Below are 67,613 nucleotides of genomic sequence, written 5' to 3' on the forward strand. Positions count from 1 at the left end.
ACAAATGATCACAAACGATTAAAATGACATAGTGTGACAGCTGACAGCAGCCATTAGAGGACTCTTACAGCAAAGGGTCATGCTGCAATTCTCTTGGGAAATGTAGCCATGGAATGTCTTGGGTCCAGAGGGTATGCATACAGAGTTTCAAGTAGTACTGCATTGGCCCAAGAGCGCCCATGCTTCCTGAGATTTCTACCAGAGGTTCGTCAATAACTTTATCACATCTCCCCAAACAGCACTTTGCCACAGCATCGATTTTCCATCAACTTGATCCCAGCCTACCAACTGTACAAAGAGTGGTGTCAATATCTGGTAGAGACCCGATTTTCGTTTGTGGTCTACACTCACTATTGCAAACCTTGACTCAATCCTAAATATTACCTGCCCTCATTACATGCTGATGTTGACAGGTATGTTTCATCTTGTTCTGTGTATCCCCCACCCAAAAACCCTTATCAGCTAGCCACAGGCACTCTGGCACTCCTCCTAATTCCTGGACATCACTGGTCTCAAATTATGATGGATTTTTTCATATCCTGATGGAAATACCACAGTCTTGGAAATAACACAATCTTGAATGCTTCTAATATATGTTGCTTTCTTTCTCTGTCAGATTATGGAGGTCCTGTTCCATCAGGTGTTGTAGAACATTGTGTGTGTGGGGACCGCAGTTTAATTATCGCTGTATAAAATCATCTGGATGAAGGCCATCATCTAAAATCCATCAGGCAGGTGGAACAAACTAAATCAGGAGCTTGGCCTGTTTCCACAAACCATTGTGGGGACTGTGCGGGCAATTTATTTCTTCTCTGGGCTGAGTATGAACTCTATCCATTCTACATCAGGTTATATACTTCCAAAGCATCCTAAATTATACTTTTTTATTATTGTCCCTGGACAGTCCACCACTATATAGGCGAAATACACTAATATGAACTGAACTGTACATGGATTATTTGTGTTTTGTTTGTTTTGGGATTTTTTTTTTTTTTTTTTTGAAAACTTGTTTTCTTCAAAATAGTGTGCATCAGGACCCCACAGAATAAAACAAAAATGTCATGCAATTTGAGAGGTTTTTATTTAAATGTGCAGTTTGAAAGAAGAGCTGTTGCAGAAGTTTGATTCCCATCATAAATACAACTCAAAAAACACACAAAAGACTTGAAACTAGCTCAAAATGTTCCTACATAGGAAAAAGTAAACATTTTCTTCTTTTTCTCATTGGTTTTTCATGGTAAACAGGTTAACAGTGGTGCACATTTCTGAATAGCATTATCCACCTGCAATATGCGAAGCGTGGTAACCCTGCTTGAGGTACAAAGATCAAGTTCATTAACCTTATAAAAACAGAAATGCACTATTCGTTTTTCTTGTCAGTGGTTTGCTCCAGTAGCCTGACATAAACACTGCCTTATTGAACTCTAAAATCAAATCATATTTTGGCCATATTTCTGTATAAACAAGAAAAATTGCATTTATTTGTAGAGCTGCTGCTCCATACAGCACATGAAGATCACACACGGTGCACAGAGCTGCATATCTCAGCTGGGGCCTAAAAATAATCATTTCATTTAAAAATATTAACTTGTTTGTTTATTGCGCATGTTTTTTGTCATTCTTAAATGATAATTCTCCATTGTTATTAAAAGAAAATCTTGAAACAATGCTTGATGGAACCCAGAAACACTCAGAGTGCATCCAGCTTTATAGAAGATTCTTATAGCGTGTCCAGTGGACTTTTTTTATCTTTCTGGAATGTAACAAACCCAAAAGCTAAAGTAAATCTAATACAATATTATTAGGGGACTACTGTAAATAACAGTTTACTGATTTGGGAAAGACATTGTTGATTTGAAGTATAGTTAGCTTACTTGCTCAGTCACATTAGATAAAAGGTAGAAAGCTTCCCAGAATGTTTCACAGGACATCTGGATAAGAAATAATTTTTTTTTTTTTTTTTTTTTAAATACAAATAAATAAATATAATATAGAATTGTAATAGTTTGTGAATGAAAATTTCTTCTTTTTCCATCAGCCCTGCTTTTTCAGTGTTTTTCACTGTTTCTAGGGAATAGTGGTAGGGTTAACGTGTAAAAAGAAAACAAACTAGCAAACAAAAACACCTTCTGGCACAGTCCACATCCATCTGTTTTAGATTAGAATTTTGGATACTCTATTTGCTAAAGAAATATTTATAGTTTCATATTTTTTGTCTTGGTGACCCTGAGTCACCAGATCCCCATGAACAAGGCTGTCACAGAATCAAAATATAATCACCAGACACCACAGGGGCCAGATGTCTACTCATCACTGCAGTTGGTCTGAGGAAAATGAATGTCTGTCAAAGTGAGCTAGTCATCAGTACTGTTGTAGAAAAATACAAAGCCATGCAGCCTATAGTCTAGCTTCGCTAATGTGTCTGGTACATTATGTCACTAAGAATGTTCCAGGAACTGCATACTTTCACAGGAAGATGCAGTTTGACGGACATGGCAAATGTCCAACCACAGACCTTTTTCCGAAGCGTGTCAGAAAACATGGGAGTAGCTCTTTGCTTCTCCACTGAACAGCATAACTTGACATGGCTCAGGAGAAAAATGCAAACCCAGGACTGTCTGTAACCTTGCCGAGTGAGTGTGACACTTTCCCATTGCATAAAATCTACCTGTGAAAGTAAGATGATTTTCTCTGGAGGTTATTGGCTGGTGACTTGATAGGCACTGCTCAGTCAAGTCAAGTCAAGTTTATTTATCAATTGTATCAATATGCCAGGACATATGTTCATTGAAATTCTTCTGGCGAAGGTAGAGTAAGCTGCTCACGTAACAGAACATGACACACACACACACACACATATACAGGAAAGAGCATAGACAAGTAAGTACAGTAAAAGTACAATATACAGTATATACTACAACATACTGAGAAAAAATTCAGCACATATTATTGCTCTAATGTTGTGTAAAGTGTCCAAGTGGCAGAGAGGAGAGCAGGAGGAAAACAAGTAAAAAAGTGTGTCAGGTGACTTGGTGATATTTGGGATGCATATGACCTGTCTGCAGGATGTTTAGGATGTTCTTTAGTTGGCTTGTCCTTAAATGGATGCTCTGGAAACATTTGCCAGATGGCAATTCAGAGAATAAACAGTGTGCTAGGTGACTGAGGTCTGAGGTGATTTAATGTCCTTTCCTCACGTACTGTGACTAGTACATGTCCTGTATGGCTGGGAGTTTGTTTCCTGTGATGAGTTGTGCTGTTCTCACCACTCTCTGGAGAGCTTTGTGGTTGTGTGCATAGGATGCTCTCTGTGGTACAGCGGTAGAAGCTAGTGAGCTGCTTCCTCAGAAGGTAGAGCCTCTGGTGGACAGACCTTATGACTGTCTCTGTGTGGAGGGACGAGGTGAGATCATCGGTGATGTGGAAGCTTGAAGTTATTGACTCTTTCCACAGCAGCTCCACTGATGTGTAGGGGAGCGTGTACGCTGCTCTGTGACTTCCTGTAGTCCACTATGATTTCCTTCATTTTGCTGATGTTATGAGTCAGGTCATTGTCATGGCACCATTGTGACACACCTCTGAACTCCTTTCTGTAGGCTGTCTCATCTCCGTTTCTAACGAGGATGGATGGTCGTGTCATCGGCAAGCTTGAAAATGATGTTGGAGCTGCGTTTAGTAATTCAGCCATGCATGAACAGGAAGTACAGGAGGGGGCTGAGTACACATCCCTCTGGGTCACCTGTGATCAGAGTCAGTGTGGAGGAAGTCGAGTTGCCTCACCACTTCTCACCACTTGTGGTCTGCCTGTCAGGAAGTCCATTATCCAGCTGCACATGGTGGTGTTAAGACCCAGATCTTTAAGAATTATGATGAGCTTGGTGGGAAAGATGGTGTTAAATGTGGAGCTATAATCAATTAACAGTATTCTTTCTAGGTGTGTGAAAGCAGTGTGCAACATTAGAGCAAACGTCAGTGCAACAGGGCAGCCATTCAGGTAGGAGATGACCAGAGTCTTGGGTACTCTTATAACCTACTGGTATATTTGACAGGCTTAGGGACAGATTAAAGATGTCTGTGAAGACCTCTGCTCACTGGGGGCACATGCCACGGATAAGGACCCAGCCACGGATACCGCCTTGATTTACCGCCTTGAAAGTGTTGGCCATGTCAACCACAGAGAGGACTAGACTGTTATTTAAGTCTTACAGCTGGGTAGGTATTATTCACCTCAAAGCAAGTGTCGAACATGTTGAGCTCATCTGCTAGTGAGGTGGACATGCCTACATAACTGTTTTTCCTCCCTTTGTAGTCTGTTATTGAGCTCTGACTGCTCCACACTGATCATACGCTTGATCATACGCTTGAGTGAGTGGAGCGTCTAAGGCTGAGACTACGCAGGCTTACACTGTGTCTGAGGTAACTGAGGCTATATTTAATCAGAGGTGTGACCTGCAGAAATAGATCAGCGTTTCATCTCCCGGGGAACCTCCAGGGACCAGACCAGGTTTGATTCCACAGGGCAAGGTTTTAAAATATGGAAATGTGTTTATATTACATACGTGCCATGCAGTAATGAAGGTACTTTTATCTTGATTAGGTCCTTATGGCTTGCTGCAGACTCTGTAGCAGAACATGCTAATGAGCTTCCCTTATTAATTAAGTTGCTTAGTTTTGTGAACCCAACCCAGCATTGCTTCAACAAGGTAATGGAGGAATCATGAAATAACATGAGTTAAAGAATAAATCTGTTATAAAATATAAAACGTATATGCTGTATTCTTAACAAAATTCATAATAATGAGTCTTTTAAGTTATGAAATCAAATATTTTCAGCTATAAAATGAATGTGCATATCAGTGTCAGGTTTTTATCCTCAAACCAAAATGCTATTTAAAAAACAATAATTATTGTGAATTTTAACTGAACCTCAAATTCTGAGGTAAGACTTGTATAATTACTTTTCTCTCCATTGATTTTTTTGTTGTTGCTCGTTTGTTTCCAATAAAAAAGGTCTTGGCAAATGTATTGATGAGCTGCACTTCAAAATTACAGGAAATCAAAGAACCTTGAGTTGTTTATGAAAACTGTTTCGTTGACAAATTGTCAAAATGTTGAAATTCACAAACTACATGAAGACCAAATGCAAGTGTAATGCTCCAAGTCTGGGTATATATCCAAATCACACCAAGGTTTTGTTGGAACCTCATCTATTGTCATGCACATGGACAATTGGTTCAAAACCGCATGAAGATGTTAGTGGCCAGGAACGTGCCAGCTACTTTTGGTAAAATAAAATCAACCACATGAACCCTAGAATAAACCTAATAGAAATTGTTCACATTATTTTCTTGCTTACATTGGTTTTTTTTTTCTCTCAGAATATAAACTCCTTTTGTTTATTTTTATAAACAAATAATTTGGTAATTTGTTTATAATTTGTTTATTTTACACTGTAATTACTTCAACATATCTCATTTTGAAATAGTCCCGTGAAATTCTAACTCAGAAATTCATATTATATTAATTCATATTCACATTAACTACATTAGACATTGCTCAAATGGAACATGGTAAATGCACTTAAATTAATACATTTACAATTACAGTGTATTTGGTATTCCTCAATTATTCAGATCAAGCCCTGTCTTCTATATACATGAGGTCACACATGCCTGTGATTAGCTGGTGTTGATCTGATAGACAGAGAAGAGGAGAATGCTCTTCTTCTCCATCCAGAGAGCGAAGATGTGGATCCCCTCCATGTCACCTGATATGACTGTCCCTTTGGGAAAGAAGCAAACTATTGCCATGTTGTGTCATGAATGTACAGTATGTGGAACTACTGCAAGGATAAGTTACAGTATTTAAGATGCCATCAAGTCATGATATCATAAAATACTGTATTTAAATCATTGTCATAAAATATCTTAATGTGTTGAGTGATAACGGAATCTATACCATCTATACCTGTGGTAAAAGATGACTACAGGAACTATCTGAGGTAGTTCTAAGGTACAGAGACCATGATTTGACTAAAGATGCATCTTTTTTTTTATTATTATTCTTGAACACACAGTCCCCTCCGAAAGTACTGGAATGGCTTTGTTTTTCCAATACACTGAAAACATTTGGTTTGAGATCAAAAGAAGAATATGAGATGATAGATCAAAATTTCAGCTTTTATTTCCTGATATTTACATCTAGAACAGAACATGGCACTTTTTGTTTGAACCCACCTATTTTTCAAGTGATCAAAAATATTTGAACATGTGACTTACATATGTTCACTGCTGCCCAGCTGTGTCCTGTTAGATTGATTGTCTAAACAATAAATAGCTCTGAATATCTACTATTGGTTTGAGTCCTGGGTCTTGCCTGTGAAGGCTGCAAAAAGGATAAATAGTTGTTAAAAGGATAAGCCAACATGAAGACCAGAGAGCTGTCTATGGGAGAAAAACAAGCCATTTTGAAGCTGAGCAAAGAGGGAAAATCTCAGAGCCACTGCACAAGCACTGGGCATAGCCAATACAACAACTTAATGTCCTGAAAAAGAAAGCAACCACAGGTGAACTAGCAACCTGACAACGAACAGGTCGGCCAAAGAAAACAACAGCAGCTGATGAGAGAAACGTTGTGAGAGCTGTGAAGAAAAACCCAAAAACTACAGTTAGTGACATTAGGAAAAACCTCCACAGGGCAGGGGTGAAGGTATCACAATCCACCACTTGAAGAAGACTTCAAGTGCAGAAATATAACGGCCATACCACAAAATGTAAACCATTCATCAGCAGTAAGAGTCAGAAGGTCAGACTGGAATTCACAAAGAAATACAGAGATGAGCCACAAAAGTTCTGGAACAAAGATTAACCTCTACCAAAGTGATGGAAAGGCCAAAGTATGGATAAAGAAAGGATTTGCTCATGATCCAAAACATACAAGCTTATCAGCCAAGCACAGTGGAGGTAGTGTCATGGCTTGGGCTTGCATGGCTGCTTCTGGAACAGTCTCACTAATCTTTATTGATGATGGAACTCATGATGGTAGCAGCAGAATGAATTCAGAAGTCTAGAGAAACATTCTGCCAGTTTACAGAGAAATGCATCCGATCTATTTGGGAGGAACTTCATCATCCAGCAAGACAATGACCCCAAACACTGTCAACACAACAAAGTCCTTCATCAGGGGAAAAAGTGAAAGGTTTTAGACTGGCCAAGTCAATCACCAGACCTTAACTCAATTGAGCAGCATTTCACTTCCTGAAGAGGAGACTGAAGGAAGAAACCCCCTAAAAACAAAAACAACTGAAAGAAGCTGCACTATAAGCCTGGAAAAGCATCAGAAAAGAAGAATGCAGCAGTTTGGTGATGTCAGTGGGTCGCCGGCTTGATGCAGTTTTTTCAAGCAAGGGATTTGCAACCAAATATTAAATGTTATTTACTTTAAGACTATCTGTTCCAATACTTTTGCTCACCTAAAAATTAGGTGGTCTGTCACCAACGGTTCCATATTCTAAGTTGTTTAATACATCTAGATGTAAATCTCAGGGAATAAAAGCTGAAATTCTGATCTGTCATCTCTTATTCGTCTTTTGATCTCAACCCCAAAAATCTTCAGTGTATAGCACAAATAATAGAATTGGCCTTGCTGTTCCAATACTTTCAGAGAGGACTGTATAAGCTTTCATAGTCTGGGTAATCCTATAAGTTGTACAGTTAGCAATTGATGTATTTTACATTCCCTTTGTAGTTTTTCACTGACACACTGACACAAATTTTTATTTCTACCCTTTATTTCCATATATTAATATCCAAGTTAATTAGTCGAAATGCGAAACCTCAGTGCCATTACTTAACCAGCATGTGCTTTATGAAAACAGTCTGTCTGGGTAGCTATATGTATATCAATATATTTTTTTAATTATCTTAGAAATAAAGCTGCATAAAAATGACTTTAAGATAAAAATTCTACTAAAGCACCAGGAAACACTGTTTTATAGCTATAATATCATAATTGTTTGAGCACACTGTTAAAAGATTTGACTTCCTACTTGACTAGTCAATAACAGTGTAAGACAAATCATTATGCTTTCAGAACATACAATGAGTTTGTGTTTAAAGTCCTAAAGACTTAACACTTCAGCGTATAGTACTTATCCCTTCTCCTGGAGAACAGCTTTAATCAAACTGTTTCAGCTGATCCAAGCCTTCATGAGAATTTTAATCCAGCTAGGTTAGGAAATAAAATGTACAAGACACTAGATGTTTTTTTTCTGTTCAAAACAAAAATGCCAGCTGAGGAGCAACAAGCCCCACAAGAACACTGACAAAATGATTAATAATACTATTAAACAATTAATGAATGTCAGTACAAAGCTGATTGCATACACCTAGAGAAACGACTCTTCAGGCTGGGTATAATTACATTTTTCCCCCTAGTGACTGAGTTTGAAACCTTTAGAACCTTCTTAATTGGAGTTAAGAAATCAGTATTGGAGACCAACAGTGCCATCATCTGTAAAGTATGTGACAGTGAAGAGGCAACCATAGAGCTCATACACATGGTTCAGGACAAGAAGAAATAGTACACATTCTAAAAAGCTGAAAGAACAGACTTTAAAGCTACAGGGTTCATGATTTTTCATTAATAAAAACACTCATTTATTAAGTCAGGGAACAAAAAACAGGTTTCCAAGCTGCTGTGTTTGATCCTCTCGATCCTGTAATAGTAATTTCCAACCCATAGAAAAAAAATTATTTGCAGAACTGTATATACAATGAATATCAATGTTCTGTCAAAAGAACTCAGTGTATATATCCATATATCAAACTTTCACTAGACTGCTCTGTAGCTCACGTTCTGCACCAACGTTAAACTTAGTCTTGAATCTTAATGACTCTATTTGAATAAGAACATAAAATGTAATATTTTACACTTAATAATCATGGCCCACTTCATACCATATCAGAAAGGTTCATGAAATAAACCTAATTTTGCATTTTCTGGGCTGTAGTCATGATAGCAAAGCTTGCAAGTCACGTGGAAACGCAAACCAAAGGGTTTTATTTTTCTTTACATTTTAGACGCTTGTTCAGCTGTATATATTGTTAAATGGAGAAAATTCCACCCCAGAAGGAAATGCAATCTCACCAGGTGAAAAAAGAACTGAAATATAATACACACACGTTATTGCTTTTCATTTCTGACATGGACCTCACTGAAAAGCAAAACCTGTGGCGCTTGATCTCTTTCAGGAAAAACACTCAGCAGGAAATTGCTTTATAAGAATTAAATGATGTATGTCTATGTGTGTGTGTGTGTGTCAGAAGTGAATGTTATTCACTTTTAAAAGTTCCATTTATGACAGAAAACCAACCATACCAGTGAAATAAGTGAAATACAGAACCCAAACTACATTGATTTGCATTAATGACATACAGAAAACTTTATACAATAACACCAAAACTTTCATTGCATTGTCTTACATCTCTTCAGTGAAAAACAGTCAGCAGAGCATTGCTTTATTAAACACTGACTTCGTGCCAGATGTGAATGTAGTTACCTGTTGCGTTGACTTTCACTTTAATCAGTGCCACTCTGAAATGCAGTCACCTTTCCGTCACAGCCTTAAGGCATACTCTGGGACGTGGTCATAATGAGAGAAGGACCTGAAAGCGTAATTTTCCAGGATGTGTTGCCGTCCATATAACGGAACTCCCTTTATAGTTTCTTACTGGTTTCTTCATTCCTAATGCATTGATTGTTTAACCCTTAATCAGGTTTTTCAGAATTACCACTAAAGCATGATAATAAAAATACTAGAACTACTCTTACCAAATCTGGCACCAATAACCGTACCATGGTCAAAGTCACTGAAATCACATTTTTTTTCTTCTTGACCCGTGTCTGTGTGATTATATGAATTGTACCGATTGCATAATTGCATGAATGTGCAGGTGTTCCTAACATATTGGACAGTGTGTGTATATGTCATTTACATCCTATATAATATGATGCTGTGTGCAGTATACAGTACAATTTATTTATACTGTAAATGCTTTTTTACTAAATACTGTTTTTATACAATGTGCAGAATGAACATTAGTTACCACACAATCATTAATAGTTGCAAGAAAACATTTGGGAAGCATTTGGAATGACCTCAAGTACTGCATTAGTTACTTATAACATATGGTCAGATTTCCTTATCATAAAAACAAACACATTCTGCCTAAACCAATGACATGCACAGTAATTGTTCTTGAAAATGCTGGTTAAATTTTCACAGTGTAGGTTTTAAAATATACAGGCTAAACATTTCTCCAAAGGTTAACTGGAACTACTTTGCTATACTGTGTATAAATGCTAGGGGTGAAACTGAATATGAATCCAAATCATTCAGATTGAACAGATAATGCGTCCTAAATGAATACAAATAGAGATCTGAACAATACGTGATGTACAGTATTCAGTTTTGGTTTTTTTTTTTTACCAGAATGTGTGCGCATAAGGATCCCACAGGACGCATGAGGTTTTTACTTTAACGCTGAGCTCAGACAACAGCTCACAGAAGCTCATGAGAGGAAAGGTTGTCAAGTTTCAGCTAAATTCCAACTACAACTACAACTGAAAAACCACACAGACAGACATGAAACAACCAAAATGTTTGGACACAGGAAAGGTAGACAGTTTTTCTTCTTTTTCTCAGTCTTTCTTTTGGGGGGGAAACAAGTTCACAGTGGTGTGTATTTCTGATTGGCAGTATATATCTGCAATACGTGGACATTATACATGGTCATGCAACAAATACCAAGCTCATTAGCATTCTACGAATGGGAGATGTACTATTTGGTTATTAACCTGACCTAAAAACTTACTGATCTCCAAAATAAAATCATATTTCCACCATATTTCTGTACAAACAAAAGAAATATGCTTTCCTTCAAGTTATGCTATTAGTTGTTATAATCAGTTGGTGAATGAAAATGTCTTCTTTTTCCAGCAGCCCTGTTTTCTAGTGTTTCCCAGGCATAGTGATAGGGTTAACATTAAAAAAAATGGTATAGACCACATCCTCTTCCAGTTTAAATTCGAATACGTAAACAGATATTTTGAGCACTAAACAGATACAGATAAGGGAATTGTGTTACACGTATAATATAATCTGTATAAAATAATGTGGAAGCACATTACTGCGCAACTACAGAGACCCTCCATAAAATCTCTGGAAGGCTACATGACCTTGGACCATCACCCTTATTACAATACAGTGTCTTGTTTTACTGTGTTGTGTAAAATGTCTACTTGATACGACTGCAGATGAATGAGAAGCTAACGTAAAGAAAAACAACTTCAATACCGCATTACCTGCAAGCCTGATTGCCTTTAACTAGCACTGAGAAGAGCAGAAATTATGCTTATTTCATGAGTTTAAACATATCATGAAAAGCACTATAATACACTTTAAGAATGCCTTAATGTTTTTTTTTTTTTTTAAATAGGTGAATGTACTTTAATTACATATCAGTATTATTCCAGTACCATAGAGGAGACGTGGGCATGTTTATATTATGTTAGTGCTGAACCTGAAGTGACCTGCAGAGCAGTCCAGTCAAAGTTTCTTGTTAAAAGTTTGAAAGTTGATGTACATTGTATGCTTTGATCATCATATATAAGGTCCTGCAAATAAGTGTTTTCTAGGGAGACTGGCTTGATTAATTCACAGTCAGTGCTCCGTCTGGTGTGTTGAGTCAGAACTGGTGGGAAATTTGTATGCATACATCATATGCTAACTCAAATTCGTCAAATGTCATCACGCATCAACTTTAGGCATGAAAGAAGTACGACTCCTGAGTGACAGACAGGCCAGACACCAATCAGGGGAGAGAAGGAGTAAGCATCAGAGAATGTAAATAAACTGTCCTGTCTGTCAAGCATTGAGTTTTCGCTTCTTTTAATTGCTGTACAGGTAAAATATTTATTTGTTCTCTAATTCGGTGGATATCTAGTGAATGATAATCAGCTGATTTATCCTTGCTGTGGTGTTTGTATAGTAAGCCAGCTGTAAGGTTTGTTTAATTACAAAATTCATGACAACCAACTAGTGACCAACAGGAGGTGTTTGTGTTTCTCTGTATTTTTGTATTTCAAACTGGTGTGAGAGTTAATCATCCAGTGAGTCTCCTCATCTTCCGCACGTAACATTTCTTGCTCTGTGTTTAATTTTAACTTGTGCACAAACTGTTGGAAAAGCTAGAGAAGAAAATACGCAGATCAGGTATTAAAATACATGGCACATATCAGGTAATAAAAAAATACACATCAATGTGACCAGATGTGATACTTTTGTTCGCTACACTACATTTTAACATGTGTATTTAGCATATTTAGGTGGTGTATGAGCCTCGTAGATGTGTGAAGCCATCTCAGAGCTGTGCAGACAGACACGAGCCTACACAAACCATGCACTGAGAGATTACACTCCAGCAAATAAAAGGTTTTGTGTCTCTCTCTGTGACTATTGTGTACGAGTGTGACAATGTTTTTTATTCTCCCAATGTTTCTATAATACTGAGTACAGAGCAGCATTTAATCAGTCACAAATTCATGGGCAGCATCTCATACAGCGCACTACTGTACTAAATATTTTGTCAGAACACCACTGGTGTCATTACTATTTCCACTTTCAGACGCAGCCCTATATTCTGCCTGAATGTGTGAGACGTGAATGTGTAAGGCCCCTAACCCTCAACTGCTCAACTGTATTAATAAGATGAATGTAGTTCGCTCTGGATAAGGGCATCTGCCAAATGCCTTAAATGTAATCTGCATGATGAAAAATGACATTACAGCCCATGTTAAGTAACTTGCAAAACATCATATGTCCAGCAACTTTAAATAGACATTTAAGGAGTATGGGGCGAAACGAAGCAATGAATAGGATGTTTTATTACATGTCTTTATTGTCCAAAGTACCATAAAATGATAACTGTACAACTCAGCACACTTAAGCAGAACCAGGGCACTAAATATCCAAATCAGGTTGCTGGCTGAAAACACAGAAAATGTACATATTTACATAGAAAAAGGCTTATTCAATGTGTGACAACACTTCACATGGAAAAACATGTTCATGTACAGAAGCAAAATAAAAACACAATGCTAGAAATAAAAAGCAATGATTCTAGTCGCTGGTATGAATCAGAAAGAGCAGAAGGGATGAGACTGCAGAGCGTGAGCATGCTCATCAAGGCACTCCGTAATGTACTATATACAATTAATCCATCTTAAGTGAGAGGTGCTCACTTTCAGGCTTTTCACAGTAATTATGAACCTTTTTACATGCTCACTGAAAAAGCCCAAGCATGATGACAATTACACTGTAATTACAATGAGTCAAATAAAAAAAAACTTAAAAGAAAAAAGGTTCCATAGTAGCGAAGTACCCATTTAGTTCAAGCTAATTAAGGAATAATAGAGTTTTGATGGGAAGGAGAAGAAAAAAAAAAAAAGACGACACAGACAGGGATCCTAAAACGTTCAACAGAACGTTTAACACAGGAAGACGAGATCATCTTATGGGAGACCAGGACATTACGCATATAGACTTGCAGCACCATTCAGCGCTTGCCTCTTCCCAGCGGCAAACACTAAAACAAGAGTCATCCCGCGTGTCATCCCAACAAGAATTCCCTAATTATACGCAGACTGTGCAAGAGCTCTATCTTGTGACACAAAGCTTTTGGGTAAATCAGTGAAAACAGGTCAAGTGGATGGAAATTACAAAAAACATGGATGGAAATGGACAACACATGTGTAATTCCTACAGTATACTGTTCTTTGGTGTAATGTGACCAAGTATAGAATTTTATGTCAATAGTAATAATAATAATAATAATAATAATAATAATAATAATAATAATTCCTGACAGGCACCAAATTCAGCCACGTGAAGCTAAAAGGCTACAATTCGTTACTCAATTATCCTTTTGTAATACATTAAGGTAAGTGTAAACATGATCGTAATATAGGCTAGTGGTATGTGGTACACAGCAGCGCTCCACACAGCCACACACATTCACTTACAGATGCCCCCAGTGATCCACCACACTCCGAATATGAAAATATGCAAGCACTTGGACAGCAACTAAGTAAATCCTCCTGTTCTGATTATGGATATATATAGTACGTATAAAAATAGCTCTTTTACAAATTGCAGATGTGCTATTTTCCATAAGGTTAATTATACTCTGTTAATACATCTAATGCTGACAGACGTTTTCTTGGGGCCAGTTCACACACTTCAGGCCAGATGATAATGGGAGTATTGGTGCTTTTTTTTTTTTTTTTCTTTTTCTGTTTGGGAAGCAGCTGTAGGTAAAAACCAATGAATTACTCACACATACAAAGCCTGGGTCTGACACTGCCTCCTCCCTGCTGACACCTCAACATAAAGGCGTGATCATTCAACAACGTCTTTTAAGTAAGCTACCATCCACTCCCCTCTATTATCGCAGAGAAAGTGCAGCGTGACCTGGTGCCACTCTGAGTGGAGAACATTTAAGATCGGTTTACAAGTTAAAAGCACTTAATAGAGCATGGACTGTGGTTCCTGGTTTTCATCCAGCCACCTGCATGAAAAGGGCCTCATCAACTACGATCACCTCAAACTGGATCTGCCAAAATGTTAAGATCATACCAATAGGTTTAATCCTTTTAAATATTTAAATAGTTATAAAACCTTTTTTTTTTCCTTTTTTTCATTGTTTTAAACAGACTGTACACGTGGTACCAGTACATATAAAATTACAAGAGATGTTACATTAGAAAGGATACCTTCCTTCTGATATGTCATATCAAAAATATGCAGCTTTAGTAAACATATTTCTTAGCAAGTCTTATTTTTTTCTAGCCAAACTTTACACTGCTACATTACATTTCAAAGTTAGAAATACACCAAAATGGTGAGTGAGTGTGTGCTGCCTTGTCCTGAAGTCCGAAGGCTGCATACCACGGTGACCAGTAGCACAGGGCACCTGTGGGGAACCAGAGAAGGCTCTAATGCAGAGGTAGAAGCCTTTGAGTCAATAGCGTACATCCCACAGTGCTCCCATTCTCCCCTACTCTCTCACTCTTTCACACCCCTCAGCCCTCATCCCTCTCCCACCCCCCACACTTACTCAGTACCATCTAACCCCACCTCCTCTTAGCTCCCTTCCCTTACTGGCTGCTAAGTAGCTCCTCCTAAAAGGCCATGCTATCTCTCTGTGCTCCCTCCTCCTCCTCCTCCTCCTCCCTGATCTTCAGTCGATCTTCTCCACTTTGCCGATTATCTTCTCCTCGAAGATGGGCAGAATAGCATCGTCCTCACGTATCTCCTCAAACACCACACCACAGTCAAACTCATCGCTCACTTTCTTGAAATAATACCTGTAAAAGTGGGGAAAGAAAAGAAAAGTACGTTTATCTGGACTGGTCACATCACACTTAAGCAACTTAAGCACTTGGTTCTTGCACAATAGACACTGTTGTGAGTAGCCTTAATCCAACAGCCACAATATTTCCTTCATGGTTTAAGCAACACTATATGACTAAAAGTTTGTGGACACCTATCCATCACACCCTTATGTACGTTTTGAACGTCTCATTCCAGATTTCTTTCCCCTTTGCTGTTATAATAAGCTCCACTCTTCTGAGAAGGCTTTCCACTAGATTTTGGAGAGTGGCTGTGGGGATTTCTCCATATTGGCCTGCTTCTCATTTATTACTTGGATCTGCCGTATACCAGTGTGGCATTAAGACTTATTTTATCAGCTGGCAGCTGATTAATCCCAGACTGCTAAACTGAGACAAAATTCTAGAGCTGGCAAACGAATATGATACAACTAGAAACATTCATGGCAATCAAACCTCAAACCGTTTCTCATATATTGCGATACTATAAGATGTTCATTTGATTCTTATGTATTTCTGATTTGCATATTTGTCATAATGATCTAAACTCATTCATTCATGCGTCTTCAGTATTCGCTTTATCATGGACATGTTTGTGGTGGATACTGCGCCAATTCCAAGACTCCACTAAGCACAAGGCAGGGATACACACTAGATGGTACACTAGGCAGTCTCAGTGTAACACACACAGACGCACACAAAACTGCACACACGAAACAACGTGAACATGGGAAAAACGTGCAAAACTCTGCTCAGACTGTAGCTAGAGTAAGTTACTGTTAGGCTTGTACCCCGAGGCTACACTACTTTTGTCAATTATTGTCATCTGTATCTTGTTTTCAGGCTACATCATATTGCAGCATACACTGACAGCATATTTTTCCCATAAAAATCTGCTTCATTAGTCTGTATTTTCTGTTGCCCAGTTATTTTGGACTCAAAGACAAGCAGCTCATTCACCAAAAGCTCTACAGAAGAAAGCTGCCTGACAATTACTTTTTGCCTGATTTTGTAATCACTGTTTTTAAAGCCAAAAAACTTAGGTGTAACTTTACCTATAACTCCCTTTCTTGGTAAGCAGCTCCTTGAACTGTCCCAGCGTGACAATCCTTCCTTTGACCGAGGTCCTGTATGGGATGGGCTCGCCACAGAAGTAATACGCCACAGTAATGTTCTCACACTGTTGCTTTTTCATGCCTTTGTGTCTGTAGAACAAAGAAAAAAAAAATCAGTGATGAGTAAAAAGTCTGATTAAAGCATTTAAAGGACCAGGAAAGGATTAAATCTGCATAACAAATCTTTTTGAGGAAAAAAACGACCGTCCAAAAGATCTTAGTTTGTTGCTATTTGCAGTAGTCAGGCTCTGATGGCAAGAATATGGTGTCAACGCGTTCACATTCAGTGTTCCCTCAATCCCAATCCCTGCGTGTCAGATATCCCTTGTTTCTTAAAAACAATAAATACATAATAACTAATCATAACTGAGTCCCGCTTTTAACATTTCCAGCAACAGGTTAGAACACACTAATAAGATGATGGTGGCTACTTGCTAACTACACCACATGGCTATAAAACTACATGAGAAGGGAAAGGGTGGGGGCATGAACTTGGACAAGCTGGAATGTGTTAATAGGACATGTGCAGCCCAGGAAGGGAAAAAATGCTTTCAGCAGTGGATGCAGGAGTCAATGACAAGAGTGATGACACAGTAAGAAAGGCATGATGGGAAACTGGGCCAGTGGGACATACTGGGCCTCGGAGAGCTCCGTGTCGGACACGGCGGGCACCATGTTGAACGTGGGAAAAACGGCGGGCCGGACCGCAGTGCGTCCTCTCTGGATCACCTCCATCACATACCTGAGAAACAACTCCTACATTAGACATGCCACCCACGTTCAGCCTCAGCTACATGCATGCAGGGATGCAAGGGAATAATAAAAGCCACTGCACATGGCACTCCACACTAAGTCATGATCCTTTGCCACTTCTCTACTCACAATACAATTCACAAAACAAAAAGTTAGCAGGCCTGTTGAACAATATACATTGTCTACCCCCAAAGGAAGAAAAAGATAAACAACAAATATGCTTGAGGGGGGAAAGCTGACAGCTTTGAAGAGAAAGCTTGTATTCTCTTCTTAGAGAGATAGAAGAGTAGCTCACCTCTGCTTGGTCTGCAGGGTTCCGGACTTTTTCTTTTCCTCCTCAAGTCGTCTGCGGGCCTCTTCCAGCTGTGTGAGGGGGTTGGGTGCTGGGTTCGGGGGCATGGTGGGATCCTGGATGAAGGGGTGTGAGGGCAGTACATTGTTGCGAAGCTGCGCGCTCACCCACGGGTGCACAGCCCCCGGCCGCTCTACTGAGCTCGGCCTGCCCGACTCATGACCCTGCGTCTTCTTAGAGCCCGAGAGGCTCCTAAGGAACAGATCAGAGAATCAGAAAAGCTTCTCAATGCCAGAAAGCTTTGAAGGTACTCTTTGAAGGCAGCTTTATAGTATCTGTTTCTAGTTTCTGTTCTTGTTTTTTTTTTTTCAGCTCACTTTCACATCACCCCTTTTTGAAGCAAACCAGCTTTGCAAACAAGGTTACATAAAAGTACAAGTTTCACATCTACAGTCACAGTTTACACAGATGCTATATGCAGGTCTTGTCTAGGACATTTCCATACATTTGTGTGAAATCAGGTACGCTAAAATGCCATGGGTGAAAGCACTTTAATCTTTGGTTTTACTGCAGAAAAGCCTATTGTCCTGCAGTCTGTGGTGATTACAAAGTACATACCATCATAACAAGCACCCCTCATTCTCTATTGATGCCAAACACATTCAACTACTGAACACCTCCAGAACCTCACATGTATACAGGATTAGGCAATCTTATCCACAAACAGCCAGGGTAGCTGCAGTTTCCAAATAAGCAGGAACACCTCCAGTTCTACTTGTAGAATAAATCAGTGTTTGTCTTTAAACAGCTAATTAGCTTCAGGTAAAAGATTAAAATTTGCAAACACATCGGACTGTTGCCCTCAATGGTAACTGCACTGACTGGTAAGGTATGGTGAAATGTAAATACTGTACTGTAAGTCTCATCATATAAAACCTAAATAGTGTGTAAAAGCTTAATTATCTACAATCATTAGCCCTAGCATCGTGCACGACCAGTGTGACCTACTCACCCATAGGGGCTCTTCTTGTAGCGCCCTGCCTCCTTCTCTCCCTCCATCATCCACTGCAGGATCTTCTGATTTCTGTCCAGCTCCTCTGGAGCTGTTTCTCGTAACTCAAAGTTCCGCATGTCCTCACCTTTCTTGTACGGCCGCTTTGACAGTGTGGCACCTTTACTGCTAAAATAAAGTTAACCATTTGTTTTATTCCTGCCATGCTAACCAACATCAGCTATGATCATCAGTTTTGTCTTGTATTAGCCTTGTACAATCTCTTATATTGAAAAGGTAGAGGGAGCTCACCTATATCCAATGGGTTCCATAGCATTGGTGCCATCTGAGTAATTCCTAGGCTTGGAGCCATAATGGTGCTGCTCCATGTTCCATGGCCTCATGCCTTCTCCCTCGGCATGGTGTGTGTGATGTGTATGTTTGTGGTGGTAAACATGTCCCAGCTCACCCTTGGGTCCCAGCCTTGCTTGGTGTTTTCCTTGGCCACTGGGCAGCGGGCCAATATGCCCAGGCATCTTGGTCGCAGGAAGGCCATCAGGTGACCGAGACTTGGGTGACTGACAGCCAGGCGTCTTCATGACGCGCTGTACGTGCTCATCCAAGATGCTCTCAGGGTTCTCCTCATGCGCATCGCGCAGCCCCAACCCACTGTAGGCCGTGTCTGAGTAGCGTGCCGTGTGGTGCTGCACATGCACAGCAGGGGGCAGCCTGTGGCTAGCTAGAGATGGCGCCGTGGACACATCTGCATCATCTCCTTCTTCCTCCTGCAGGGACAACGAATGATGACTTCCAGACCTTTGGTCTCATTTTAAAGAAATAGGTTAAATGATTCTCACTGATTGTGATATTCAGAGGTAAACAAGAGGCAAGAAGTGTATTATGTGTATTATATATATATATATATATATACACACACACTCCAACATCACACCATGGTCATACTGCAGAGTAGCCCAATAATATGCCATAGTTTAGAATTAGAGGCCCAACATAATCTCCAATACAAAATCCATTAATTCTTAAGTCATTAGGTCTGAATCAGCCTCATTCATGCATATCAATCTCTGATCCGCTGAGCAGAGGTAGTTTGAGCCCCTAAGTAAGGCCTCATACAGGGAAGGCATATGAGTGAGTATATTCATCGCAATTTCACTGTAATCAAATCAGTGATTGGTCAGCATGCAAAATGCAACACAAAAACCAACAAGTTAGTCATTTGGCAGCACCTGTAAAAACTGAATTCAGAATTTTACAGTTTATGTGGAAGGTCTGTGCCACATGTTAATAATTACTAAAAAATGCTGGTAAAACCAAATTTACACTTGTTGCATTCCACTGATGGGAAAACCTTGAAATGAGCTCAACTCATCTTTCCTCAATGTGCAGAACAGTGCTAATCTCAGAGGAAGGCGGCGAGTGGTAAGAATATCAATTAAAAGACAATGAAATTCCTACTTCAAGCTCTTAATAACTGAGAGCTACTGGTCCGTGACAGCGGTGCGTCTTACGGGCGGCCAAACTACACAAATTATCTGTCTTGAGACTTAACACCTGGCTTTGTGTGGGAGGAAAAGATGCCGATTTGTGGAGAGCGTTGGATTTTTTCACGCCACAGCTCACTTCAAACAAAGTCATTACTCAGAGCCAGACTAGCAAACGTCTCAGCCAGCACAGGTGTTTCACCTGACACTGAAGACAAAGAGACAACAGAAATGAATAGGAATGTCTGATAAGCCTATGCATGATGCATCCTGCTGCATGCTTAGTTCTTTGAGCATAGTTTTCAGATAAAGAAAATGCATTTACACATCAAATATTAGGCTCACAGCAAGGAGACTGAGACCCTCCCCACCCCCCCTCCCCCATTTTGGAAGCAGACTCACCAGCCGCACCCTCTTGAGGCGCTCTTCTAGTTTCTCCTGGGCCTCGCGCTCCCTCAGGACCGCCTCTAGCCGGCTAATCAGTTCTGCTGCAAACTTCTCTGGCTCTACATGGATATCCTTTGGCATCCGGTTTGTGCGCTACACAGAAACATGACCAAAAGAATGATTTAAACAATGCTTAAAGAATGTTTTTAAAAAAAAAAAATAAAAAAGGGAAGAGACCCCACTGCTGGAAGGCAGAGCGATGAGCAGAAACAAAAGTGATGATTAGGAAAAAAAAAAAATCACAGAGAACGTTAGAATAGGGTGGCCCAGGGCATGTGCAGGAAATTACAGTGCCCTACTTAGACACCCCTGGTTAGAGGTTGAGCTTGCAAGGTCAGCAAAAGAGTGATTAGCTATGTACTTAAAGAAAGACTCAATGACCTACACTATATGGCTAAAAGTTTGTGCACACCTGACCATAACACTCATATGTGCTTGCTGAACATCCCATTCCAGATGTTGTTCTCCCTACGCTCCACTCTTCTGGGAAGGCTTTCCACTAGATGTTGGAGCGTGGCTGTGGGGATTTGTGTTCATTCAGATAAAAGAGCATTAGTGAGATCAGGCGCTGATGTTGGTGAGGAGGTCTGGGGTGCAGTCAGTGTTCCAGTTCATCCCAAAGGTGTTCAGTGGGGTTGAGGTCAGGGTTCTGTGCAGGACACTCGAGTACTTCCACTCCAACCTTCACACACCATGTCTTCATGGAGCTCGCTTTGTGCACAGTTGCATTGTCATGCTAGAACAGATTTGGGCCTCTTAGTTCCAGTGAAGACATCCTATATAATTGTGTGCTTCCAATTTTGTGGCAAGACTTTGGAGAAGGCCCACATATGGGTGTGATGGTCAGGTGTCCACAAACCTTTGACCATATAGTGTATATGTGCAGGAACAATTTTATTTGTGGAAATTAAAAACAGTCAGTTGAGCACAAATAAAGTAGCTAAATACTGCTCAAGCCTAATTTACTGATCTTGATTTAGTATCTCATAGTGACATCAGACTAACACATGCACGCCTCTTCACTGCATTGTCAGCAAGAGGGAAAAAAAAAGGGGTGGGGTGAAGAATAAAACTTACAGGTCTCTCCATGCCATTCTCATTAGCACAACACTGTCTAGCTGATCTTAGCGTCGAGTGGAAATACGAGTCATGATATATCTACACTTTCCAGTCAACATGGGGAGTGTGCAGTTACCTCACACAACTCCATCCTGCTACACTAATCGAGCTCTTGTGTGTGTTCTAAGAACCAGATTAACCCGTTTGGAATAATCACAATTACTAAATCTGGCATACGCCATCACTAATCTGTTAAGCAACGCCATTATTCCGCTGCATAGATGCTGTGTTTCTGTTACGTCATTTCATTTGTGTTGCTGAACTGAAAAACCCTTTATCAAGATGAACACACTCATTTTAGTTTGACTAGCAAACAGCTCTTCATAAGAGCGATACGTTTAGATCAAAAGGTCTACACAATACTATCTTCTTCTCTTCAGCATCCTGTTTTCTTTCTGTGGAACTCTAAATACAAGTCAAGAAAATGCATTAATCCGTAAATGAGGGATGAATCAAAAAGACTGGCCAGCAAAACCTTACAGGAGCTCTTAACATTTTGATTACAGGGTCAAATCTGATTTGGACTCTCCATTTTAGCTCTCTTTGTTCTATGTCTTGACTCACTTTAGATGCTTCACTCTCATTCCCAACCCATATGGCTACATGCCCAGTGAAGCAGCAGTATCTGTCAAGCCTTGACAAGATGTTGTGGCTACTGACTGAGCTAGACCACCCTTCAAGAATAAAAGATTGTTTTGTTTTTTTTTTACCTTGCTCTCCTGTGAGACTAAGCATGATAAATCTGCTGAAGAACAGAATTTGCTCGCCTCAAAGCGACACAAGTGACGGACGTTATGGCATTCTTAATGCCTTGATTAGAAATTGTCACAAATCATTTAAGTACTGCAAACAAAGCCTTGAAAAAGAAAAATCAACCAAATCAAATAAATACAATATGTATTATTATTTACACTGCTCTAGAATAAAACAATCTTTTAATTTAACAGCAAAGCTGCAATCAGGACACTGTTCCAAAGGTAATATACATAACGGAATGTATTCTAAACTATTTAACGTAAACTAAAACGTAAACACCTTCGACAAGGGGCATTTACTATTGCAAATTCCGTGAGCTGCTAGACTACACTTCAAGCTCAGAATAATAAGTCTGTCATCTTATCAAACAATAATTGCAGACCCCACAAGCAATGACTCTTAACTTGTGTAATGTTTCATATGTAGCACCACTAATGTGTCAAGCAGGACGTGCCACAACAAAGGCTTTTACATCACGAGATTCAAGGGTGAACGAATCATATTTTCCTTCGCTAGCCCACCAAGCAACTGAACGCTCTGGTGTGCTGAACAGTCACGCATTTTGTTTGCCCTAACTGACTAGTCATAACAGTAGTATCTAATGTAAAGTCATAACGTGCCAAGTCAGTTAGCTAGTTACGTGCATTAATACAGACCAATCGCATGTAAAAGATCTTGAGTCTGGTTAGCATCTTTATTTTTATTAGCAGCTCTTTGTATCAGGGGATTCAAGTAAAATTTGGTGAAGTACATAAAATTCCTTCCTTACAATGGTCTGGAAAAGCAACTCACCTGACTGAATAGCGACGACAGTTTGAAGCTTAACCATAAATGATTAGTTTACAGTTACGAAGAAGACAATCTGAAATAGTTATATTGTTTGCAGTGGCGCTTCACGTTGCTGGGATATTGCCGTTATTCTGGGAATGTGTGGTTTGCTGAAGAAAAGAAAAGCACCACCTCTACCAAACTGAACCAAAATGTGCACAAAAAAAAAAAAAAAAGAAAATCCTATTCTGATGTACAGTATGGACATTTACACTGTAGTCCTAGTTATGTGCCAGTTACTGACGGGTGTTTCAACTTAACATAGGACAACATGTGGCACTGGAGCTCATTCTTTATAGAGTACATTCCAACAACATATTTACACGTTTGGTTAAAACTTGAGATGTACTGCAATTGTCCCCTTGTTCTTTATATGGTGTGTGAAAGCTCCTGACGGGAGGAAATGCAGGTTAGCTCCATCTCAGAGGCTCCAATTAGGGACCAGTCAGTGCAACGGGAAAGCCTAGCCTTCAGAGCCCAGCCTTCATGGGCAGGCATAGCTGAAGAGAGCATCAAGTACGCTTCAGACAGCGCTCACGCTCACATACAGACATTCTCTCTCTCTCTCTCTCTCTCTCTCTCTCTCTCTCTCTCTCTCGCTCTTTCTCTCCATCAGCGATTCGCCAGCACATGATCAAAGCCCCCCGCAGACACCATTGTGCATCTTAAGAATGCACATTCATTTCAGGGGAGGCAGGGAGAAGACAGAAAGGAGAACGTCAAGAAAAAGGAGAAAAAAAATACCACAGATGATAGGCAGTTATAAAAAAAAAAAGAAAGGAAAGGAAAGAGGTGTTTGCACAGACAGGGGGGAGGGAGAGCAAAAGGTAAAATGGCTACAATGTGTGGAGAGTCAACAAGTCTTGTTTAAAGGGTACTTACAGGAATATGAGGTAGTGGCACTCGCCCATTAGCTTTGGCACTTTCGTGCATCTCACGTCGAGACTGTTTACGGTATCTATAGGGAGGGACTCCATCTCTAATGGGAGACAAACATGGGATTTTGAATTAATCTATAAAATATTCATAAGAACATGGCACTATCTTGACATAGAAAGACAGTGGGTTTAATATGGTAATACTTCACCACATCTGGAATTACCTCATGGTACCTCATAAATAAATATACATAATATAAAGCAACTGAAAACAAAAATACAGCAAATACAAATGGCTGACCAAGGAGTATACCTCCATCAAGCTTCATAAATTTGAATACAAAATGTGAAAGCAAAGATAGTCTGACACACATTTTTAACGTATTGCGCTAAGAATATATTCAAATTCACCAGGCTTGCACAAAGCAGAGTCAGAATGATTTTTTCCCCCCGTTGTGTTGCAGACAGTGAGTGCACGCCTGTCTGAATCGTGAAAGCAGCAGCCTGCCATTCCTGGAGCTGAGTGGATGTGGGACCCTCTGTGCCGTGGCCCTGGGGAGGCTTTTATCCCCCTGGGTACACCGTGTCCCGCTGTGCCACTGCACCTCTACAGCCTCTAATCTAGCCCACTTCAGACACACATTTCTTCCCTGCATCACTGCCTTTCATGTTTCTTTTAACATGGTTCCCCGGTGCTATCTCTGAACTTATCACATTCCCCGTGTCTATCCATCTCTCTGGCTGCGTCTCCATGTCCTTGTTCACCTCCCTAAATGGAAACACACTTCCTGCCTAGATGGAAGAAATCAGGAGTGCTAAACGATAGCATGTGTTCTGCAATGAGGGCCCATGAATACAAGAGAGGGCAGTGGGTTACAGAAAACTAGCTGATTGGTTATAGGTTTAAAGGGTAAAAAAAAAAAAAAAAGTTACAGTACAGACTGATAATGGAAAAAAATGCTGCATGTTGCATTTCCCCCCCAAATTCACCATCATACTGCTGCCTCTGTGGCAAATATAATCAACCTATAGTATTTGCATGTGGTTAGGATCCCTGTAAAAAAGCGGAAATTAAAAAGACTGATCTGCTGTCAGGATTTCATTTTCAGCCCTTTCACAAATCTCCACATGTTCCATACAATGTAGGGGACAGACCCTTTAAGTTCAGGAAAAATAATTTAAAGGAAGACAAAGTCAATGCCTTCAAATTACAGACTACAGAAGCCCAGTTAAAGCTCAATTCGAAGCTCTATAATTAGCATAAGTAATGACATTTCGAGGCCAGGGTGGGTAATGAGCAGATGGGGGCCACCTCAGAGGAAGCCTGGTTCATTCCTGGTCCCACAGAAGTGCAGGAGATGCTGCTCCGAGTTCGGCCGCAACTTCACACACCCCACACAGGAAATTCGCTACAGTGATGAAGGGGTATTGCGAACCTTGCGGCACTCCTACTGATACCGCTCTGAGAGGAAGGGAAACCCAGATGATCTGACTAACTTGCAGCTCAGGGATAACAGCAACAGGCAACATCTACGCTCATGTACTTGTGAGGATGTGTGTGTGTGTGTGTGTGTGTGTGTACTTACACACTGCTGTCTGTTAGGGAGAGGGTGTCTGCGTCACTTGACATGCTCTGCTGTTCACTGTCATTGGCACTGGTGGCGGGTGCCAGGGCGTAGCCGGTGTTGACATAGTAAGGGTTGAACTGCTCCCTCCATGTCCCGTGTCTACAAGATGGAACAGGGAGAAGAGGAAATTAGTTTTTGGAAAACTTACAGCTTTACAGTCATGCACAAAAAGCAGTTTCAGGTCAAGGCAGAATATGTCTCAAATATTCACGATTAATTCCTCACTTCTGAAAAGAACTTGAGATTTTCACTTGATTCATTCCACCAATGAAACACTGCCTTCAGAAGGGAAGGAATTCATTAAATTCTACAAAAACAAGGAGAACTTGATGGCAATGGCATCAACCACGATGTCTAAGTGTAGTCCTTCAAACAGGAAGGAAGTTATTGACGAAATACTGTATCAGACATTTGATCCTGCTGTGACTGTGACCCTGTTTGGATCAATTAAAAAATCTAATCAGTTCATCTGCAGGTTGCAATGATAATTCCATTTAAATCCTACAAACATTCAACCACTGGTTCTTGAGCTATCTCGCTAACGAAAATTTCAGATGGATGCACGGACAACCCGAAAAACATGATGACTATAAAAATACATAATTAGTTCATAGAGTCTAAATTATTTGCTGAAAAATTTAACACGTTCCAATGGAGTATTTTCATCTATTTTAAAAGTACACAGATTAACCGGGGCTCCAGAGATATAGAGACGCATCGAGCAGCAAAAACCTATTTATTTTCCATTCTGTGGCATCTGTTACAGCTGAATGCATCTAATCCTTAAACTATTTAAACATACAGGAAGAACTAGCTCCACTCAAAGGGAACATGGACGGTATACAATACAATCATCACTCATTACGCTAACACGTATTAGCTAGTAAAATCCCCTTCTTATAGAATCCAAATGATTTCTAACTTCTGCTCAGTTTACTGTAGCGATCTACATTCAACTGAAAACATGGAACAAAAACCAACAAGGCCTACAAGAAATATGAAAATCTCAGCACCTTGGGAGATCTTTTAGAGAAATATGAAAAAAAGGTGAATGGTAATTTTCAGTTCTAGCTAGTTCCAGTATGAAGCAATATTGAGTCTTGACATGATCTCTTTCCTTCTTCTCTGGGCAGCTAACAAGTTGAATTTAACATCTTGCAAGAATCTGGAAATAAATGCAAGCAAAAGAAGTTTGCAAGTGAGGGTGCAAATATATTTCACTTTCAGCATGTGTACACGCACTTGCTAAATGAGCGTCATTGTTCAATATATGCACAAAATATTAAAATTATCGAAATATCACAAATATCGTGATATGCATATTGCGATAATGATTAATATTTCAAAAAGTTACAAAAAGTCAAAGTTTAAGGGTGACACAGACAGCAGAGAATGCTTTCGTTTCCTCAAAAGAACATTTTAATTGATTTTACACATTTTTAGCATTATCGTACCGCATATTGCATTTTTCTTCAATATCGTGTAACCCTGATCTGGAGGATTAAATGTGGCCAAAACATCTCTGTTCGTCTGGTTTCCAAGTCAAACTGAAAAATGTTCAGCCATTTCATTCACAGTGACGTTAAACAGACTGACGAGCTCCATTTCGCTTTGAAACCTTTCGCTGTCGGCGTGATTGTTGTCATGATCTCCATCTCAAATCAAAAACCCTCATGGGAAATTCAAAAATATTGACTAATCTAGAAAATGCAGAAGACTTGTACACAAAGCAGACCCTTTGATAGGTTTAAGAGGTTTTTAAAATTCAAACACTATCTATAATAGGAAAACCATTAGTATGTAACTTGAGACTAGACATTAGTTTGTTTATTCAGTCGGGGACACAGTGTCACATGGTGCTATACTGCCTCCACTATTTATGTTGGTATTGCACCACGGGGACACGTGGCATTAATTTCTGAGGACATGCAAAAGCGACGTGACACGTATAAATCAGCCATTAGATGTCAGTCGTGAGAAGTATAGTCAGGTCAGCTACAGCTGGCACCAAGACTGATACTCCTGAATTTAGCATGCACTCTGTTTTAGTCATGATTATGAATTTCCGATGACCTTATTTTTAAAACGAAATGTTTCAAACTCCTTACATTTAACCTAGCTAGGTCATTCGAGCTTCTTATGTAATGCTTAATATTCTAATACTGAAGGACTCACTGGGGTTTTATTTACACAGAATATTCTAATATTTAATTAAAGCACTGAGGAGAATAGCCAAAGTGTCAACATTTGTTGACATTAGGGCTTACGACTTTGTCACAAATACAATGATGTCTGCACTTGTCAGTAAGCCAGGCCAATAATTAGAGCAGGTATCAAATGTGTATACTGTGCCATATTTACAACAATCACTCTTGTCTCATGGTTGTGAATTAAGCACATCTGTTATGTAAATGTGGGTGTATAATAGTTTATAACAAGTCCTTCATTCAAATCTCACATTTTGAAAAGTAGTCTATTGTCTGTTAAGACAACATGATCATAAACAGAGTAGGTCAGCATGCTCCCAACACCCACAGCAGGAATTTCTCAGATCATTTACAGCACCAGGAAGTCTTTATTTCAACACTGCAAATGATTTGCCACTGCAATAATCACATAAGAATAGCACTGCAACGTTGTAATCTGTGGTTTAGTCGCACATGTATATGTGCGATTACAGAGCTGGACTGCGCGTTTTGATTTTTCTGGCTTTGTAAGGACTAATAACCACTGCAACGAGCAGATCAATATCTCGAACTGAAACAGAAGTCCTTCAGCACGAGGTTAAATAATTTTTACATTTACCGTGCACACTGCTTAGTAACTAAGCAGGGATCTACGCTTACATTTATTGAACAACCTCAACATCCTAGTAAATACTGTAAGACTGACATTCAACTTTTTTGGTACAATTATTGCATCTCTATCTAACAATTACACGCACATGAAGAAGCGGCATTGCTGTACTTATCTTCCTCCAGTGCTCTGTTAAAGATGCATTCCTACAGGTTTGTGTGACCAAATGGAATCAATCATTAGGAGAGATTTTACCTGAGAGCTTTTAAAGCCCTGATTTGTTCACTCCAAATCAACATAAACGTCAATATCCACAGGCTGTCTCAATAACTGTAATAATCAGACACTGAATACATTGTGCTTGCCATGTTTGCACAAGATGAATCATATTGTCAATGTGTGGAATCGACTCCATGGCTTTGGAGTTGACTCTTAAGGCCGTCGACTCTTTGTTAGGATCAACTCCCATCACCTTCACTGAGAACATAAAGCAAACTGGCGACTTGCAGACAATGTGTCTTGAAAATATTATACACATTAAGAACATTTAGCTATGTAGCTATTTTCAATGCTACTGGGTCGAAAAAATAGTTTACAAGCTAATTTATTTAAATACCTACCCTACTGTCCAGCACTACATAATGCACACTCTGATCAACATAAATGCACTACTGACACTGAACACTAAGTATGATTAAAATTACCCAAAATCCAAATAAAAGGAATAAAGTATAAACACGCAGGGCTACATGACCGAGATGTGTTTTGAAATGAGAAAACATTTGATCATGTAGACTACTCATTGTTTTGAGACCGTGGTCAGTCGTTTTTAACCCATCGAGTTCTTGTACAAACTACTGACTTTTGGCCAAAGTAGCAGGAGGTAGTGTTTTCTGATAGAGTGGGAAAGATTGATAAATATGACCATAAATTTGCAATACAGTTGGACACCTGGATAAGATAAGACAATAAAATACATGCACATGTTAACATGCACGGTTCAAACCAAGATGTTGGCTATAAATGATTACAAGATAAATTATTCTTCACACCAAAACACTTTATGCCATGAGGCAAACAGCTAAACAGTTTAGGAACTTATCTGTCTTATCTGGATTTCAAGCCCTGATTTGTTCAATTTCAATTGCACAAATAAAAAAAATGGTTTTCTCGCCAATTGAAACACAATTTTCGATTCATTTTGCATACAACTGGCCAAATCTTTTAGCAAAGTTGTGTTTGGTGTTCATTCAGGCGTGTGCCTACATCATGCCAACAAGACATGACATCAGCCATGACCTTAAAGAAGCATCTTTTGCTGCTCATCAATTTGGGAAAGGTTATAAGGCCATCTCCAAACAATTTGAAATTCATCATTGTACAGTGAAGAGGATTGTTTATAAATGGAGAGCTTTCAAGACAATTGCCAATCTTCCCAGGAGTGGACATTCCAGCAAATTCAGTCCAAAGTTAGACTGTTTAATGCTCAGCGATAAAAGAAAACCCTAAGGGCTACATCATGTGATCTACAGTCCTCTGTAAGCATATTAAGTGTTAATGTTCATGACAGCACAAACAGAAAAAGACTGAACAGGTATGGCTTTCATGGAAGCCACAAAAGTTCTGAAACAATATCCTTTGGACTGATGAGACCAAGGTGGAGATGTTTGATCATGCAAAAACCAAACACAAGGTATCATCACAAACACCCCATACCACCTGTGATGGAGGGGTGATGATTTGGGCTTGCTCTGGGAAACTTGCAGTCATTGATACAGTGATGAACTCCATTTTATTACAGAATATTCTTGAGACAAATGCAAGACAAATCTGTCCAGCAGCTTAAGCTAGGACAAAAATCATGCAACAGGACAATGATCCCAAGTACACCAGCAAATCAACATCTGAAAGGCTAAAGATGAAAAAAAAAAAATCAAGGTGTTGGAATGGCCAAGTCAAAGTCCAGACCTCAAACCCATTGAGATGCTGTGGTTGGATCTTAAGAGAGCTGTGCATAAACAAATGCCCTCAAACATCAATGAACTGAAGCAATGTTGTAAAGAAGAGTGGACCAAAATTTCTCCAAAACGATATGAGAGACTGAAACTGCTACAGAAAATGTTTACTTCAACTTATAGTTGCTGAAGGAGGTTCTACATGTTAATGAATTATAGGGTGTACTTATTTTTCCCACCTGGTTTGTGAATGTTGGTTTACTTGACTATATATTAAATGACTATTAAATGTTGAAATCTGTCTTTTTTTTGTCACCTGAGCTCTTTAATTTGTTTATAGAAGTTGGTGAGAATGTACTTCGTATATATATATATATATATATATATATATATATATATATATATATATATATATATATATATATATATATATACACACACACACACACACACACACACACACATATATATATGAATATAATATATAAAGTACATTCTCACCAACTTACATATATACGTATACATACGTATATACACACACACAGACACACACTTTCAAAATACGTTCGAGGCGAGGACGAGAGCAGGGTGGGAACTGGGTGTGATTGACGAGAAAATAGGTTTCCATGACAACCCTGCAGACAAACACATGGGATGGGGCCAGGGGTGTGACCTGGGCAGAGTGATGTGAATCAGTTATAGCTTCTTCTTCTTCTTCTTTTTTTTTTTTTTTTAAACCATATGATATGGTTATAATTATTTGTTAGATGTTGCCCTATTTACAATATAATTACAGTAGTTACTGATTACGGCTTAACATGACTCAAATAATAAAATTCTTCTTATAAATAATTAACTATAATAATAATAATAAATAATTAACCATGACGCTCAGCCAAGACAGACTGTCACCGGATTTATAACAATTCAAGTGCTGATGATGGGGCTATTAAAAGTGAGTTATTCTCCAAGCCTAATTCATAACCAAATACTGATAAAGATTACGGGAAAGTCTTTTATAATTTTGATAGGCAACGAAGCGTCTTCTCATGTGACCCGCCATGGAATGTCCCGTGTTTTTTGGCTCTCTATTTTATTGATCTAGGATATAAAACCTTGTCTCCATTCCAGCACAGTACAAGGGGAATAGCCGCATGCCGTGTGAACCGTAGACATTATATTGAAGGAATTTGTTATGAGCCTTGCGCTAGGACTTGTGAGAGACTTGTGAGAGGGAAGGATGGGGAGGGGAGCAGAGCCGAGTTTACTGCAGCCTCCAGTGATTATTCCCAGCTCTCAGCCTCATCCTCAGCCTTCTAATGATTTGAGCAGCAGGCATGTCAATATTCACAGAGCCTGTGGAGAGATGCTCCCTTGCCTTCAGCAACATCAAGCTGCTTGCCACTCTGTTCGATTCCTCACCAAACAGCAGCTCATAAAATCCACAAACAAGAGCGTCAGTATCATCACTCTGAGTCCACAGAAAAATCAATTAGGTTCTCTTTTTGCAATTATTTAAGGGAGGCTCCCTAGGTAGCACATTAAAACTCCTCAAAGTGTCATCCAGCACCACAAGAAAAGTTTGAAGTACATTTGAGAAATCCATTAACCAGACTTCATCTTCCAAACAATTTTTTTGCACCTCCTTAAACTACAAGAATATTTCCTCTCTCCATCATCCCATTTGCTAGCACCTCTGGAGTTCCCAATGATCGATTTATGAAAAGCATAACTGTAAAGCACAGGTAGGAAAAAAAAAAAAAAAAAGAGACCAACATTTAGGTTATTCATTACATTATCTCAATATTACGATTTCGAGATTACTGATCATTCCAGCGAATTTCATAAGGTTGCCCGAGTCATGCGAGAGAACAACTGAGCACAATTCAGCAGCAACTGCACCTTCTTAAGGTCTAGAATGTTCATCAAATTGGCTTGCAGCAGTACGCTTTGACGTACGTTAAAACAATTGTTTACAACACGCAACTCATGTTGCACATGCTGTAAAATCAGCGCAAGTAGTTTAGAAAGTGGGAATTCATCATTTCTTCATGTGTTCAATGCAAAGAAAGGACGAATACAGAAAAACGAGTTTCGGATGAACCTCTCATCAGACACTCTGCTTACAGATGGAATTTCGATGAGTAGGTCCTAACTAGGGATGTGCCTTCTGACTAATATTAATATTAGAAAAACCTAAGAATTAATGAACAGATATTCAGTTGACCGCTAGGAGAAAGAGAAGAAATGTCTGTAGTGTAGAATGATCAACTTTCTTCCAGTCTGTGGAACACGTGTTTGTGTTTTACAGACAAATTGACAAGTAACGAGCAGACGTATCGAACGCACAGAAAAGGCTTTACTAAATGTTTCAGGCTGTAGCAGCGTGTGTGCGCTGGCATTGGTTTGTAATTCAAAGGTTGTAGAAAGTTCTAACGGCAGAGCTTATGAGCTGAAATCTCACTGGATTAACACACTTCACAGTGGTTATGTATGTATGTACAGATTCTGTACATTATATTTACAACATCGAGCAGTGTCTAGCGTAAAATGAAAAAGTGTCGGAGGTGGTTATGACATGCCTTGTATGCAGCATCGTTTGTTTTGCAAGACCTTGTTAATGGATAATTAATTTTATAAAAGACTAAATGCTACTAGCTGCTGCAGTCGACTTGTTACCATCCTCTGGATAGTTTTTTCCCCGCTATAATGACGTTACGTGTACATGAGATGTGTTATGCGCGTTTGGCCACACCCCTTTCAAAACCACAGGCGATACTATAGTCAATCAGTGCTATTAGTGGGCATGAAAGGATGATGGCATATTACAGACGATCTCACAAGCCAAGTCTAGTTTAAGACTTTTGATGGAGACTTTCAGTATAGTTCTAATGAATGTCATTTTAAATGTATTCCCTCTTTTGTCCAAAAAGCTGCATATCTGACTGCTTCCCAACGCAGCATTAAAGTAAAAACCACCCACTCGCAAGACTTTTCCAGCTCCTCAAACTTGCACACCATGACAACACCATCGTCTTCATTTTACATGGCACAGATACACTGCAGCTTCGGTTATTATATTTTAAACACGCTTTCAAATATATGAATCCATATTTTAGCAAGTTTAGGGTACTTAGAGTGTTTTCACATATGCAGTGTTTAGTCAGTTTGAATTGAACCCTGGGGCGTTTTTCCCTTTGGTGCAATTCTTTTATCTAGGTAAGAACACAGCAATCGCACTCAGGTGCGGACCAAAACAACGCTCCGAGACTATCTTCGTGAGGTGATCTCGATACAGTTCCATTCGATCCCTCGCATGGTTCAATAGCAGTGAGAAACAGTTTTGGCTCAAATATGGGAAGTGAACCAAATGTGCTGTGGGTTCTGGGTTTTGGACGACATTTATCTGTAGATATGAGCTGCTAAACTGAGCCAAAGAACAGAGCTGTAGTTTCTGCAGAAATGTGATGTGTTCTGGAGATTTGGACTGATGGACAAAAAGAGTAAAGCAGTGCATGCAACACACAAAATGAGTTAAAATAGTAATTTCTGTAATTATCTACTAATATATTGACTATGGCTCTGTGTTCTCAATGCCTGGGTGATTTGTATGATTTCTACGCAAACTTGGCAAACGTTTATTTACTTTTTTCCACCGTTGTATTTCTGACAAATGATTGAAGGGGTTTCAAGCGTTTTCAGCCCTACCCACTCCACAGCCAATCTTTTTTTCACAAATCAAAAGCATCAGTTTCACTCTGATTCGGGCTCCGGATTAATAGGTGTGAAAGCACCCTTAGACAGGCTTTGCTTTTTCTTTTTCTTTATCACGGTGAAGGACAATCAGAATTAAACCATAATTATCAAAAGCTGTCTGTTCATACATAAGAGTGATTTCTCAACCATCTGAGGTGCCAGGATTTGAATACTGAAATTGCTATTCAGCTAGAAATAGTGGTTTTCCTTACATCGAAGATGTAGCATGGGAGAAGAAAAGCCATGTCTGGCAATATCCTGATGCAGAGATCAGTCAGCACTGATGTTCAGTACAACTCCAGTAAACTGTAATAAACCTTCAAGCACCTCGAGTTTGCACATTTGACAGCACAACTGTTTCTCCGTGCACATTCACTTGTTTTGTAACTATAGCACGCACAACCTCATTCAAGAGCAGGGGTTCCCAAACTTTCTGACCCCAAGTGGACATTATGGATTTTCTGTGACCCCAGCCTTGAACACTCTACAGTTTTTTAAATTTAAATTTATAATTTAGGACTGCTGTAACATTGCAACACTTTTGTCAGTAACATATGTGCGTATGTGTAAGGGAAGTGACTAAAAACCAAAGGAATACAACAAATCAGTCTACAGCACTGAGGTGGTGTGATACGACCTGACGTGAAGCAGAGGAGTCTGCTTTATACTTGACGCCTGGCTTTACGTGCACGTGCACAAGCAGTGGTAAGGCAAGTGGCATTGTTCACACTCTCGCTGCATTATATTATGTACATCCGGAAGATTTAAAAGCGAAATGCATTAGCTGGCACATCAGAGCCCAAACATCCCTGTCTGTCAGGTTTCCACGTCAAACTGTGACTAGTGATTGTGCAGCGACGTTAAACACTGACAAGCTCTGTTTCGCTTTAAACCTTTCTGCTGTCATCATGATTCTCGTCATGAACTGCGTTCTCAAATAAAAAACTCTGATGCTACATTCAAAAGTGTTTATTAATCTAGAAAATCCAGACGACCGGTATGCAAACCAGACCTTCGGTAGATTTGAAGGGGACATGAGAGACATTTTTAAATAGTTGTTAGCAGTTAGTACTCAACAACGGTCTAGAATAGTACACAAGTATGCAATTTGAGGCATAACGCTTATTTGTTTAGAGGAAGGAAAAAGGACGGGATAATTTGTCCATTTTCATTGCTGAACTACACGAGTGCAGTGTGGCTCTCTATTTCAAAATATTAGCACAGAAAATCCATCTTGGATATTTCCAATATTCATTTGTAAAATAAATGAATGAAACAAAAGAGGAGATTGCAAGTTTCTCTCACGACTCCATTTGTAAATCAAGTGACCCCACGTTTGGGAATCCCTGCACTAATGCAGTTTCTTTACGCTTGTTTATTCATTTACTCCGCGGCTGCATGCAGCTTCTCGTCAAGCACAGTACGTGAGACACAAACGCTGCAACATTCAGATGTATAAGAAAGCCTGACGGCTGACCCTAAAAGGCTGTTTAAAAATGAACACGGTGTCTTTGTAATTCAAGCCAAACACGTCGGCAAAATAAAATAATCATCTGACAACAACCTCAAACACACATTACTCGCCAATTAAAAACGCATGATACCTAGAGGCCATTCAAGACATTCGCAAAGCATATTTCTGTTGTTTAAGAATATCGGCGTCCCTAATTTTGGCACATTACAGCTTCTAGAAACTGTCCGAGACAAAAAAAAAAAAAAAAGATACTCAACACCCTCCAGGTGTGTACAGTAACAAGCTTAGAGACAATATAAAGGAAGAAAGTTACTGAGAAATGTTTCAAAGAAGAGGTGGGGGTGGTAGGGGTGGTAGAGGTGGTGGGGGTTGGGGGAGAGAGAGAGAGAGAGAGAGAGAGAGAGAGAGGGAGAGAGAGAGAAATGGAAACTTTTGTTGCTGTAGGCCTTGGGGCATTTCATGACATTCTACTTCCAAAGCTAAAGATCTATAGGTCTGAGAGCTTTCAGGCACAACAAGGTTACCACATCCTCTCAATCCATGTCAAGCTACATTCTCAGATAGTTGAGACAAAATTGGGTCAACTTCTAGACAGAGAATGCCTCGAATTTTCTAATATGGCACAAAAAACAGCAAAAACAACAAAAAAAAAGTGCTCCTTATGGAGCTTGGAAGCTGACAAAAGTATCTGAATATAAATTTCATATGTTTGAATTAACTTTAGATGTGACGTCTATTTTTGTTCTACTGAAATACCAACATTTTTATGAAGCACCCAACTTTGGCTCTTAGCTGCTAGTGATTACCAGGAAGCTAACGTTAGCATAGCCTAAGTAGAAAGAACGTTCCCTAAATACTTACGCTACGCATAAAACATCGAGTGTTTAACATCACTGTAGAAAACCAGCTTTTTTTTTTGAAGAGAACAAACATTCGAATTAGAACAAGTTTCATTTGTTTGTTCGCTCTGAAAGCGTCTACATTAAGTATCCTGGATACTTCACTTTACGCCTAATTTACATAAAAATCTGCATTTCTGAGATTCGAATTTGTACTTAGGATTCAGATTTTTTTTAATCTCAAAACCATAACTTGAAATTTTCAAGTTTTACCCCTAGCAAGTTCAAAAGAAAAAGCAAAAATGCCAAAAATGTATTGAAATATACGAAATTCATATTCACTATTTTTATATAGTGAAATTCATATTTGAAATATATATTCATCCATTTCGAATTCATTCAATTTGAAATTCATATTCATCCATATTTGCTTTTGTCAGCGTCCATGTTCCACAGCTCTTGAGCATTTCACACGGGCTGCATCGGGCTGCACACGTCGCTCCCCCAGCAGGAAATTCCAGTGATTCTTTAAAGGAAAAAACACAACAACTACAAAAAGCAAATCAGATTGCTTTGATGAAAAATGCTGCATTCTAGATAAACTTAGAGTCAGAAGTCTTTAAAAGTACAACTGAATTTTAGGGCCACTGTTTAAAATTTTTTTAAAAATAATAATAACAAAAAAAAATACAGGATTTCAAAAATAAAGTCATAATACTTCAAGAAAAAAAAGTCACATGATTTTGAGAATAAAGTCATAAGATTTTGGGAATGTGTCAATATTACGAGAAAAAGTTGCAATATTTCAAGAATAAATTCGTAATATTATGACAAAATGATGCATATCGGAGCAACAAAAATAAAGAAATACTTTACAAATAAAGAAATACTTCATCTTCTGACACATCCACACCAGATAATTATTAGTACGAGAACTTTAAAACTGTGAAATTGTGTTTATTTAGAAGAAAAAACCACATGAACAGCAAGAAAATTGTCTCTCTTGTTGAAGGTGAAATCAGAAGCAGTGATCGTTTACCAGGTAACATCTGCAGCGTAACAGCTGTAACTCAGCGATCGAGCCCCCGATGCGTTACGGCATATGGACTCACCATTATGACTTTATTTATTGAAATATTACGACTTTATTCTCAAAATATTGCAAAAATTTTTCCCTGGAAAATTACGATGTTATTCTCAAAACATTGCAACTTTTTCCTAAAATATTACGACGTTATTCTTGAATAATTAATTTTAATTTTTTACGCTGTGGTGCTAAAATGCTGTCGTACAAAAGAGCAGTAATATGAGCTAGAAATACGAAGCTTTTAAACCCTCTGAGGCTACGTTTACACGACAACAACGTAGTCAAAAACGGAAAAGTTTTTCTCTTGCGTTTTCAAAAAGTTTCACGTATACACGACAACGTTTTCAAAACAATTCGCGTTTACACATATCCGCGATAACGGCCACAAACGCTGTATTACGTATGCCTAAGACATGTCATCGGCGCTGATGTGTATTTAGAACTTATCGTGTGTGTATGGTGCGTCTCCGCTGTTGGTTGTGATATTGGTGAAGTAAATCCACACGTTGCTGAAGAAGCGTTAGCAAACTCTTCAGCAGCAACAACACTACCATGTTCTCCGCCATTGTTGTGTATGTTCGTTCGCGCTTGCCTTTACAATAGACACATACTACGCACGTGCATGACATCACCGTTTTCAAAGATTCCCGTATTGGGTGTTTACATGGAGACGATAACGGTGGCGTTTTCAAAAACATGCACTTTGAAACCCGTTTTCAAAAATATGCGTTTTCAGTCCCCAAAACGCCGTTGCCGTGTAAACGAACAGGCAAAACGCATAAAAAGTTTCCCGTTTTTGGCTGAAAACGTTGTCGTGTAAACGGCCCCTTAAAGGTACTTCACAGAAAACTTGCACACAAAACAGTAACAAATGTTCTGATGTGTTGGAGAGCGTTTTACGAAGGTTTTGTCTGCATTTGGCTTTCATGGACACTGGGTACGCTGGCAGTGCTGGGGAGCCGAACTCCAGCAAACTTTTCTTGCACCGAAACACGTACTAAGCCTGGGAAATAACCGGCGATCAGTCAAGTGTCCCGGAGCAGGGAAATTAGCAAACGGTGAGGGTTTTTATCCCTCCACGATGACAACTGAGAAAACTATAGCATGCAGGGTGATGAGAAAACCCTTTTTTTTCTTTTTTTTTTTTTTTAATCTACCACCATCAAACACTACAATCTATCCATACATCTGTACAATTAACCATTTTTCTGAAAACCGTTTACATCTCAGCAAGAAAGTAATGGTGAAATTCTCAAATCAGAAATGTGTAGTTTTTTTGGGTGACTGAGTGACAAGTTGGGGAATATTTGCTTTTAAGTGTGCACTAGAGTAAGATTAGTCAATTTTTTTATCCAGATCAGGTTTCTAACAGTTATGCAGTTGTTGTTTTTTTTTTTTTTTTTAACTCCTCAAGCCTACCTTCCATGTCATGTTCTAAATACATTCCAGGTTATTTGTACAAGAATTAAAAAAAATAACTACTGCTACTTCTTTTAATCATGAGTAGAAAAGGCTTCGTGCTCCTCTGCACAGCTCACATACATAACTTTCAGCTGTAGATCTCACTTCGCTCACGTAGAGGGACAAGTCTGTGATGCACCAAATGACTTGATGCAAACATTGCTTAAAAATCTTAGCTTAAGAATCACAGTCTCTGTTGCTATCATACTAAAAACAAATTGTCCAGACTCGTAAATGCATTACAACACAACTGGGCTGTTTTCTGTTTTGATTTAAAATATGAAACAAGTAAATACAAAGAGACACGGACATATTCGGTTATTGGAAAATATGCAGACTTTTTCTACACCTGGGCTTATATACGGTAAGTCTGTTGAAGAATGTTGGGAAGGAGATACACACGAGCAGCGGCGCTTTAACATGCCTTAACTTCACTCCTTGACACATTTTCCTTTTCTCCTCCAGCGTTAAACCTGGCTTGTGCTGCCAAAAGGGAATACACGTCAAGCTATTCTACAGGAAACCTTTATTCTGGAATAACAGGCTGCCATTCATAAGACACCTGGGCAGAGAGAACACAAAGAGCGCCCATCTGCATCCGCTCACGGCAGGCAGCAGCACAATCAATGCAACCCAGTCACTGCATGGATGCCCTCACTCACAGGTAGTCCACTGGATGGCCAATAGTTCTGAGCATGAAGAGGAATGATCCCAGTGCCATTTCCATTTTCGACAGGTTGACACGGAACGCTTATAAACTGCCAAGCACGCTTCCCGCATCCTGGGCAGATGACTGCTCAATGCAGCAGAAATATTCGGGTTCTGGAGGAGATTGGTTTTACTTTCACGTCACTTTTCGCTATGCCTAATCCTGCGTCTTTTACTACTTATATTAGCGCGCATTTTCAGCACAGCTTAGAGGAAAAGCCTGAGATAATGTCGTGATCAGTGGATGAAACAAACAATTCTGATAAAATGTAGCGTGACCACGACTCCTGCATAGACACTACATACAGAAGACGCGTCTGCTGACCCGTGTACTTCCTGCCATCGCTATTTTTTTCCTTATCCTGAAAAACACAAATTCTCTTACACGATTTCATGTCAGCGCAGAAACGTGCCATTCGGCTGTGATATCCACTTGCCGTTATGGTGGATTAAAAAAAAAAAAAAAAAAAGACTTTAGTTTTCTACCCATCCTGATTTCCTCACATCTCCTCAGGAGGGCTGGACTAAACTCCACCTCTCGTTTCATGTGCTTCCTCAGGCAGTGTTTTCACTGGGGATACGGCAGAAGGGGAGAAAGAGAAGGAAGGGTCTCAAAGCAGCGCTTACCTGTGTCTAGATGTATTAAGTCAAGGCAGTATAATTTCTTAAGACTCTTTGCCACTCAGCTGAGGAACTGCATGAACTCTTGCCGCTGGTTCCAGCATATATCAAATAACTGATAAGCTACTAAGCGGTAAGTCTTTAAGATTACACAAAGCCAGTGCCCTTGACTCTATGACCACTCTCGTGAATTGCTCTACACTGTACTAAACTCACCGCGATTGTGGAGGCAAGATATTTCATCTCACTGTACACATGCAGATAAATGAGAAGCCAGTAAAAAAAGGGACTCGACTTCTGAACGCCTTCTGTGCTTACCTGTACTCACGGCTGTCCTGGTATCTCTTGCTGCTGGCGGCCCGTTGCGGCGCAGTCTCCAAGAGAAGTTTCTGGGTGAGCCGCGTGCTGGGAGTCGGGTCGCTCTCGCTGTGTTCCTCGGTCTCTTGCTCGCACCTCCACTCTTCGTCCTCGTTCAGCGTCGGCAAATAGCCGGGCAGCACCTTCCCGTTCCCCGACACAGAGCTCTGATCGCTGTACAGCTTGGGGCTCTCGCCGCCTGTCCTGGTGTATTCCAAATAAATGTCAGATTTGAGAAACAAAGGGTACGTGTTCTCCTCCATCACGGCCTGAATCTCCGTCTGGGCCTGGTCGAACATGGCCGGGTCAATGTGCAGCTTCATCACACAGTCCTTGATGAAGCTCTTGGTGGCCGGCTTGATCTGGCGTGACACAATGCCATTGCTGTCCAGGATGTACTTCTTGTAGATGGCTTTCGCCAGCTTCAGCTTCTTCTCCTCATTCCCCTCACCGGTGTCCTGCTTACGGAAGCCGCTGCAGGCGAACCAGAAGTCCAGCACGTCAGCGCAGTCCTCCTGCTTGAGGAAGGTGCGAAACAAGTGGATTCCATCCTGGTCATCCAGCAGCGAATGCAGCGACTCTGCCCATTTCAGATAGGGCGGCGTGGGTGAGGCGCTGCCCTCGGGCTCGTAGCCCAGGTCCAGGTCGGGCCGTCTCGGCGTGGCTATGGAGGCCTCACACCTGAGGCTCTCGCTCTTGATGGAGTAGAAGCCCAAGCTGTACGGACGCACATCGCCAGACACCAGCTCACCCTCCTCGCCCGGGACTGGGGGACGGGGCGCATCCTCAGTGAAGCTTCCCCCAAGGTCCGCCAGGTAACCCTTCTCTTTCACACTCATCCTTACTACGTCCATGCACCCGATCCCAGCTCAGCCCACGCTCCGGAACAATCAGATCCAGATTTCCTCTAATGCCACTGTGAAATAATTCCTCCTGGAAAAAAAAAAAACAATGAGAATAGAAGTAAGATTAAATCTCAGGATGAGTAAGAAAAATAACCACTGTACCGACATAAGGTGCTTTAACAGAAAGCTGTTAAATTGTTTTGAAAAATGACAAGCCATAGCACGACACTATTTAATGTGTGCAACGTGGTATCTTAAGCAAGCATTCAACGAGCTGTGCGTAATAAATGTTCCGAATGATGAGATAAGACCGCAGCACGGAGCGAAGACAATTATCAGGAAACCTATATTTAACCAACCATTTAAACAAAAGCCAGTTAATCAACACACATTGGCAGTCACACTGAAACACATAAGACTTTCTAACAATTGTGTGCAAGATCAAACATCATTTCTTATCTGGACTTATTCACCTTGAGTTCTGTTTCTTGTCTCCAGTACACAGGGATTACCTTTTTTCGTGTAACGTGGCAACATCCAGAGCGATCAGAATATACAAGTGTGTAAGCAGCAGGCTAGATTTTACTTACAAATGTAGCTGTTTAAGGTGAACACCTTAAAGTGGTGCTGTTCTTATAACAAAACTGTTTAACTGCACCTGGGGAAGATTAGATACAGAGAAAGCGCACACTCCTTAAGCTCCTTATCATGAACTGCTCGAGTTGTGAGCGTCCTGAAGTTGCTCCTTGCTTTGTAAAAATTAGTATTTGAAGTTTTAAACCGTCTTAAGACACCTCCTGATGGTTTTATATATCCGGATCTGATCTCTGAAGCCCAGGTTCAAAGAGATCAACTATATCTGATATAACCACTATACTTCCCTTTCAAGCTCTGCCTTTAAACTACCTACAAACTGAGAAGATCTTCTCCTAAACCGGATCTGTCCCAAAAACCAAATGAACATTCTGTCTCAAATCAAGTCTGAGGATAAAAACTTCCTGGGACTAGGAAAAAAAAAACAAAAACAACAACAATAAGCTTCAAATGAACTAGCCTTACATTCAGAGCACCCAAAGCCAAACAAAGGGCGTGTTATTTCTTTCTGCTTTACAGTATTTATATAATATAAACTCAAGATGGATAGTTAGACACCTCTCCTGCTTGAAGTAGGATTATAACTGTCCAAACAATAAGTGTTTGAATTTCAGGTGCTAAACTAGCCAGCCTGCTAGCTAAGTTAGCCACAAACAAAACAAGCTAGCTTCATCTCATCTCATCTTCACTTTACAGGAGTTTTTTTTAATTAAAAAAAAAAACATTTCCCTTGTTAACAGCTTGAACAATGCAGTTTAAATGAAAGGAAAAAAAGGACCAGGTTGCTACCTCTTTCTCTCTCACACTAGTACCACCAGCATTCGAGCTCTTAGCCGAGGGTGCTAATGTGGCTAACCAGCTAACACGGTTAGCTGGCTAGCTAGCTAGGTCGTTAACTTGATATGATTCTTTTTTGGATTCTGCGTGTAGTGTAGTGTAGTGTAGTGTAGTAGTGAACGCGGACGCGGACGCAGACGCAGACGCGACGCCGTTAAGAACGCGTTAAGCTAAAATGTAAAGCACTTCCCAGATCCAGAGTGAAGGTGATACACACGGATACAGCGCGTCCGGTTGGGTTTGTTTTTTTTTTTTTAGTTCTTTCCTTAAAAGACTCCCGATACTTTGTTGCTCTTTTCCCCGACGACATTACAGCAGTCCCCGCTCTCCCCTCCCCGCTCCCAGGCGCTTTGAAGTGAGCCCCACATTCACTGCATTCATGTGTTTGGCCTCGGAGTCTCCACAGCACAGTAATTGATGGGGGAGGGGAAGAGGAGAAACAAACTCCCCACACACACACACACACACACACACACACACACACACACACACACACACACACACACACACACAGAGAGAGAGAGAGAGAGAGAGAGAGAGAGAGAGAGAGCCAGGCCCTTCCGCAGTCGAGCGACTAGTGTGCAACTTTACAACATTGATTTCAACACTTAATCCGACGCGTCTAAAACCACAGCAGGCTTTTGCGCTCGCGTTTGCGTTTGCGTTCCCTGACGCGTCGATCCCCCCCCCTCAAAAAAAAAGGTGCGCCTCGATTAAAAAAGAAACGAGAGAGAGAGAGAGAAACCGAGTATAATTCAAGCACAGCATTTCATCTCTCGCTAGCGCAAAACCCTGAGCCAGGGAGGGAGGAAAGAGGAGGAGAAGAAGAAGAAGAAGAAGAAAAAAGTGCTCTGTAACTGTACCTGTGCGAAGCCACTTTGCGTTTTTGGAGCGCATCGGGAACAGCGCGGCGACGTGCGGCTACATGGGAAGCGTGTCATAGGTGCGAGCCTCGGACTTTAAAAATAACAAAGGAAACAGTCCGTTCTCCACCTTTCCATAGCAGTCTCTCACTCCTGTGCCTCAATCCGTGTGAGTGTGTGAGTGTGTGTGTGTGTGTAAGAGCGAGTGATGTGTAGCGCCGCGCGCGTTCACAAATCACACTGCCGCCTGGAGAGGAAAAAAAAAAAGGAATACGAAGGAAACGTGTGTGTGTGTGTGTGTGTGTGTGTGTGTGTGTGTGTGTGTGTGCGCACATTCAATCCATCCTTTAAACACACTCAAATATTCACAAATGTATTCTCATCCTAATTAATCCAATCCACACTTATGAGCTCACATACACTCTCAAAACCTAAACCTGGACCTAAACCTAAACCCTGTATCTTCTGTGCCTTTAATATACATTAAACCTTCACCTGGAAATGTTTATATAGTGCACCGTGGAAAAAGATTTAAACCACATAACTGAACTGTAAAGCTTTACAGGTACACTATACCCACCTTTCTAAGTAAAGGTACAACCTGTGTGCCCCTGTGACACGGAATGGTACGGTTCAGTACGCTTTTTTCTGAGAGTGTAAACTGTCAGTGAGGTTAGCATGAGTAGATTATACACTACATGGCCAAAAGTTTGTGGACACCTGACTTTAAACCCGTACAGTATGAGGGACTTTGCTAAACTGCTGCCACAAAGTTGGAAGCACACAATTGTCTAGAATGTCTTTGTATGCTGTAACATTACAATTTCCCTTCACTGGAACTAAGCGGTTCAAACCTGTTCCAGCATGACAATGCCCCTGTGCACAAAGCGAGCTCCATGAAGACATGGTGTGTGAAGGTTGGAGTGGAAGAACTCGAGTGTCCTGCACAGAGCCCTGACCTCAACCCCACTGAACACCTTTGGGATGAACTGGAACACCGACTGAACCCCAGACCTCCTCACCAACATCAGCGCCTGATCTCACTAATGCTCTTGTGGCTGAATGAACACAAATCCCCACAGCCATGCTCCAACATCTAGTGGAAAGCTTCCCAGAAGAGTGGAGGTTGTGTTAGACTTTGGCCTACTGATTGGAAGGTTGTCAGTTCAAATCCCAGATCTGCCACTGCTGGGCCTTTGAGCCAAGCCCTGAACCTTCGACTGCTCAGTGAAGGTTAATGAGATAAATGTGAGTTTAAATAAGTCTGCTAAATGCTGCAAATGTAAATAACAGGAAATGGGGATCAGCTCCTGAATGGGAAGCCAGTCCATCACAGAGCATCATGCACACACTCATTTGCAGCTAGGACCAGATTAGGTGGGAGGAAGCTGGAGAAACTGTGTAAAAACACACTCTGAGCAGAATTAAACCTGAGCTCAGGATCAAACTGCGGAGCCTGGAGCTGTGAGAAGATGGCAATATGATCCACTGTGCTACCTGTTATCTTAACCTTTTCTGTATTTTTCCTCGGGTGCATTTAAATGGTCAATGTTCAAGATGCAATGTGCAAAGTTTAATGCTAGCAGCTGGGTATCTACAGTATAAAAAAGTAGACATAGGCGTGCTGTTATTTTAGTTCACACTGTGTATTGTAGCCACCTACATGTCCTTTAACTGGTTTTCCTGGTTTTGGACCTTAACCCCTGGTTTAAACCAATAGCAAACACGATACATCTGCACAAGCATGCAAAGCATGTAATTAACCAGAATAGATCATTCACTGTTCATTTGTTATTCGTTACATGCATACACAAAGGGTAGATACAGAAACTGTTTTGATTGAAGTTATGTGTGAGCACAGAAAAAAAAAGATTAACTTCAGCTCACACCTTTGTTTATTTTGTACATATTTGAAAGTTAGCAATTTAAGGTCCTCTGTGATGTATGTCAAAGTTCATCGTGAGCCTAGAAGTATTTCAGGTGCTTTGAAACATTTAGTAGTCCTTGAGAATGAGGGCTTCTCTGTGTGCTCTGAACCTGCATAAGTTATTACTCAACACCTGGATATAATCAAGCAAGTAATCTCGTGCCCTTATAGTGAAAAGATCAAAGACGTGGGGAATGCAGAATGTCATTTTTTCACTTTATGACTTTAACAGATTAGCTCATCTGAAAATTGCAGTCTGCAACTGGAGCATTTCTCAACTATTAGCCTGAGTTTTCCTGGCATTAGATATCACCCAAGTCCACTACATCAACCTTCCAGTCATTTTCTCTGAAACAGCCACATGCAAAAACATACCTCATAAATTGGAAACTTATTTAGCACAAGCTAGCCACACCTTTGCTAGCAGCTTTCATGGTGCAAACAACCTCAAAGATTTCTAGATACCTTAACCTTTTCATTCATAAGTTACTTTAAAATATATCCAGATTTTAATCATTACTTGAAACTGCATGACATATGAAGTTTGACATTTTTTAAATATCAAATGTTATTATATTAAAAAATAAAGAATTGCCCAATTGTAGAAACACCATGAGTAAAAAAAATCTTCCAATGTGTTTATTAAAAAAATTGTGAACATTCGGGTCAAAACTATTTAAAGTTTAAGACCAAAATATAATTTGTAAAGAAAATACAGCAATACTCTAGACATGCACAAAATGTATGCGGATTAGGACGGTTTTGAAGGTTAAAAACTGTTCAATTTCAAAAATAAAATAAAAAATTTAAAATAGTTTTTAAAAAGCTAAGGCCTTCAATGGAGTCTGGAGATTAAATGTTAAATTTGGGTAATGCTCGCAAGTGATTTGGAGGTGATTTAAATCTTATGTTTTCCTGAAAAACAACCTTAAATTGACATTACACAAGTGTGGACACGATGCATAAAAGACTTAAACCAGAGGTTCCCAGACGTTTTTGTCAGAGGAACACTTTCACCCTAAATTATTTTCTTTAAGTAATCTTTGAGATTTTAAGGAGGCTGAGATTAAGTGAAATATTTGTAATAAATGGTAAAATATGGCAGTTAAAGCATGTTACTTTTCAGTTTGTGGAATATCTTCTACTTTTCTATCAGTCTTATGAACCCCCTGCAATACCACCACAAACCTCTAGGGGTACACAAACCCCCAGCTGGGAAACCCGGCCTTAAACTACTGTACTTTAGCAAACTTAGCAAATCTTACTTAGTAAATTTGAATAATTATTACACGACACTTATCAATTTCAATCATTAAATCCTGATTGATCTGTTCAGAGGCATTTAGAGGTCTGTTATTTATGAATTTATGATTTATGATTCTGTATATCTGACACATAACTGCAACTGTTACGTCTCTTGAGTCTTTCGGCCGATAGTTTCAGTTATCGAGGCAGTCATCGACACCCTTTCAAAAAGAGTTCTATGCACTTTGTCTTACTTTACCATAAATAGAAATGTCAGTTAACCACTGTAACACTAAAGCACCTACAGCTGCTACGCACAGGCCACGAGCCGTGACATTGCCAAGCTAGATAAGTGACAACACGTTATGGTACAAAACTTCTACTTACTCAGGCCTACAGATAAGATGCAACATCAATATCAACATCTCACAAGATGTTACCACAACAGGGCATGCTGTTATAGGAAAATAATCCACTAGTGGGTGATGTGATGAAGCCTAACACAAAGAGGAGTTAGTGTTACCACCCCAAAGTGGATAATCTTCCTGTTATTTTTCTATAACGGCATGACCCGTTGGGTTTTCCTTCATCTTACTCTGTTTCACATCCAGGATCAGTGAGTTTCATCAAGCCTTCAAGAGTAATAATCCATCGTTTTCACATATCTAGAGATTATAAACCACAGCGATTTGCCAACAATTACAGTTCTTAATTAATTAACAAACAACGCATTGCAATTTCTAACTGTTTATAGTTACGTTCAAGGTTGTGAAACGTCCATGAGACAAGTTAGTTCCTGTTATCACTTATGTTAGAGCAGCTATAAACAATCATCCCCTCACCAGCCTCTTTATTTCACTCTCTCGAAGTTAATACGACAAAAAAAAATTTATGTTACAGAGAAACCAGGAAGCGCAAAACACTCTGTCCTGAAGACTCTGCCATAGCGGAAAAGTTACTGACTGTTACAAAGCGCTGACAGTCACACACTGAGACTCCTTCCAGAAATAAAAAAAATAAACTCTCTGAACAGAAAGCTTCATCATATCAACAATTATACATTTGTCTTTGTTAAAGAATCTCTGAGATGTTACTATAAAATGAATTATTGCTAGATAGCTGTAGAAAGAGTGACAGAGAGAGCCACATCTAAACACGAGGGCTGAGGTAAGTGCTAGTGTCTAGCAATGTAATCTAGTAATCTAGCAATGTTTAAACTGCATCTATAAATTGTAATGTAAAATGCCTCACCTGGGGGAAGTTGATGCTTCTGTCTTGCATTGGCAGGCTTCCCCCGAATGTCCATTCACTGGCAAAAGAGACCATCTCTAGTCCAGTAATGAGATCAAGTGCCAGTAAAGACGGCATCTTCTGCTTTCTCCCAGTTAGAGAGTTGACTATCCACAGAGAATTGTTCCATTTCTGGTTGTTTATTGTATCCATTCGTATCTGAAACAGAGAAATGAAGGTGCTTTGACGTCTGGAAAGTAACAGATCATGTGAAATACATAAAGAATAGCGATTTGTAAAAACTTAAAAGTAAAACCTGTTCTATTCACTATTCCAAATATATTTTTGTCATAAACACTTTCTATCATGCTGTATATCAATACACCAATGGCGAGCTCTAGGATTCTGATGTAAAATGCACTCATGGGGATTTTAGTCTTATAGTAGTTAAATAGCACATTTGGTTTTTGTAATATTGTGTCAAATATTCTTTGTATAATATGTTCCATCTAGCACCCTAAAGTGTTCCTGAGTTTGTCCTTTAAAGCATCTATATACACCCTGACAACAGAGGCTTTGCTTTACGGCAAAGGTCCAACTGCATCTCTTTTAGAAATGTTTTTAAGGGTGTAGTGCAAAAGATGTCAATCCATATTAATCCCAGAAATACTCGTAAGCTAGTAAGTATTTTGGCTATCATTGAGAATAAGGATTACTCACTAAAATGATAGTATTTTAGCTTCAAGTCAGTTATGTGGAAAACTAAATTGTCTTTAACTGTAAGTATTGTGGACTGTGGACTGCAGTGAACCTGAGCATTTTATTTTGTAAGGAATAACACACAACAAATCACGTGGTTATAAGAAAGTAATGCGCTGTTTCATGTCGTGCCGCATCACATCACCACGAAGTGGATTATTTTTGATAATTGTACGGTCTGGAGTGTGTTATTCCACTTATACCACAGTGATCACCATATATAATTTATTAATGAACGACAAGTTGCGTATTTTAACAGTTTATAGTTAAGATTTAATGTTATGGAAAGTCCAAGAGACGAGTTAGTTCTTGTTCTCACTTACATTATAGCTGTGATAAACGTTCCCTCACTAGCATCTCTCTCTCTCTCTCTCCCTCTCTCCCTCTCTCTCTCTCTCTTTCTGTGTCTCTCTCAAAAAAAAAAAACACAGCTTGTCATTTTACTGAGGCACCAGAAAGCGTAAACTCCTCTGTCACGAAGACTTTCCCATGCTGGGAAACTTTACAAAGCACTGTCATTGTTATAAATCCTTGACACCTGAGAATCCTTCCATAAATGTCTCCTAAAAAAAAAACGCCTCCATATCAATGATTATACGTTTTACTTTTTAAACAACAGTACCTTTTTAAATCTGTTTATTATTATTCTTAAATTATGTGGAGCATCTGCCATACAGGCCCCTGTGTATGAGCTGTTACTATAGAAACTGTAACATATTAGAATGAGTGCATTAATATTAACATCCATGTTACATCTGGAACTGACCAATCAGATTCGAGAATTCAGCTGCACTGTGGTATAAAGAATAATATTTGTATTTTTGAGTGTATATACCCCGTATTAATATGCTGGATTCAAAAGCTAATTCTAAGCCTTGTGGCCCTGCAAGAAAGCTGAAGTCCTGTTTGTTTGACTTCATGCTGGAGGTAGAAGTGTTGAGAAATGCATTTAAGATGTGAGGTATTTATCCTGCTTACTGTAGTGAAGTTTCACAAAAGTGTTTGGCACATCCAGGATGCTCAAGAGTAACAATCCATAGTTTTCACATATATAGAGATTATAAACCACAGAGTGCACAAATCTAGAGCATTTAAGTACATCAGAAAAAATGACTGCACATCCCTTATATCTAGGATTCTCAAAAAATATTGTGGAGAAAAAAAAGTGGAGTTTCTGGATACATTCCAGTACGGGGATTTTACTTTGTACTGCTTTTTTTTTTTTCCGTTTCCATTTTATCAATGTGTCAGCGTGTACTATGTGTATGAATTTGACATGTCTATATTAGCTTTACCACCATATTTCACTGAATACTCATTTCTACATATGGTGCTTGTCTATACGCCAAATTGTTTGTTTTGTGATTTTTTTTGTATATGTAGCATTACTTCCTGATGCGTGTGTCCCATAATTATGTTATGTGTTGAGCAGCACCACATATGCCAAGATATATTCTAGTATATAACATGTACAAGACAAAACACCGGACTCTGCTTGTGATTGTGACAGGTTTGCAAACCCTCCACAGAGTAACAGGCCTTCCATATTTGTCCCAGTGAATAGCATAAGGTCCACTCGGCCAGCATTCAAATCAGATGGTATCAGCAGCTGCAAACTCAACCCTATCCTTGCCCTTCCTGAGGCCTGGCTTTGATCACTGGGCCCCCCACTGCGAGCCAACACATGGCCACGAGTGCATACTAACTCAGGGCAAGGACTCTGACCAGCCACTTGGAAACAATCAAGAGGGAAAAGAGAAAATGGAGGCATTTGGAACAAAGTCGGTGGTTTGGCACGATCGCACAGATTGGAGAAGTATTTGGTAATTGTTCAAAACCCAAATTAATCTTTAACACTGGAGCTCTTACAAAGCACTGTTTTGGGCAGTAGCTTAGCAAGAATTATGCCCTTTGAAAGTCATTTGGCTTAATAATATCTCAAGGACGACCACATGGTTGCATTTAACAGTGTTTTTGCTTTGTTCTTCCAATCCATAGTCTCAGAAGAAACTATTTATCTGCAGGTTTGACAGAGTTTGTGACTGGCAGCTGTAGCTGCCAATCAGCTACCTGTTGAGTGGCCTTGCAACATCTAGACAAATGATGTGACAGGTGCAATTTCAGTATAAGTACCTGTACCTTTATAAAGCAGCTAATAGTCTTGAGAGGAACTGCAGAATGAAGGGATTTATATAGTGTTATATGATACCTTATGCATGTACACCATGTAGGTTAAGTAAGTAAATCACATTTTATTTTTCCATTTTCTCTTTCGGAGATAATGTAAGAGGGAGTAAGGACAAATCATAAGCTTCCAGTCTTTGGAAGGGCTTGAATATTGCAGGCATACACACTGAAAATTACAGCCGAACTGACTTTATTGTCAGAGCTCCATTCAGTCGTTGAGACCCGAACCTTCACATCAACAAGTCTCCTCTGTGCATGCGGCATCGCACCACCTCTCAGCCATAGCCCAATTACATTCAAATCAAATATAAATATAAATGAATCATAAAACAAATGATCCAATATCAAATCAACATTTAAAACAATTGTACAGAAATAAATGTAGGGTAGAGATGTCAAATGCGTAGACGTAGTACACACTGACACACTGATAAAACAGGAACGGTAAAAAGCAAAAGTAAAATGACCAGAATAATTCATAATATTCATTCTGGTTCACTCATTTTGACTGCTCAGGAAAAATATAATAGTAATATAATAGTAATAATAGTATATCTCAAATATTAAGTTCCATATTCTACAAAAATGATATAAATGCTATGACCATCAACTGAAATATTAAAATAAATCCTTAAATATTTATACAAATATAGAAATCTACATGCATATACAATCACTGCCATAATTATTGGCACTAATTGTATATGCATGTAGATTTCTATATTTGTATAAATAATAGAAATAATTTGAATAAACATTTTTTAACTACATTATTTTCTCTCAAACAATCAATAACATGCATGAAAATCTTCTAAAAACCAAATTCATCCTTGAAAAAATATATAATATAAAAATATATATTTTAAATTGGTGTCATTTAGGCTCAAACTGAAACTTTTGTGCATACATATCACCAAACTCCATCACCAAAGAGCTTTCAACACAAAAGAGAAAGCCGGATGTTGACCTGTACAAGTCAGGTAATTAATATAAAAATAGATGAGCAGCTAAAAATACAAATAAGAACAATCTGGGTTATGTTTTAGAAGTGGATGCAGGAACACGAAATGTACTAAGTTTGCACAAATGTTAGAATATTAAGGATTTTCGGGGGGACGTTTTGTTGTATTGTTATTAAAAAATAAATAGAAGAAGAAAAATCAATTTTCTTGTATAGCACCTGGCTGAGATCAAAGATTGTTCATAAAAATACAGGGGGTCTGAAAATGGGAATGGGAATATGTTCAGCAAAATCCCCCCAAAAACACATCAAACAAATAATAAATACAAAATTAAGTATACGTAGTTTTACTCTCACTGGTTACTGACTTTTCGAACACGCTGCATAAGGGTTTGTAATGAGACAGTAAGGGGTTAACAATAAACACTCCACATATGTAATTCATTATACATAATTCCAAAGGTTTTGGCTGATGAGACAGCTATAGCACTTTGGTACGTCTTTATCAGCATGAGCAATTTTCCGTTACAAAGACAGGCTGCTCTATAAAACAGGAATGCTGTGGTACGTGACTCACAGCATGACAGCAGGCCAATAAATTCAGTCACCTATGATGTCATCTGCTCAATTACAGTGTGATTATGCACATTACAATAACCTTTATTACATTATCTTGTAACGCATAATGCTTGCACAAGCGGGATTCAGAACTGAAAATAAAAAGATTTCTGGTAAAGATTTCTGAGAAATTGACTTTGTACTGGACTTTGAATGTAAATGAGTAATTTCAGGATGTGTGGAGTCCAAAAGCTTTGAAGGAAATCAAGTGATTTAAAGAGAGTGAAATAAAACTTTAGACTTTTAAGGATACACATTAACTAGTGCTGTTAACATAAAACTGGTTGTTCCCATAACTCAGTGTTAACGTTATGTCTTATTTCCGTGATTCGGAAAAGCTCGGTCATATGCACGATCCTCAGATAAAAGTCATGGTTGCTGATTCACCAAAAATATCAGATTTTCACAGTTTTGAGATGAAGACCAAAGGTCAATAACAATTCTGGAGATTACTTTTAAATCACAGAGTCATATTTTCAGATATCAGAATATTTCTGAGCAGCAATTGCTGCATCTCTAATATTTTTGTTAACATGCTGTTATATAGTACATGTTAACATTGCTAGGCCCAAAACCCAAATGTCATTAAACCTAATTACTACAATAGACTTTCCAAAATATGTTTGGAGGCAAGTATTTGCTCACCTGAGTTCACCTGTGTTTGCGTTTAACAACATGTAATAGTTATAGTAATAGTGATAGTAATGTAAGCGATATCATTAATGACATGTATCACATACAAGCATGCATCTAGTTCCTTAACAATCTTTTTTATTTATTTTTATTTCTTTAAGGTAGTCAGATGTTGCCTCTGTAAGCGCGTCTGTAAATGCTGTAAATATAAACGTAAAATGTAAATGAGATAGGATAAGCTATTTGGAAGATAGAACATCTGCTGCATTAGACTTACCTCGGAAAGTGGGAATTCAATTCAATTTTATTTGTATAGCGCTTTTAACAATGGACATTGTCACAAGGCAGCTTTACAGAAATATATAAATTCAGACTATAAATATTAAATGTATGAATTTATCTCTAATGAATGAGCCAGAGGCGATGGTGGTGAGGAAAAACTCCCTGAGACGACATCAAGAAGAAACCTTGAGAGAAACCAGACTCAAAAGGGAACCCATGCTCATCTGGGTGCTAATGGATACTGCGATTATAAATCATTTCTCTTCTATAACTGTGTACTACATGGTCAAATAGTGCAACTGTGTAACCATGAAATTCAGTACAGTTTTCACATGAAGTCTATTTTGTCGAAGTTATCAACTGTTCACTGATGGAGACTTGAGTGCAAAACAGAACTCAGAATTACGTCGTTTTGGTCCTCTGTGCATTCGAGCTACAAAGTCGGATAAAAAACATGGACGCCTCCATATTCGTATTTTTGTTAGCAACATATTATCCAGCTAGCTGTGATGAGTGATGTATATTTTCCTCCTCAGAACAGTGAACTGTAGAGTCAGTGTTATAGACTCAACAAGCGAACATGTCTGGATCTTGATTGATGTAAAGAAAATACTTGTAAATACTTGTACAACTCATTTAAACGGTAAGAAGTGCTACTGTATTTACTGTTTATGCTGTAAGCAGCCATGTTGATTTGACATCACTTGCTGAACTCAGGGTTGAGGAGACCGTCGTGAGGAGGAATTCCGAGTTGAGGGAGTGCTTTCTTTGGTTTTTCCTAGTCGGAGAGCGGAAATTACGAGTTACAACCATCGGTCGAATGCAGCATTATAATGTGTTACCTAGCTTTACTTCATGCTACTCACAATGATCAACATACTTTCAGTATTTGGTGACAAAATCAATCTTTCTCTCTAATTGTCCTTATGTTAGTTAGGATATACTATATTACATCTTGTTTAAATTTTACATTGAAAAATACTTTTTTTCAGCTTCACATTATCTGATTATGCAATTTTATTACTATTTTCCGTTCGCTTTAATTCACTTAACTATTTACTGCAAATTAATTAGCTTGCAACAACGTCCTTGCCACACTGACACCGTAAGACTAGATGAAGTTGCATAAAGGAATGTCAGCTGTAAAGAAAAAAAGAGACAAAGCACATTTCCGTCTCTCAGCGGCACGTCACTGAATGTGTTGTGCGTTGACTTGGTCTACCATTTCAGGAGCTGTGACAGACTAATATGCGCCTCACGTGTTCAATAAAAAGGTGATGACAGCCATGTTGGCTGAATGAGACTCAGAAGAAAAGCACTGGGGTCTGCAGGTGTTCCTTTGGCCTCTAATCACAGTGGCTCAGAGACAGCTTGCCATTTGTCAGGTTGATTCGGCCGGTAAACTATACATGCATGCATTTTAAAGCAACAAGTGCTGTCTTAATAATAATAATAATAATAATAATAATAATAATAATAATAATAATAATGAACACTTTATAAACATGACCACAGCTAAAACATTTGGAAAACACGACTGGTTTTATATTTGTATAGACGGGCCGTTAGTAAGTAAGTTTTTTCATTCTTTATAGTTTTTTTTTTTCATTCACAACACATATAATGCAAGTTTGGATGCATTATAAATTAATATAGTCATGATGCCTTTTCCATCTTTTATGTTTTAGTTTTTTGCTGTTCTTTTCAGTATAAATAATTAATATCACTGATCTAAAAAAACTACTAAAGAATTCATTCTGATGTCATGATAAAAGTCCCCCTGACAGGAAAACACATTCTCTTCCCTCAGAATCCTTCTATGTTGGTTTTTTGTTACAGCTGCCAGTCCAGATTTAGGCCTCCTTGTAGGCTGTGCTTAAACGGGCTTATCTTCTGAGGGGCATGATCAGTTGACAAAAGCCCATTTAGATGTTAAAACTGAGTGCATTTCTTTTGATACATACAAAAAAATTGAATTATAGCCCTTCAAACAAGTCAAAGTCAATTAAATGTCCCATTAACAGTATAATGGCAGAAACAAAAGTCCTAACACTTTTAATAATAAAAATAATATAAATTTTTGAGACACAGAAACGAACAAGATGGAGAAGAAGACGAAAAAAAAATTGATGATAGTTTTAGGAGCTCTTTGAAGCTGAGAGAAAAGCCCAGTCTGTTGAATAATAGTTCAGCTATTTTCAATGATTGGGACATCATAAAGAGAGGGTGTCTTTGGTGTATTGATAAGCTGCTCTTTTAAGTGTTTGAGAGTCTTGGGAGAAGAGGTACCGAAAGCCTGTCAAAGTGTATTTTGGAGTCCTGCTGATATCTTTTGTCATTGCTGAATATATCGTGGCTAACAATCCACCAAGTGGATTAGGCACAGAGGATTAAATGATTTGCCGCCTGGAGTTTACTTAATACTGAAACCAGTGATTAATGTTACCATATGCATAAAGAAAAGCACAAAATGAATGCATTTTCCCCCCATTTTTGTTAGTTTGGAGGTAGCGCTTAAGACACAGAGGTATACCTAACAACAGATAAATGGACGAAAGATTTATATTGTGTAGACTTTGTTAAATTGAACAACGCACACAGAGCGCAGAGAGCACAGAGAGGAAAAACACAAAAGATTGTCGTTATTTCCAGTTTGAGATGGTAGCCTGCATAAAGCAGTCAAAACAATTGATGTGCTGGCTTTGAAAAAAAAGAAAGAGGGTCATAACGGAAGCATGGCTCCATGTTGACACACAAATGTAACCCATAAATAAAGAGAAAGGTAAAAAAAAAAAAGAGAGAGCAAGAAATATATTTCAGAGCGAGAAGTAACAGCAGGTATTACACGTGGTGGTGAAATATTACACAAACGGCGCACCTACCATGTTCATGTGGGGTCAGCACTGTGTGTGGTACCTATACTGAAGCGAAGACTATTCCAATTGTCTTTCCACAGATAGGGTCCAGTGCTACGCAGTCTGCGGCATGCCCAGCCGCCATCTTTAATATTGGCTGGATTCAGCTGGCGATCCGCCTCTTCCCTCCATCGTCCCTTTCTTTCTTCTGCTTTCAACTCTAGCCCCTTTTAAGACTGTTATTGAAGGGAGGTCCTCTTTTCTTACTGAAATCATATCACCGTATTGACAGGCTCCTGGGCCGCTCGATAGGAGGGCGGCGTGAACATGGAGTTCTGGCTGCTTACGCCTCACCATGGCGCTTATTTTCTGAGCATGCTCGAGTCCAAACGTATCCGGCGAAAAACAAAAATTCATCCCCTATCTGAGGCCTTTGATCTGATGAAGGCCTGAATTTAAAGCCCCCCCCCCTTCCCATCCAAAGAGGTGTTTGAAGATGCCATTTTCTCAGATGTTCCATGTAATGAGATTTAGAGTGCTATGATTAATCTAGGCCAATTTTATTTTATACACACACAGCTCTGCACACAAAAGACGAAGACATAGATGTACTCTGACTGATCAAATTAAGTTTTCTCAAAGGCTCCTCATTTTCGCAAATTACAAGAGAAACAAATGTATCGGAACTGAACAAGAGCCCGGCTGGAGCTCTTTGATCGCGGTTTCCGAAAAACAAATTGATCTAAGAAGCCTTTGACCCTAATTTTTTTGAAGTACAGCCAAGCTTCATTTTGTTTTGCGTCCATTCTTTTGCATGGCCACCGTCCGCGCGACCATAGCCAAATTTATCATCCCGTGCCCAGTTATATTGTTTGGCGCTTAATGCTAATCTTGTTAGCTCAGTCTCAGTCTTGTTTCATGGAGTAGTCTTAGCTAAGTCTCAAAATGGACGATGCTCTCACCTGCCTCTCCTGCTGGGTGTCTCCTCCGCCGTGATTTCCAAGATCCGCCATGACTGGACGCAGTCGCCTACTTGCCACTCCAGAGTACTTTGTAATACTCATGGATCTGTTTCAGGTCCTTAATACTGTGTTGGTGAAAGATGTGCATCTTTACTTTATGTTGAAGCTTCGGCGCTTGCAGCTGATTGGTGGACGCTGAGGACCAGATGATAGACCTTGAAAACCCTATTGTAACTATGGCAACAGACCCCACAGGCACAAGTGATTTTGCTCCTAATTGCTCAGTAAACATTAGGACGTAGAGCTGGATGTGATCACAGTGTGAGATGAGACTCGAGGGGGAATGACGGTTAGAAAAATCAAACAAGCTTTGAAAATGAAAGGACAGCTGTGCGATGCCAGTGCAGTCCATCCTGAGCGGGATAACAAAAAAACAGAAGCACACTGCCAATAGAACACCGGTCCTTCCTACGACACTGTTTACAGAACACCAATTTCCATTTGTTATTTGTTGGTAGAGTGCAGTTCAATTAAAAAGGAAAATAACTAGGAAAGGCAAAGCGAAACTGAAGAGAGAATACAGAGGAAAAGAGCAGTAAAAAAAGATCGGTGGAGACAGATGAGAATGGTGGAAAGAAAAATGTGGAGGGGGGAAGATGATATTGCCTTTGTTGGGTAATGTTATCAGCTGCTTACCTTTCATACAGATTTCACACTTGCTTGTCTGGTAGCAGCCAGGGTCAGAGGCAGCAAACTCTTCCCACAATGCCCGATTTTCCATTCAAAACATCCTTGGTGTTGCCTGCCACTCGCATTTGCGTAGACGCCACCGCACTTTAAGCAAATTCACCATACACACTTTGTGTTGTTCGCCGGACCACTCGTCCCGCTGCATTTAGGATCGCATTGGCTGGCGGTGGAGGGCTACCAAAGAGGCAGTTAGGATCCCGCACGCTGCGTGTACAAAAACACAACAGTGACTACTGAAAAAAAAAAGGGAAAATCATTGGATAAAATAGCAGCTGGCCTCTAGTCTCAGTGGCTCCATACCACACACACCGGAGTTAAGGGCTCATCTGTTAGGATCCTGGGGTTTTGGGGGCTGGTGGGGTCATTCTGTACTAGAGGAGAGAGAAAACGTACATATTAAAGTACGACAGCTCGTATCAATAAAATATTTAAGGAATGCGTATTAGAAACATGTTATCAGCCAACTAAATTTAATGGACATTTGGCCAGGAACGACAAAAAAATTTACTCAGATTACACTGTGTGTCATTCAAAAGGAACAATTACTCATTTTTCTTTATATAAATATTTATTTTATTTATCTAAATCTATAATTTCTTATGTGATATATATTATTTATCCTAAGAGATCTAATCTAAAATAATATTCTTCATCTGAAAGCTAATTTCCAAACTATGTTAACATTTGTTTTCAGTTTGCAAAGCCAGAAGGTGGTGATTTTTTCTTAATCACTCGGCAATTAAAAGCAAACACAAGGCACAAATACGCAAGCAAGCAACTCCAGAGAAAATACACAAGTAAAAAAGAAAAAATAAAATCACACGAGTACTTTTAATAGCTTTTTTTTCATGTTGCGCCACAATTATTATCAAACGCAAAGCATGGTCTGAGACAAGACTCTGTTTTTGTGTTTGATTTATTATCTATTTAACTTCTGGTACAAATTATTAAACCTAAATCGAGTTACGTTGATACAAATCAATACGAATAAATCGAGTTAAGTTGATACAAATCAAATTAAATGCTATATATATATATATATATTTTTTGTTTCAAAAATCACTTTGATAACCGCAACCAAGACAATATACAGTCAAGTAAATTATATTCCTTTCATTTTCATAAAGATGCCAAATCAGGATGATTAAATCTCTCATATGTGTGTGTGTGTGTGTGTCTCTCATCTGTTCTTGCAAAGAGAAATGCTAGACCTGGAATAAACGATTGGATAAAACATTCTAAATGTGATAGCTAGAGAGATAACTTATCAAATTCAAGGGCTGTAATGTGATGTGAGATAAATGTGACGTGACACCAAAGGTGTTTTAAAATGAGGAAAAAAGCTTGACGCGTGCTGAGGGAACATGGGTGTGCCAGAGGAAGCAATCAGCTCTCACGTAATATCAATGACACATCACAGCCTATAATGAGCAATGTTATTTCTCAAAAATATCTCAGTTCCTGATCATTCTGATCTCCTTTCAGCTCAGAGATCTAACAGCTCATCTCTGAGGGTTCTGCAAAAGGCACTGTCTCGAAATTTATCTTTGGACTATCAAAAATAACGTGTTTGTTTCCCACCTCCCTTTGTTTAAGTGAACACTGTTCACAAGAAAGTGTAATGGATCTTTTGTATTCTCCTTTTCAGATCATTTATATTTTCACTCAAAGTGGACAATAACAACAGAAAGCTGAGTATCATGTGAATAAAACCGGCTCATTAAGGCTGGGGAATGGTTCTAAGGTTGTGGTGCAGCATTGATTTGAAATCAAGGAGGGACAAAGAATGCTCAGTTCTCCAAATCAATCTTGCATAACATTACAAATGCAGCAACTTAACGTCTAGTCCATCCCCCATGATGGCTGGATAAAGTGGGTGAACGAGCTTTTCTCTGTTGACTTTGACGACTAAGAACTCGGAGAAAAACACATGTATTCATAAGATATTTCTCTTAAATGTGATTTTATTTTCAGAAATTATGTACTTCTAATGTTCTGCACTTCAAAATGTATTTCCAGAAGCAGATTAATCAGTCTTCATAACTTCATTATTAAATGTTCTCATATGATGCAACCTTTGGATTTATTTCCTCTTAAGTGTAAAGCAAAATGAGTTGAACTCATATATCCTACTTCTCAGCACACGTCTGGCCACTACACATGCTTATGATTAGAAAAGTTTTATATAAATATATAAAAAGAAAAGTGAGTATAACAGTCACTTTGGCTGCTGTCTCTCAGGAGTTCTAGTCTGATATTTAGTCTAAACTTGTGCGTGCATTCTGACAAACCAACCAATTCACGATTTTAACTCATCCCAAGAGTTGTTTTTTTTGTCCCTGTCCCCTCAGGAACTGTGTGTGCGTATGCATATATGAGCTGTTCGTAAGGCTGGAGTGTCACGCATATACAAAATGCCTGACTGTTTAAAATATTCTCCAAAAAAAAAAAAAAAAAAACATATCTCACTTTCTCTCCATTTCTGCTATTCAAAGATAGCAAACCGTAGCACCAAGCTCAGGTTTCGATCCGAAGCTGAGCTCCTCTTGGACTCTTCTCCCCAGCTTTATTCTGTTATTCTGCAGCTCCCCCTCCCTCGCCTAGCTGTCTCCCACTCTCCCAGAGGTGCTTGTTTATTCCTCCCTTCAGGCTGTAAGACTGAAGCCCGGGCCTGCCATGAAAGAGCGCACACACAACAAGGGGAGATTAAAGGACACACAGATATAAGCAGTGCATCTGACCATACCATCTGTGCTACCTTTTTTTTAATCTTGCGCTTAAATATGAGTCTAAAAAACATATAGGTTACACAGACATCACGCAGCAGGTTATACTTTTAGGATTTCGATGTACAGATACACAAGTAGGCAAATGTACTGTTGGAAACAAGACATTCCAAATAAGAGGGGGAGTAGTCATGTTTGATCAGACAGACAGAAGATTTTTGTATATAGAGAGTGCCTTTGATGAGCTCAAGGTCTCTTTACAACCAAATAAAAAGAAACATATACAATAAAGTATACATATTAAAAAAACAATAAGAATGACACAAAAATCAGCTAGAGAGTGAGGAGGAACATTAGGAAAGTATTAGATAGATAGATAGATAGATAGATAGATAGATAGATAGATAGATAGATAGATAGATAGATAGATAGAGAAACGGACAGAGACACAGAGAGACAGACAGACAGACAGACAGATAGATAGATAGATAGATAGAGAAACAGACAGAGGCACAGATAGATAGATAGATAGATAGATAGATAGATAGATAGATAGATAGATAGATAGATAGATAGGCAGAGAAACAGACAGAGACACAGACAAACAGACAGAGACACAGATAGATAGATAGATAGATAGATAGATAGATAGATAGATAGATAGATAGATAGATAGATAGATAGAGAAACAGACAGAGACACAGATAGATAGATAGATAGATAGATAGATAGATAGATAGATAGATAGATAGATAGATAGAGAAACAGACAGACAGTCAGACAGATAGATAGATAGATAGATAGATAGACACAGACAGACAGATAGATAGATAGATAGATAGATAGATAGATAGATAGATAGATAGATAGATAGATAGATAGATAGATAGATAGGCAGAGAAACAGACAGAGACACAGACAAACAGACAGAGACACAGATAGATAGATAGATAGATAGATAGATAGATAGATAGATAGATAGATAGATAGATAGATAGATAGATAGATAGATAGATAGATAGAGACACAGAGAGACAGACAGATAGATAGATAGATAGGGAGGCAGACAGAGAAAATAATCCACAGAGGTCTCTTTCCTGATCAGTATTCTACGTAAAGGCGTGCCATGGATATTAATATCAGCAGTAACTGTTAGGTTACTGTTCTGTATTTTGTACTGTCTTGTCTTTTTACTTTTTATTTTTAAAATTAAAAGTAAGTTTATTCAAATTTCATCAGTCTATTTATGAAAAAGCTCTGCCATAAGCCACTCTCTTAAGCCTGTGAACAATAATTTGACAGAGGAATTTGTAACATTAAAGTAAACTTTATGTTACTGAACCTTGTTTCTGAACCTATACACTGATTAATGAATAGACAATCAGTCATTAGTTTGGTATTCATGATGAATGAGATGAGATGTTTTTCAAATCCTGTTACTGAAATTGATTTATTGATGCCATGACTAAATTTGCTACAAACAAATATCATTTAAAAAAATGTCACTGAAGATGAAAGTAAAGGCGTAAACCAATGAAAGTGTATAACGTGTCCCAAATTCCAAACATCATTTACAAATGATTTTCAGTCAGTTCTGACAAAAAGAGGGTAAAATAGGGAAATCCCCTTTTTTCTTTTTTTTTTATTTATTTATTTTTTCCTAGTCTTTTTTTAAGTCTTAAGTCTTAATTTAAGTCTTACTGTCCCAAAATGTAAGCATTGCACACCAACGACTGCTCACTTAAATAAAAGGACAGATGTACCAAAATAGATCAAGGTTTTAAAAAGTTTCATTTCACGTAGTAAACTAAATAAACTATGATATTAATGTTGTTTTCACCCATCAGCTGTATTTTATTGTTGCCTTGTTGGAGCACGATTTTTTTGATGGTAAAAGTATTTGGTTTGTGATGTCCGAAATACTCGGCCACGTTATGTCGGGAGTTCCGGCATAGCAGGCTGTAAACAAATCCCAAGGCCACACGTCTGTCCAGTTATTGAGCACTCCACAACAAAGAGACACGGAAAGCTGAAATGCAGGCAGACAGTTTATTACACTGAAAGATGACATGCAGCTTTTGTTGATATTGTTGCTATTTTGTTTATATGAAACCTATTTTTACACAATTGTCAGAGTGTAGACACCGGCGTCTACACTACTAGGAGGCCTGAACAAACAGGCTGTGCGTTTTTCTTCACATTTAGATAGTCAACCCCTTGAGGATTTCAGAATTGTATCATGTGTTGGGATGTTTTGTATTACAAATGGCAAGAAAGCTTAGACATGTTGAAAATTCAAAAACTGACCCAATATACTGTATCTGAATTCACACTACCTCATGCAAAAATAACCACAGGTTTTAACGTTTATATGTGAAGAGATGTAGGTTTTACGGCACGTTGTGAACAAAAGTGTAAAATACCAACACTGCAAACATGGCAGTAACCAAATATTGAACTAAGCGTAAGTTGAAACATGAAATGTATCAAACGATAGCATCTGGACATTTAAATGATTTAGTATTAATGTATGTTATGGCCACCCCTTGCCCACCCCAGTCAAAATGCCTCTCCATAAGCAATCACTGGGAAGATCACTGTGTATTTTCTACTATATATGACCCCATCGCTGGTCCTGGAGTACCACGTGTCCTACATATTTAATGTTTTCCCTACATCCAATACTACTGAGTCGACTAATCAGCCAATTAACAGGTGTTTAAGTCAGCATGTTGGAGCAGGGTGTAGTGAAAACACTAAAAAGTGCAGGATAGAGAGCACTCCAGGACCAGTGCATGGATCCTATGTAGTAGATAATATACAGCGATCTCCCCAGTGATTGCCAGAGGCATTTTGACTGGGGTGGGGCAGGGGGAGTTGGGGGGGCAGGGAACGAGTGTGGGGTGGCCATAGCAAAGTGAGACTTTAACATCAATTCAGAAAAGTTAAAAAACTCTCAAAAAACTGACCTAATATAATATAGATATTATCTGAACTCACCCTACCTCATGTAGAAATAAATGAATTAAATAAAACATGGGTTTTCATGTTTATAGCCTGTAGATGTAGGTTTTACTGCACTTCTTGAACAGGAATGTAAAATTTTAATTATTTAAAAACAGTACAAACTCAGCTACCAAATATCGCAATAAGCAAACATGATGAAATGTATTAACTTATCACTCTGCTATGGCCACCCCACACTAGCTGCATGCCCACCCTTTGCCCACCCCAGTAAAAGCTGGATGTGTTAGAGCAGGAAAACACTGAAATGTGCAGGACAGGAGGAACTTCAGGACCAGGGCTGATATGAATTATATAAAAGAATTCAGAAATATTATGACTACACAGCGTCCCCTTGTGGATGTCAGGGGAACAAAAAAAAGTGATTTGCCCCAAAGTTAATTGTTACATAAGTATATAAATCAGGAAGGTGATAATTATTAATAATAATGTGATAATTGTAAGGGATTATTAAGCCAGTGTGTGGCTTTATAATAATAAACATAATATACTTCCTTGAAGTTCATTACTTACATGGTTGTTTTCAAGTTAGTAAAGATATTATACAGTTAAATCAAACTTCTCCTGAGTGTTTAATCTGAAACAAAATGAGTTTGTTCACTAGCCATGGCACAAGCATGCTGGAACATGCAGAGGTAAGGTTAAATAGAAGGTTTAACACACTATTATTCTGTTGAATTTGAGTTAAATGCCACAAGATGGCGCAGGCGCGGTGGCCAAGTGGTAAGGCGTCGGTCTCGTAAACCGAAGATCGCGGGTTCGAACCCCGTCCGTGCCTTTTCCTTTCCCCCAGAACCTCTCCAAGACACATACACTGTGTGGCCAAAAGTATGTGGACACCTGACTATCACACCCATATACAGTAGTGTGCAAAAGTCTTAGGCCCATGCAAAGAAAAGCTGTAGAGTAAAGATGCCTTCAAAAATAATGAAATTAAATGTTTCTACATTAAAAAAAAATACTATAAAGAGCAGTAAACAGTAATAAATGAAGCAAAGTCAATATTTGGTGTGATGATCCTTCACTTAAAAAACATATATATATATATATATATATAGTAGTCTCAGGTGCAGTGTGTGCAGTTTTATAAGGAAATGAGCTGTAAGTGTTACTGAGCATCGTGCAGAAGCAGCCACAGTTCTTCTGGAGACTTTGACTGTCAACTCGCTTCTTATTTCTGCAGCGAAACCCAGCAGCCTTCATTATGTTTTTATCTGAAAAGTGTCTCTTATGGAATCTGCTGCTTTCTTTACTGATATACAAACATTTTTCTGTAACATTTAATTTTGTGCTGGAAAACTAATGTTTGAAATTATAAAAAAGTTTTTGGACTGAATCAATAATGTAGAAGTCATAAAATAAAAATCTAGAACAAAGTTTGTACCAAAAAAAAAAAAAAAATAGGGTGCCTAAGACTTTTACACAGTACTGTATGGGTCCTGCTGCAACAGAGTGGAGATATTCAACACACAGTTCTCTGGAAAGTCTTTGTATGCTGTACCTTTAAGATTTCCCTTCACTGGAATTAAGAGGCCCAGACCTGTTCCAGCATGACAGTGTGGATGTGCACAGATCATTTTGCTAGTTTTAAGCATTTATTTCTAGAAAGAAGCAAAATGATCTGCCAATAAAACAAGAAAATTTAAAGTTTGAAATGAGTAAAAATGTCTAGAAATAGGTTTAATAATCCTATATTTGGTTAATTGTAATCTTACAATAGGAAATACTACATAAATCTGACTATATTCAAGATTTTTTTCATTTGCTAAGATGTCATTTTTTTGCAGTGTATACACACTGTAATTTTTTTTTTTTTAATTTCAGGTAGAATGTTTTAACCGTATTCCTACAAACGGACAATGTGTTTAATTAATTTATTTTTTTATTTAAATGATATTTATAAAGAGTGAAAATTCATATGATATGACATGCAATTTTAAGAATCTGGATGTTTTTAAATCATTTATGCATGAAAGGGTTTTAATACTGATGAATTGATGAATTGTAATGCAACCTGAAATCTACTGAGAATTTATGTTTTTATCTGAAAAGTGTCTCTTATGGAATCTGCTGCTTTCTTTACTGATATACAAACATTTTTCTGTAACATTTAATTTTGTGCTGGAAAACTAATGTTTGAAATTATAAAAAAGTTTTTGGACTGAATCAATAATGTAGAAGTCATAAAATAAAAATCTAGAACAAAGTTTGTACCAAAAAAAAAAAAAAATAGGGTGCCTAAGACTTTTACACAGTACTGTATGGGTCCTGCTGCAACAGAGTGGAGATATTCAACACACAGTTCTCTGGAAAGTCTTTGTATGCTGTACCTTTAAGATTTCCCTTCACTGGAATTAAGAGGCCCAGACCTGTTCCAGCATGACAGTGTGGATGTGCACAGATCATTTTGCTAGTTTTAAGCATTTATTTCTAGAAAGAAGCAAAATGATCTGCCAATAAAACAAGAAAATTTAAAGTTTGAAATGAGTAAAAATGTCTAGAAATAGGTTTAATAATCCTATATTTGGTTAATTGTAATCTTACAATAGGAAATACTACATAAATCTGACTATATTCAAGATTTTTTTCATTTGCTAAGATGTCATTTTTTTGCAGTGTATACACACTGTAATTTTTTTTTTTTAATTTCAGGTAGAATGTTTTAACCGTATTCCTACAAACGGACAATGTGTTTAATTTATTTATTTTTTTATTTAAATGATATTTATAAAGAGTGAAAATTCATATGATATGACATGCAATTTTAAGAATCTGGATGTTTTTAAATCATTTATGCATGAAAGGGTTTTAATACTGATGAATTGATGAATTGTAATGCAACCTGAAATCTACTGAGAATTTGCTGTTTACTGAGAAGTTGTCCTTTTATAGGAAATCATATGAACAATAATAATAATAACCTAATAAGGTTAGGTTTAACTTCACGGTCATTGTCAGAGTATGAGTAGAGACAACAACATGCACTTAGCATCCAGCCAGTAGTGCAAATAACAAATAAGTTCAGTGAAATAAATAAGGTTGTGGTGCAATAAGTTAACAGTGTACAGGTAAAGGTAAACAGTATGATGCATACCAGTAATGCAAATGGCAATTAAGGTAAATGAAATAATTATGAGTGATGGTGCAGTAAGTTGAGATAAACAGTATACAGGTAGAGGGAAACAGCATGATGCATGCAATACGATGCAACGGATAAAATACAGATGTGCAAATAGCAATCATGTGCAAATAACAGTCTGATATAAATAACTGTAGTATCATATCATATCTTATCATATCATACTCCATTCCAGATACACTGCCAAGTGAATTCCTTTCACTATCTCTAGGAATAAATCTTGATATTTTCTTTGAAATTCATCCACCGACATGTAATACCGAGGACACGCCAACAGGGGGCAGCAGCTCCTACATCTACAATATTACAAGCCTTATTCAGGCACATGAGATATAAAGTAAGGTTTATAATGGACTTTTAATA

General features: G+C 38.8%; 1 protein-coding gene and 1 non-coding gene across 9 annotated transcripts; one reads left to right on the forward strand and one right to left on the reverse strand.

Annotated features, from left to right (window-relative positions):
* Positions 1–12,934: 12,934 nt before the first annotated feature.
* On the reverse strand, positions 12,935–48,554 carry axin1 (axin 1). 8 transcript variants are annotated; one of them, XM_034298548.2, is made up of 11 exons: positions 42,132–43,035; positions 40,775–41,746; positions 25,718–25,858; positions 24,136–24,232; positions 20,506–20,643; positions 18,914–19,386; positions 18,623–18,790; positions 17,614–17,862; positions 17,200–17,307; positions 16,506–16,655; positions 12,935–15,426 (listed from the first exon to the last, which is right to left on the reverse strand). In XM_034298548.2, the coding sequence occupies exons 2-11, from the start codon at positions 41,665–41,667 to the stop codon at positions 15,300–15,302; spliced, it is 2,544 nt and encodes an 847-aa protein (XP_034154439.1). In that variant the 5' UTR covers positions 41,668–41,746; positions 42,132–43,035; the 3' UTR covers positions 12,935–15,299. The 8 variants fall into 8 exon arrangements, with proteins under 8 accessions (XP_034154439.1, XP_053084400.1, XP_026785489.1 ...); XM_053228425.1 differs by lacking the exons at positions 17,200–17,307; positions 42,132–43,035 and adding an exon at positions 48,376–48,554; XM_026929688.3 differs by lacking the exons at positions 17,200–17,307; positions 42,132–43,035 and adding an exon at positions 43,953–44,161 and having other exon boundaries at positions 18,623–18,787.
* A 16,263-nt stretch (positions 48,555–64,817) lies between these two features.
* trnat-cgu (transfer RNA threonine (anticodon CGU)) lies at positions 64,818–64,889 on the forward strand. Its single transcript has one exon. It is a non-coding gene; the product is annotated as a tRNA-Thr (tRNA).
* The last annotated feature ends 2,724 nt before the right edge of the window (positions 64,890–67,613 follow it).

Source organism: Pangasianodon hypophthalmus, chromosome 23, assembly GCF_027358585.1.
Source record: "Pangasianodon hypophthalmus isolate fPanHyp1 chromosome 23, fPanHyp1.pri, whole genome shotgun sequence".
In the NCBI taxonomy this organism is placed as follows: Eukaryota; Metazoa; Chordata; class Actinopteri; order Siluriformes; family Pangasiidae; genus Pangasianodon; species Pangasianodon hypophthalmus.

What these genes read in the sequence shown, in the direction of transcription:
- axin1 (XM_034298548.2), bottom strand. Translation starts at nt 41,667, where the DNA reads ATGGACGTAGTAAGGATGAGTGTGAAAGAGAAGGGTTACCTGGCGGAC. An exon ending in TCCCTAACAGACAGCAGTGT is followed by an intron (nt 24,233 to 25,717) that starts GTAAGTACACAC and finishes GTCTCCCATTAG; the next exon opens with AGATGGAGTCCCTCCCTATA. An exon ending in ACGGAGCTCTCCGAGGCCCA is followed by an intron (nt 16,656 to 17,199) that starts GTATGTCCCACT and finishes TTTGTTCTACAG; the next exon opens with ACACAAAGGCATGAAAAAGC.